The sequence below is a fragment of the Botryllus schlosseri genome, chromosome 4 (genome assembly GCF_051294905.1).
Source record: "Botryllus schlosseri isolate E-star chromosome 4, Bs_hap1, whole genome shotgun sequence".
Taxonomy (NCBI): domain Eukaryota; kingdom Metazoa; phylum Chordata; class Ascidiacea; order Stolidobranchia; family Styelidae; genus Botryllus; species Botryllus schlosseri.
The window spans coordinates 11,457,368-11,519,656 of NC_137239.1; the positions used below are offsets into that span (position 1 = coordinate 11,457,368).

The window sequence follows — 62,289 nt, forward strand, 5'->3', positions numbered from 1 at the left end:
AGATTAGATTATACACGATTCGTTTCGAGTACTAACCAACTCATTCTACCTTGACCACTCCACCATCTTGAGAGTCTGTCAAGTCAATTTTGTCACCAAGCGTGCTAGACTCCATATTTTATGCCGTTCGAGACCCAGTACACCGTATTCGCTAGATTTATAGTGCCTTATGAAGATTAGAATACTGAGGAATCGTAGCGGTAACAAAACGTTGCTAATGAATCCACAATCACTCCTTTCAGTGCGCTAGTATGCAAAGAATTTTCGAGAATTGCCGCCGCTTGCAAAAACGTGCCAGTGACACAGCGAGTGAATAAACATTTTCCGCCGGTAGACGATGCTATAGAGTTAACAGATTCCAGAGAAGCCATAAACAAGATTGTTCGTTTGGTCTATGATCTTTCTACCACTTCAAAAATACTTCGATAGAAATATGCGATCGCTAATGTGAGGTATACTTCACCGCATTCAGGGTTACCATATTTGAGATCCGGAAAAGAATAAACTTTTTTCTGCAAAACACCAAATCTACGATAATTCGAATCGAAAATCTTTACAAGTGTAGTGTCGACTAAAGAAAAAATAAATTTTCCAAGTCAACTCCCAAGAGACCCGATCGAACGTCCCGATTCCACATTCACGTCATTGATGGCGTTTTTTCATAGCTATGGTTTTTTAGTTGGGCATAATCGCGTAGCTGTGAAAGCTATTGTAACGGAATATATCTTGGCGAATATAATTATCACATAGATTAAATCTGATATATTAGCTTGAAACGAAATCTAGGAAGTAAGACCCCGATAGGACGAATTGCCAAAAAGGAGGACATTCAGGCGTCATCAGAGGAAATTTTAGATTTCACGAAAAAGGAGTGTAAATAAATCCTCTTGAAGGAGGACGTAATACCGTCACCCTAACCTCATTCCATGCCGAGTTCGATGTGATAACAAGGGATGTGGGGTGATCTAACAACGGTCTCGTGGTCAAAGGATCAAATGGAGTTTTTTATAGAGTTGTAAATGTGAGGGTGTTACTTTATAAAATGGAAAATATGTGAGAAGTGGTTTCATTACCAACTTTATACTAGTTTCTTGAAATTATCTCCGATATCGTTGACCAACTGACCCATGACGACTTTGTTGAATAAAGTCATTGAAGCAGATGCTCGACCCGCTGTCCTCCGCTGCATAGTGCACACTCGCAATTTCGCATTGCTGCGAATATAAAAGATTTGGCACTCCGCATTATCTTTTGGTAAACATTTCACAGAGTTTTAGACTAGTGCAAGCATCTTCAACCGCTGAAATGACTCTGGAGGACAAAAACCTTTACGCAAATGAAGATCCCGAAGAGGTAAGGCTCCATTGAATTGGCAATACATTATGTCGCAACAGTCGCATTCGTCTCTGGACATCTGTAAACCCCACAAAACGGGATGTGAACAATATAGCCTACTTGAGCAATTAATTTTGTATGCAGTTTGTGTGTGAAATCAAGTCGGAATCCTATGTGCGAGGTTACGTTTTGGAGAGAACCATGTGATATATAGTATACCGTAGTATCTATAGCCCCAGTATGATACCGAACGGAGGATTCGCGACAGTCGCATCATGAAGCTCCTAGACTACATTAATATGACTTGTTCCATAGATGTTTGGTATTGGCATAGCTGTGATAATCTAAATAACGTCTTGAAGTGGAAACAGACACCGTGCGTGTCAGTGTGTGTCTAGCACTATAAGTATACTACGGTTCGTGCGGTTGGGTTTGAAATAAATTTAGGGATTCCATAACACCAATGGGAATGGCATGTGTTGATACAATGATATCAGACTATAATAACTCATGATATTCAACCAGATCCTCTACCTTGGCTGGTCCTGGCGCTATAGGCATCTGTGATATGTCTTGATACCTGATATCTGAAAATATTCCAGTGTGAATTCATTTCTTCAGTAGCCTACAATAGCATCTGTTTCGATTACCAATAGTTCAGTAATCAGTATAGTTATATTACGGTTCATCATTAATCAAGCAGTGTTAAAAAGTCAAATATGTTGATTTGACTGATAAAAGTCTTTCTTCTTTTCCAGGAAGAGGAGGAAGAAGACGAGGATGAAGACGAAGAAGAATTAGAAGTATGAATTGTGTTGAAAGTTGTTTCTAAAGCTTGAGGGGACTAAAGAGTCTAAAATAGAAAAAAGTATTAAAATTTTCGATTTGTTCTTCCATATCTGATCATATTCCAGACATGTAGTTGACAGATCTGTGGCCGTGTGGCTCATGCACTTTCGAACCACACTCTCTAGCTTTACAAGGAAAGCAGCTTTTGCGACCAAAAGTGTTCGAGCCCGGTCCGGGTTCGTCAAATTCAGATTTGAGCATTAGGCTTCGACTGTGATGCGCATTTGATATGCGACTGCTGTGTCCGCCCATCTATTCAATACACTCTAACTAAGGTTGCTTGAAGATTATGGAATCACACTCTGACAATGCTGCCTTCCATATCGGAGAGCAGGTCATCAGGGACATCTTCATTCTGAATGGTTTTCGTTAGTGTCTTACTCCATCGTGAAATTTCGTTTCATTGCTTCATCATAAATCGAAAACTTGTATGAAATATTTGTCGTAAATGATTCAATTAAGATTTTTTGGAAGCTGACATCCACATCTATGCTATGCTGAGTCGTTAGGGCTAGATCCGAGTCACAGAACTTGACAAACTTGTGAATTTTTTTTTTTAATTTCAATATGAAATTTATCTGATGTGGGTTGCACATGATCTCTCGAAATTTAGTATATATAGCATCGATTTCGCAAGCCCAGCCTAGCCCATTGCATAACATATTTTTTAACAAAAGCCGGATATGGTCTTCATAGATTTTAACGCTGTTGCATACCGAGATGAGCGACTAGCTTTCGAATTGTATCTCTTGATGATGTGATTTAACGCTGTAGCAAGTCACAAGATTACCACTAACAGATTAGGGCAGTAATTTCGCTATCAAAGCCGAGTACGGTATCAATAAGTGTGATATGACATCTCACTTACGGCAAATTGTTGCAGTTGACCAAAACCGCAGAAGTAGTCAGTCGTGACCTAACAATGGGAAAATGTGAATTTCCGTTTCATATAGTCACATTCGATATTGAAAGTGTAACACAATAGAAGTGTGAACAAAGGTTTAATTGCACTCGGCGGGCAGGTCAGTTTCTGCGTAACGAAGAATGTTGAAACTAACTAAAAAGTGTAACACACATTAGCAACGATACTCTTTAAACCGATGAACGAACAGAATAATATTCGGATATCATATAGGAAAAAAAACTGCGGTCAACCATTTTCTGGATAATCACACCCTATTCCTAACCTAAATTTTGGTGCTTGGTGATCAGCGTGTCTGTACACTTTTTCTCAAACTCTGATCCTGCGAAGCTGAACTGCAATCTATTCAATATTAATTTGAGTAAAGTGATACAATAAAGATGGTGATTGGGGTAGCCGTCTGAAAAATAACCCTGTTCACTTGCTAGTCCCCCCCCCCCCTCAACTTGATAAACTATATGTTATTCACGGGAACTGAACAGGGATCGGTTAGGTGACACTTTTAGCTGCAAAATACAATTAGCCTACAGACGGCGCAGGATATTTGTAGTAGTCCGTAACTGATTTTTACCTACTATGGTAATTAAGGTCCAAGTTGATATTTTTTTTCACCGACTACAATTGATTGTTTCTAAAGTGAAATTATTTGATTATTAATCGATATTGCCGGTCTCATAGAAAGTGGGTTCCATTTCGATTAATATTGAGACGTGAGGTATCGAACATATTTAGTAGAAAAATACTTGATTATCCTTGAAGAAATAGCAAAGAACCAAAATTTCAAATTTCCTTACACTTTTAGACGGATGCGGTCAAAACATTAAGAAACAATGCTGTAATTCTACTCCTTTAAAAGTAGACGTAGTGATTACCAAGGTAGCCTATGTCAAAACTACTTGAAGCGAAAATATAAAATGCCGGCATGAAAAATAGTGAGTATATGGGGTAAAGGGGTCGCACACTTAATTAGCGTATAATTGAAGGCTAGTTTCCGAAATTGAAGGATATATCCTTACTTTACTATACAGCAAAATAATGATCAATGCCATTACAAATAGATGCAACCTCAGAAAATATATTCAGGAACCGTGCAAGTGAAAGGACAGTAAAAATATCTCAAAACAACTCTCTACTTTCCAAAATCCAAATTCTAAAACGTGAGCAGTTTCGCTTGAGAAAAGAGTTGAAGTACTACTTTGATATTCCGAAAGAGTATTATGCTCTGTTGCTGACCATGTCTGCTTTCAGATATATTTCATTCACAATATAATTATCATGCCGTCTCGTATATCTGTAAATTCTTATGGAAGTTATGGAAGGAAGTGACCGTTATTGCCATGTAACTAAGTGTGGGGATTAGCCTATACTGAAATCTGTGAATTAACATCTTTAGGACCCCCAAGATACCATTCGTGCAAGTTGTTCCGAATCCAGCGAGTGCGCGCCGTTGAAAGAAGAATTTGACAATTGCGAGGAACGCGTCAACAGCCGATCGCAGACAACAGAAGACTGCACGCAAGAACTGTTTGATTTTTTGCATTGCGCTGACACATGCGTAAGTTTACCATTTGCCTCTCGCCTCCTTGATCCATAATAAAGCACTATATTTCTGTTTCAGGTGTCGAAAGAACTCTTTAACCACCTGAAGTGATATTTTTTGTTAAGTTTATTTCATGTTAAAATCTGGCGCAGAAACTAGGAAAAAATAAATTATCCAATTGAACTATTCCTCGTTCCATGTCTTCAACTCATCGAGGTTGTTTGTATGAGCCGCTTTAGGGTTTTCTGCTTTGGGCGGACGTTTCTTTTTGAACGCAGCAGATTCCGCGTAATAATTTGTGGCTTTCCATGACACGATATTCTGACGGCGAGATATCTCGTAGTTATAAATGAAGTAAATAGTGCCGCTGACTCCGATAATAAATAATATAGATAATATCTTTTCTCTGAGGCTTACATGTTCGCTGGGTTCTTCATGCGTGTATTTCCATGATCTGGGTGCATCGTGCGCCGCATAATCCTTAACATCAATGTGTGTACCTGGGAAACTATGAGGCGAACCCAGATATTCGTCATGTGTACGGCGTGTCGTGGGGTTTTTCAAGGTTTCGTACGCGACGCATATCTCGTGGAATCTTGTGCTGTCGGCCGAAGTGTTTCTGGAGTCCGGGTGATGCTCCTTGGATTTTTGATAGAACGCTGCTTTGATTTCGTCTGGAGTGGCGTCCTGGCTGACTGATAATATTTTGTAGTAAGACTTGACGTGTCTGCCGTTCGAACTCCCGTGGACAAGTCGTATCTAGAACGGTGTAGAAATTATTAATAGGGATGTGTGAACTCCTAAAAAGTTCTGGTATGCTGCGAACTCAATCAGGTGACCAGAAGTGGGGTCAGTTTGCATCACTTGCTACTGTAACAACCACATAAAATATGGCCCATGGCCCGTGCAATGGTAACTGACTTTATTTTCTAAGATTATGTCTATTTGTGTAGTGTCATTAGTCAATTTGCATTGTTCGTGAAGATACATTTGCATTTACAAAAGTAGCACCACATATCAACTGCTCGAAGCACATTCTTATCCATTCTTTTGTTTTCTACCATTTGAAGTGCTTTTGACATGTCTCAGCATTAGCTACAGCTTGAACCGGCTCTGCATATGGTGTTACAAGGTTAACTAAAACGCAACTCGTCTTTTTTTTCTCGGTCAGGATAGGATGTCATTTTTATTCAGAAAGCACTTGGTGTCATTTTAAAGATGGCACTCATGACGTGGTGACAAGAGTGAAATGTCCCATCATGATCTTTATTAAATTGTAACAGATAGACCCCTTATTGACACCGGTATCAGTATTGGTAGGCGGCTCTTCTTATCTCAGGAACAATTTGGATGCATGGGATGTCATCTGTGGTTTCATCACGAATAACTAAATATGCCACTGACGCGGAATATAACATTTAGATCCCATCCTTTATTGAACGAAGCATAGAGGCGGATGGGTCGGTCGCATCATTTACAACCAGATTGATGTTATTTTCCCCAAGAATCAAAAAATTTCAGACGATGCTACATCAAAAATCTTGTTATTATAAAAAAAATTGAGCAATTTCACGGTCTGGCACAGTGGTTCACAAAGTGGGGAAATTTGAAACGGGGGGAGAAGAGAGTTGAATTAGTAGTAGATACAAGCAAAACTACTTGAGTAAGTGGATATGACCTACTTGTATACCATAGAAGGATAACCTTACTGACGACCGCTAGTCTCAATGGGGCGATATATAGCCAGCTTTTAGTAGGACATGGGCGATAATGATGTTTAGCTTGATAAGTCAAAAAAGTTTGGCAACCACTGATAAAAAGTTTCTATTCCAAACTTGAACAGATTGCAGTAATTTATAACAGATTTTGATGTTGATTACGGGAAGCTTACTTGCAGCAGGAAAAGCTGTAATCGACTCATTGTCTTCACGTCCTAAGATGTGTCGGATACACTTTTCCGCTGTGTCCAGGCGCATGACATTCCCATTCGGTATCGTGTGATCTATGTGTGTGTCCCCATATTTACTCTAACTTGTGAATACAGAAAAGATAGACTTGTAAAATGTCAATTGTTGAGAGCATTCTAGTCTAGCACAGGATTGCCAGAGGAATGTCATATTTGGGCACAATGTGACATGGCCCTCCAACTTGATATTGTGATATCAAATTTCAATCACCAAGACATTAAATAGACACCAACAGCCAGCAGGTAAACCGCAGATAGACAGATCAAACACTGGGAGCACTCGCTTTTCACTAATCCCTAGCTGAAAATTTGATCCCTATACACTCATTCATGACCCATGTTCTATCATAATCATAAGGGACATTATGAAATTCTTTCCGTTTCCAAAATTTTACAAGCAATAAAGAAATGCGATAGGACTTTTTCCATTATAAATATATAAATTACATACATGGGGAAACGTGCAGACAAATAAAAAAGAACATAAGGAAAATTACTGTTTATGGTAACAAGGCAGGATTTTTAACACATTCCCTGAATTTCATAACAAATACAGGGTCTACAGATTCGAGTCTCCCGATCATGAAGTTCCTCTGTTCCTCATTCCATTCTTCAAACCACTGACTGAATAATTTCAATTGACACTCGAATAAAGACGGCGGTTTGTCATTCATATTCATGGCGTCGAGATTACCCATTAGAAAGTTCACATCGTTCGGTAGAGCTTTCTCGACCAAATTCTTCATGAAGCAATTTCGTTGCCTTTGATTCCATCCGTTATACCAGTGAATAGTGCAGTTGATCTCTCGAAGAACAGAGTATGTCACGATTTGATTATAGTAATCGATGCTGGCTTCTTCCATTGCACATTTGACTTGGACTATAGTCTACATCTAGCCGATTTAGGCGCCTCTTGAAGTCACCAGGGCTCCTACGTTTTGGCTTGACCCGACCAATGTTTTGGTTGCATAAGAATCTTGAGGTGTCAATCACGACGTGGTTGGCTAATCTTGCTCTAATGATTCGTGAACCGAATCGTGATCACTAGGGCAAGTTTTAGTTGCACTAAAATCGCGAGAAAGTTGCACTTAATTTTGACAAAAGTTGCGTAAATAGTTGCATTTATAATTTTTGTTGAATTAGTAGTGTATGAGATACTCGAAAGGTTCCGTTGTTTAACCTAGTTCCTGAAGAGCTGTCAAATTTGTTACTTTGCCATTTCACAGACATTCGGGCGAGACCACCAAAAATTAAGTTTTTTCGCAGTACACAACAAGAAAATTATGCAATGCGGGAATAATTTTCCCCCAAGAAGCCAAACAGCAAGGCGATAACCCTCTCCTAAAACAAGTCAAATAACGCACCCAAAACCCCCTAGGTCTGCAAACTCGACCCTAGGTGTAGCAGAAAAACCCACACTTGGCGACTTTTAAAATCGATAGCCTGAAAAAGGTGATCCAGTGAAAAAGTAATTTCCGTTGGTCTCGCAAAGTCGTTCGTGAAATGGGAAACTATCTCAAACTTAAACGACAGAATTGATAACGCTATCTATTTACATATTGTTCGGGCACGGTCGTGTTTGGTAGGGGTAGTTGAACTTATTCTTGCTTGCAAGCCAAACCAGTATTGTGTTATAGATGGTGAGATGCAGCTAACCCATCATATAGCTCTTTTTTTATGCAAATCGGGGCCTACGATAACTTACAGCTTGATATGGCGCATTCCTCTTGAAATATCGGGGAGGCTGACATTTGCCTATGATTTCGCTTCTCGTAACCAGCGGATGCCTCCCTTAACGGGGCACTGCACTCAAAAAAGGATGTGGTCTCAAATTAAAGGGCAAAACGAAAAAGAAATTTGGCGTAGCCATTTTCTTCAGAACGCCACCGTAATGGAGCTGCAATTTATTGAAATTTCCACAGAACCTCACGCTCCAGCTAACGCGGCTGCTTAATCCGTTACATGGCACGATGTCTTCATCGTCGCACTTGTTCGACGCGATAAGACAGTCACGCAGAGAACGAACTTTAAATAGTTGTCAGTCGATGTTATGAAGGAAATATGTCTAAAAGTTCGCTACGTTGTCGTAAACTAGTAGTAAAGTAATCTAAAACCAAAATATCTATCTTTGTTAGCTTAACCAAACCGCGTGTTTGATTTAAATAGAATTCGAATATAGTTTATAATTTATATACTCGTCAACCATTGGCGTATGCTTGAATTGTATCTCATGAATGTGTAGGATGGGTATAGGCCTATAGTGTATTTGTAGCATATCAATTCGTTTCTACTTTCTAAGGTTTCGTATTCTATTTTCTCTATTGTGGCTGATAATTATAGACTGAGGCAATTCGACGTCCGTGTGGGCGACACAAACGTGTATATTTACCTTCGTTCCTCAATTCAGAATAAATGACCAGTCAATCTTCATTTCAAGCAGCTAGCCAAATTCAAAGACGTAATTATGCCTCATACTTCGAAAAGGAAACTATACTCAGAGGTGGTCAAAGTAGTCATCGTTGCTACTCAAGTAGAAGTAGAAGTAACGCCAGAATTTCTGCTCAAGTAGAAGTAGGAGTGGTGGCTCACAACTAAGTAAGTAGCTTTTCTAGGGTTATTTTTGCCTACAAAACTGAAAACTGTCAAGTAGAAGTAGAAGTCTAATATCATAACTACTTAAAAATTAGTGTGAGTAGGCAAAATCTACTTCAAGCACTTCAAAAAGTAGAAGTACTTCGTTACTGACCACCTCTGACTATACTTGAAATGTGACTTGACTCGTGATTTGATTTGACTTGACTCGAGTCACCTCCAAAAATCGAGTGACTTGACTTGACTCGAGTCATATTCAAAAATCGATTGCCTTGACTTGACTCGAGTCAAAATGTCCAATGACTCGAGATGAGTTAGCGACTCGAAGGTAGTGAGTCATAGTCGAACCAGCAGCTAAGCATAACTCAGTCGCCACTGCAATCGAACACAGTCGTTACTGTAGTATTATAGCTAATCCCGGCATGATTCCATACTCCATAATAATATAAACGCAACGACGAGCTCAAAATCTTTGCCTCAAAATGTAAGCCGTCTGTTATACAGAGAAGCGCAATCTCACATCCTCAACGGTTAGCTGAATAATATAAAGGTATAGCCTACCTCATAGTAAGAAGCTAGTCAAAACGGCAGCGAACTCATACGCCACTGCAATCGAACACAGTCGTTACTGTAGTATATAGCTAATCACGGCATGATTCCATACTCCATGATAGTACATAGTAGCCTACATAGATTCTCCAAAAGTTGCAGAAACTTGCCCCAGTGATCACCAAGACAGAGGGTGCACTGTAAATTGGGCTTACCATACGTCCTCCTTCAGGAGGATTTGTTCTTTCTTCAGGTTTTTGAAAATTTCCTCCGAGGACGCCTAAATGTCCTCATTTTTTAGAATTAGTCCTCCTTTGCAGCTTTTAGAGCTAAGATAGAGTATAGCTTCGAGTGAAAATCGGCATGGGCATAGATGACGCTAAATAGGTAGGCCTAATTCGTGGTTCGAACGAAAGTGACGGCATTTCTTCTACTCAACCAACCACAAAGTCAGGAAAAATTTACCAATTTTGCGGATTTTACTCCAGTAGTCCAGTTTGAATATTTTGAAAAAGTGTTCTCCTTTCCCGATTCCGATTGGGTAATTTTTTCACCTGAACAAGTCACACACAATGCGATAAGACACAATGCGATGTGGATGAACAGATAGGAGGATGTCGACTACAAGGTCATTTGCGCCCAGTTTTGTAATTTCAGTAATGTCAGATGTCTAGCTATTAGCTCTTTCAACTTTTTTTATGCCCTCTCTTCATCTGGGCTTTTAAAGGCGCTGTATTTACAGCGGGATCGGCGATGAGGAGCCCAGATAAACCTCCGACACATAGAAACATTGTAGAGCCGAGACTCGAACCAGCAACCATTGGTGTCGTGACTACAGTGTTTAACCAACTGCGCCACCCGCGAAAGGTCATCCCCGAGATACATCACCGTTATAATACCAAACTCTGTTAAAATGAAACATTCGAGGCTGATTTTGGGTGGTTTCGGGGACAGGAGCAAAATAAAATCTTTATTTTCGCATTCAGTGCCGCGGTGACTTTCGATAGATACCCGTTTAATCAAGTTTCGTGCTCGGCAAGCCCGTCAAAATTACCATCAAATTTCCTTTGGCCAAATAGAAAGTGTGACGTAGACCAATTTTACTGAGCCGTGAGATTTGCTTGTGTCCACACCATATAGGACTCTATGGTATAACAACGGGCAACACTTCTGACGACCCCTTTGGGTATGGTCGCATCATCGCAACCTATATGCCTCCGAAATTGAGGCACATATTTTATTGAATATAAAACGTCCATCATTTATATGTAACAGCTCATCCCAAAGTTGTTTTGCAGTAGTGATTATGTGTATTACAGGAAAAATGCATTTTTTTCAAATATTTTAATTCTCGCTGATTGACCTTAGCCTACTCTTCCTACATTTTTTCCACAAACCCCAACAAAACATTTCCAAACAGCAATATGTTTGTATCAGTAAGCTATTGTTAATTTGGAAATTAGAAATTGCACAGTAGGATATCTCATCTCAGACTGTCATTCTGTTGATGTGAGTCATTAAGTTGTGGCAGGTAATGAAGCGAAACTGCCTAGTGATTTCTCTATTTTTTAAATAAAAAAATACGGTAAATATTCATTTTGTAAATTTAGAGGCTTCGCGGACCCCCTAAAAATGCTTCGCGGAGCCCCGGTTGAGAACCACTGGTCTATTGCATTCTTGCAGGCAGCACCCTGTAGCAAAGTTACGTCCTCGAGTATATTAATCAGACACACCGTGATACCCAGCACAATAGGCCATATATAAACAATAAACATGGTCCGACATTCTGTTTTCTGATTACGAAAAATAACAACTGCTGGAACAATGAAATACATCGTAAAATAACACTTTCATGTTCACTTCAGACTGAAAATAAAATTAATGAGTCAGCATAATCAATATAATGGATATGCAAAAGCATATGACCGTGACAGTGTGTCACCATGTTGGAGTCGGAAGTCGGAGTTTTCTGGAATAATCTCCGGGCTCAGGTCAAAAACCTGTCGAGATCGGGCAATGTAGGCTTACAGGATCCGACTTCACCTGACCCATATTATGGTAACGGAATGCACGGGGGGGGGGCGTAAAGCTGCGATCAACTGATTTTTCTTTCACGCATAGGTATTTCCCCGTGTATAGTCCGAATTTCGTCTTTGAGAATTCTGTCATCAACAGTCATAACCTTCTATGCCATCAAACTATCCGTTGGGATTCTGGTTACATTTTGTGATGTGACGATAAGGGGGGTGCGATATTTTTCACTATCATGAAGGGTGCGTGTCTGAAATAGCATGAGAACCACGTAGAAAACAGACCTGGGCAAAGTGCGGCCCGCGGGTCAATGCGGCCCACGAAGCAATTCATTACATTAAACCTGCTTTTTGAATGTTGATGCGTGGACTAAAACCATAGACTGAATCAACTAAACTGGAATTTCGTTTAATTTCAAATATACGACGATTACGCTGCCTACGTACCTCGCATGCGTATTCCAGATTCAAAATACAGGTAATGTGGCAAAGAATGAGTAGCAATCAAATTCACAAGAAATCACTCTCTCTATATAGCTTGGGTCAAACCTTCTTTGTTGCCATTGTCACGTTACGCATTATACGGTGCGTGTTTCAAATTGTTCCGTGAGACGCTTCAAAATCCATAATTCGTAAAACATGTCAATCAGAGTTGGATCAATTGTGATTTGTAATTGTAATTGAATGTAATTAATTACATTTTTCAATGTAATTGTAATGTAATTGTAATTGAAGCATTTTTATTTTGTGTAATTGTAATTGTAATTGTAATTTGACAAAAATTTTGCTCAATTACAATTTCAATTACATTAAATTGCTATTGAGACCTGACAAGCACAACATAAAACAATTGACTTATAATGCATTCTCTTTAAATGTCGACAAGGAATTTGGTGGATCTATTCGCGGAAGCCCTTGACTGCGCCCTTGCGGGCGAAGTTTTTTTTTATTTTTACCGCTATGCTGGCCTCGGCTGCCATTGTATACAATTTTTAGATTACTAACCAACGGATGGATTCGCAACACGTGACTCACGATTGAATACGCCGAGAAGCGAACTGCTGAGCCGGCTAAAAGCAGCAGAATTGATATTCCCATAGCTGGCGATCCAAGCCTCGAAATTTGATATGTATGGTCCTAATCGAAAGCTAGTGTCGCACTGATTCCGCAATAAAAGTATATTTCCAGGCAATGGTACCATCCCAAAATAGTCGTGAAAGTCTGGGAATCGGCATTGTTCTGAACAATCGCTGGGCGTAATTGGTAATTGTTGTGGTCATGCTGCTGCAGCGCTCTCACTTTTCAGAACAATCGGCCTTAAACGGCTATTTTGGAGCAGTTACATTGCCCTGACGAGATTATATTTTGTATTTTCGGAATTAGTACATCAATAGCTTACGATAAAGACCAGATGCATCAAATTTGGACGCATGTATCGCCAGCTCTAGGACTACAAAGTTTGCTGCTTTTAGCCGGCTCTGCAGTATGTTTGTCGGTGCATTCATCCGTGATTCACATCTTGCGCATCTATCAGTGGGTTGGCAATCTACAATACGATTTCAGATCACGATGCTCCATCGTTATTTCGTCTGGCTAACTAACCAGACCACTGGATATTATATAACGTCTTATCTGACAAAGCACGGTTTTGTTTTCACTCCTCATCCTAATTCCTACGTCCCTCGTAAAAATAATATTATTTCTTTAATTATATACTATAGACGCAAATCCAACACGTGCATTTATTATAATACTTTTTCAACGACATACTGCACCCTATCCTTAATCCTAACCCATAGGAAATTAGGTAGATAACATTTTACATTTCCAATTACGTGAGCCATAATTACCGAGCATTCAAAACACGCTTATATTACGCCACAATGACATCTCACATAGCATACTATGTACGCACATTAACGCATTTATTACTACACAATCTGAACTAGACTTGAATTGTTGTTAAATACGACGCTACGGTTGTCAAGGAGCACGGTTGAATAGGCCTTTTGCAGGACTTCGATCACGTGAGTAGATACGCATAGCAACCACAAATTGGTTAGCAAGCTACTTTCTCGCGCACCTGCTTCAGTGCCAAATATCGCATAGTGTACTGTTGATTTCTGGTTGTAAACGTTTCGGAAATTTGTTGTAGAAGTCATCAGAGATTCACCTATGCTTAGGCTTACCATATTTTGAAAATGCAAAAAGAGGACACTTTTTCAGAAATTTGCAAGATACAAAACCGGAGTAGAATTCTCAAAAACCGGTGAATTTTTCCCACTTTGCGGTCGGTTGACTAAAAAAAAAAAAAAAAAAAAAGGTCTTCACTTCCGCTCAGATCTCAATATAACGTGGTCTTCATTTCGCTCAGAGCTGAAATCACCGCTTTTCCTCCGAAATACCCGCCGGAGCTTCACTTCTGCGCTAATTTGCGGCATATCACTCGCAATTTCCTCTATATCTGACCTAAATTTTCAAAAAACAGGACAAAATCTCAAAAAAGAGGACAAAAGGGCGTCCTTTCAAAAAAGTCAAAAAAGAGGACAAATCCTCTTAAAAGAGGACGTATGGTAAGCCTACCTATGCTAGATGTCAATCATGTACAAAGCATTCAGAATGATATCGTCAGAATTACGCAGAAATCCATCGGTAACGTAGTCGTATTACGGTACTCAACTCTGATCATAGGTACTTAAATTTATGCATTTGAGGTAAAGCGATTGGTTTATATTCTGGTAAGAGTATTTGTTAGTTCAAGCAGTACTATTTGTCTGTTGTGGAGCCTGATTTTGGATGGAAGATATGACTGAAGCAGCCGGGACCCGCAAGGATCAGGATATACTGTCTGCTGGCGTGCTGCTATAAAACAAATGCCGCTGAACACATCGGAAGTATCTTTTGGGAGAACCTGCCACCAAGACTAAGCAAAGCAGTGTACTTTATTGTTGCCTTATACAATGCCGATCTTTAGCACTACTTCGCAACTTCGATTGAAGTGGATTTGGCAAATCACACGCGATTTTGATAAATAGTTGATGTCACATATGTGCACTATTTAGCGAACTAAGGGAAGTAACTATCGAATAACTCCTAGAGCAGCTCAAACGCAGTGACAAGATCGGTCATCCTATACCCAGAGGTGGTCAACGTGGTCATTGTTGGGAACCGAGTAGAGTAATGCCTTAATTTATACTCCAGTACAAGTAGCACTAATTACTTCCAGCACATGTCGAAAGTACTTCAAGTGGAAGTAGAAATGAATTTCTGAAAAGTAGCCAAGAAATTCGTTACATGAAGTAGATTTGGTTGAGGGTCACTTAGTTTTAGAAATTAATGCCACGTGACAACTGTAAACATTGCATGTTGCATCTTCATCTTCTTGATCAACGCAAAAGGGTGATGACACCACAAATAGGTGCAATTTTCAAAAATTAATTTAGTTACCGTGGTACTGGGGCTATTTTGCCCAGTTGTTATGACAACCTCACGCTTGAAGGGGATGCAATCATGCGCCAAAGCTACTTTCTAGTTGACAAAATCCCAAACCTGACAAAAAAGTACTACCTAAAAAGTGTCAAGTAGAAGTGGAAGTAGCCTAAACTCATAATGACGCTAGTACTCAGGTAAAATAGTACTTCGTTGCTGACCCCCTCTGTGTATTGGTTCAACTAACTCAGAAACATCCTCTAAAGACGACGAACATTGTTTCTTTTGCATTGACTCCGTAATATTCTGAATTTATGATATTCTTTGATTCATTGAATTTACAAATAAACTTGGAAAGAAGCGCAATTTATTAATTTTTGTGCATTCAATACCCAGAGCATAAGAAATAGTTGAAGAAAAATGCATGTTAACCTTATCAATTTCAATAACTGCCGAGACTCATATGCCTATGTATTTTCCTCTACCTCCATAGCCGCTTGTCTAGACAGATTCATAGCATCTACGGAAGAGCGCTTGTCTTGCTGTACACAAATGAAATATCATTTTCAAAGCAGACTTCAACATCGGGAAAGAATTTCAGGACAGTTAGTCAGTGGTCAGATCATCTGTTGGCATGAAACCACGCTGCCTTCTACCGCATGACCGAATTTTATGTGGTGATAAAAATTGGCTCCAGGCTGAATTCTTGACGAGGGCATCATCAATTTCTTAGTTGCCTATGTTCGGCTCTCTTGGGATAATCCATCAGATCATTAATTCATATACATGTGGTATAGCCATGTCTTGAAACTCAAGATATTTGCACTGTGCCAAAGAGTGAAGTAATCCAATCCAGGCCTCGGGACAGTTTGTTGCACCCTCAATTGGAGCTGATGATCATTTTTCTTCGGGTAGTGGCACTTGGCAGCATGACAGAATGATCAATAACTTGTAATATAGGTGCAGAGGTCTAAATATTTTGAATTGTTTAACTGAGAAGCCATACAATAGCATAGGATGTTTAATATATATATGGTATGTAGCACATTGCATGAATTCCTAACACATAAACGTACTGGCACTGGCAGTCATTGTCTCTAGGCTTAAAAATAGCAGTATCCTATATATATTGCAATCGATATCAATCATCAAAATGCTGCAATGATTACCAACTACCACTACAATACAACTATAGTATAGTATACTATCCACACCTAACTTAATGCTGCAATAAATATCACGCAGTCAATGTCCTGCAATGTCGAATTTTGTGTCATAAAATCATAGTTGACTACCAAATAACGGCTACAATGTCGATCATTTTGACGCAAGGAGTTTACAGAGTTCATGAATCAAAGGCATCCAACATATTTGAATCCTTGCGCATTTCCATGACACTTGCGTTTGATATAAAACATTTACAGCCCGAAAACGATAATATACTGTATCCGAAATACGGCTACGTTAACGACGGATTTCTGCGTAATTCTGACGATATCATTCTATATGCTTTGTACAGGATTGACATCTAGCATAGGTAAATCTCTGATGACTTCTACAACAAATTTCCGAAACGTTTACAACCAGAAATCAACAGTACACTATGCGATATTTAGCACTGAAGCAGGTGCGCGCGAAAGTAGCTTGCTAACCAATTTGTGGTTGCTATGCGTATCTAGTCACGTGATCGAAGTCCTGCAAAAGGCCTATTTATGATTATTAAATTACATGTTCAACAGCAGCAATTGTAATTGTAATTGTAATGTAATTGAAGCATGCAAGGAGTAATTGTTATTGTAATTGTAATTTGATATTTTTAGCATGGAGTAATTGTAATTGTAATGTAATTGAAACATTCATGAAAGTAATTGTAATTGTAATTGAACTGAAATAATGTAATTGATCCAACTCTGATGTCAATCAGGGCTTGCGATTACTATGTGACTCATCACATCTATCACCCATAAAAGATGAACGGACATGTCAAAAACAGAAAGCCGAAAGCTGAAATTCAAAGAAGGTTTAAAGCAATATGAGTTAGGAGTAAACCCGTCATTTTTTTTCAAGCATGTCGCCGAGATTAAGGATTTTAATTATGAGAAAAACACGAAACACTCGGTCAAGAGACGGTGAATTTCAGAAAAACTGCAAGCTTCGCTCGACATCAAGGCCATTTGAGCTGCACAGTGCAAACTGCTCGGAACGCTGCGACCAATACAATAAGCTTGGAACTATCCCATATACATTTCAGGCAGTGGTTCTCGAACTGGGATCCGTGAAACAGACATGGGGTAATCGCGATTAGTAATCGTAATCGATTTCGACGATTACAGCATTTTCAAGTAATCGTAATCGCAATCGATTACATTCGAAAAAATTACGAAGTAATCGTAATCGACTACTTCCCATATCTAATCGATTTCTTTGTGAAAGAGCGATTACTTTTTATTTGTACAAGAACTATGACATAAACGCAACATTCGCGATCAAGGAAAATACATTTTACCAGGTTAATGATAGCTCAAACGTCCGATTTAGAAACTCCACTGCTCATCATTACGTCAGAAGTATTAGCTTCGCTCATGATTGCGTAAGAAGTATCCACACATTGTATGTAAATAGATATTCGACGTACATTGTAGTGCAGGGGTGGCCAACCTTTTCAGCCAAAGGGCCACATTCGATTGACGAACTATCGCGCGGGCCACTAACCGCGCGAAGCGCGAAAAATTTTTGAAGTTCATAGGTCATTAATATTGTCACCTGACTATGTTGCGGGCCTGCTGTATATCACTGGGCTCAGTTTGCGAGGACTGGGCTATTCGGCGCCTGGGCATATAGATATCGAAAGTTCCGACCAACATGCGTCAATCATTTTGTGCCTAGGTTTCGTAGTCGACGGTCTTTCTGCGAGCGCAAACGCAAAGTCGCATATGTTGAACGACACTTTGTCTCGTAATCGCGAATAGAGTTAGACTCAATCTGATACATTAGGCGTTCCTTCATTTTCAAAAAGCAGCAACAATATTAAAAGCACGAAATCGAGTGAGGTTGCGGTTGAGGTTGCGCGAAGCATGTAGAAAATTTTTACTTTTGATAAATCTGTCGCAAATTATTCTGCTTTTTGTTGTGTACGAAGATCTGCCAATATGTGACTGGCTCGTGGATCTGCCAATGCGTCGAAACTGATATTTTGGTCATCACATCTCAAGTGGTGCGGCCAGACTAATCAAATTTTTGATTGGCCTTACAAGTTCACAACGGTGCAATCCATTTTTGATAATATTAGAAATTTCGGAAAATACCTCGCGGGCCACTCAAAACCTTATCGCGGGCCACGGGTTGGTCGGCCCTGTTGTAGTGTGATTGTAAGAACACCTGCCGTGTGATATATCAGGTTATCGCTACACTCCAGACGCCACTAACTACCTCGCAGCAGGATAATAATCACCATTCTGCCTTAGTTGCAAATGGTAACTTATATATTGATGTTTGGTTAAAGGTTATGCTTATCGTGAAACGCAATTTGTCTGTTGGTGTTTGGCGAGCAGCAGGCCTATGCAGTACGTACCAAGGATGGTGTGAACGTGAGGTTCACGTTCGCGTTCTGTGTGTGTTGAACCTCCGAAATTTAGAGGTTCACGTTCACAAACGAACCTTTGTAGGTTCTGAGCTGTAAACCTTTTTTCACATATTACAATTTGCACTTCATAATAACAGCTTTGGTTGAAATTTATTGTATTTTAACTGCTGACCACTCAATGCATGGCGCTGGCAGCATTAAAAAAATCAACACTAAACGAGAATGCACCTTGAGAATCTCAGAAATTTTGCTCGAATTAACCAGCATTCCGTTTGTGAATATTTAGTGAATCTCTGCCGTGAGCTTGACCAGCATTGATACAACATCAAGTGCGAAATACGCTACATGTAGCCAGAGAATTATGCTTATTAGACCAAACAAAGGAATTGATATCGTTGTCTAATGTAAAAAAATCTAGCAGGTGTACGTGGTCAATCTTGACTTCATATGTTTATTGTATCATAAAAACAAAATCCGTGGGATTGAGGTGTTGACTACTGCTGTATAATTTGTTAATGGGGTAATATCGGTAGCAAGTATATAATCCTGTTTTATACTCTGCTCAATATTAGCGTCACAATACTCAGACGCCGAATACATTGTCGGGCTGGCCTGGACCATTAAGGCGTAAGCTTATATTTCCTTGCAAGTCCTCGTCGAAATTGTTGGCAAAGCGTCGGAGGATATTGATTTTATGGGATTATTATACCATTTGATTGCCCCAGTTGAAACATTTGCCGACGTTTAAAACGTCAATTTGTACTTCAGCATAGTGGCATTATGTTGCCAGAGTCGATCATCGCTATAGGTATCGTGTACATTAATATAGGCTATAGCTTCACTAAAATGTAGGGTTGGAACTAGAAATACGACGTCACGTGACGTCATGAGGTTCACGTTCGTTTTCACACGGAACCTTTCAAAAAGGTTCACTTCAACACGAACCTGAATCTTTCAGAGGTTCACAACCATCCCTAGTACGTACGTACACCGAGCAAAGATTTGAAATTTTGTACTCGCCAAATAAAACATTACAATTTCCACAACGAAGCATTAAAAATCAACAGCTGCTGATGTATATCATAACCGAACCGTTCTTTGCCGTTTCTCGTATCCGCTTATATGCCATGATAGCGTGGGTTGTAGCTAGAATAAGGACCAAAACAGCAATTTGTCCCGCACTACGAACGTTGGTCTTGGGCCCCAATAAGGTGGTCAATTTTCAAGTTGAAGACTGAATTATTGTCAATAATATTAGTAATTGCATTATATTACTCTTCCCTTTTAAGCCTCTCTAAGCCCCCGATAGTCAGATTTACCAGTGGAGCTGAGGGCACGTAATTCATAATTATATCATCTAGTATGTTGTTGTAATTACTTTATTGTATGTTAATAATTCGTGACCTCCAATCTGCTATATATAGCATCAAAAGATATTGCAGTCACCCAAACGTAGATTACGAAAAAAAAACTTTCGTGAGACGCGCGCACAAATAATTGGCCTGTATTTATTCCTCTGTGGGTGGCCCAGGTGGCATTTGTATTGTGAGCTCAGATTTTAAGGATAGGATTATTAGTCACGCACACCCAGCGCGGCTATTGACAGTGGACACATGCTCAAACTTTTGGCCAAGGTCTTTCTTTAGTAATACACTTCTTGGAGTCGCATGTTGGCCGAAATTGCATTTGTCTTTTGGTATGTCGTGGCTCAATAATGACCGGCACCGAAATGCTTATTCCTGTAAATTATGCATACTCTTTTCATGAGGGTGAGAGGTATGCATTTCAAAATCAAGCTATCAAGAGACATTTAAATCGCGAAGCCCGAAAAAAATGTTCAAGTAAATGAGATATCACGAAAATACTATATAATCTATTTTGGTTTTACCAAATACTTTTTAGTCCCCTTCGAGCGCTCTCACCACCCTATTGGGGAGTTTGGGTGCGGCAGTTACGGACCTGGCAAGAATGCAAATCGTTGGATGCTATAAATCGTCCCTCATTAAGTTGGGCAATGGGTACATTATTGTTATCTCATTAGGCCGTTTCGACGCAATCCTTATATTGTCTTCAATATATCTTGTAAGATTAGTTCTAAGAAGCAAAATAAATGTAATCGTGAGTAATCGTGATTACTTTTCCAATGTAATCGTAATCGTAATCGACTACTTCCTGATTTTGCTGTAATCGTAATCGTAATCGTAATCGCGTGATTCTGAAGTAATCGTAATCACAATCGATTACATTCATGAAGTAATCACCCCATGTCTGTCGTGAAAGCATCTGAAGGGACGCACGAAGCCGAAGTTGAATGAATTTTTTTTCGAGCTACGCGCGATTTACTCCCAGTGTATTTATTGCTCTGTGTATTGCCCGACTTTGATATTACATAATTTTCTCATCAAAAACCATAACCATCCATGCCATCAAACAATTCGTTGTGATTACTAGCATTCTGGTTGCTTTTTTGAATATGTTGTGATACCGTGATAGACGGTTGGGCGCGAAATTTTTCACTATCATAAAGGGGGGCCTGCCTAGAAAACAGTTTGAGAACCACTGTTTTAGTGTCTTAAAAGAACGTGGATAGGGGTTCAAAGAGAGTTCAAAATGCATCATGTCTACCATTGTTTCGAATCAGGATTGCAAATAGATATTTTTTTAATTAACCGCTATTTTCTGATTGTCTAACATCAACACATTCACCGAGCTGCATTTAATAACAATGTAATTTAGAAATAAAATTAAAATACGCTGGAAAATATAGCTAAAAATTTTCACTCAGCCCGCCAACGTATTTTCCACTTCCCATTTGGCCCGTGGAGGAAAATGATTGCCCACCCCTGACGTAGAATGTCAAAGCCATTGTTGCCGTTGAGTTACATTGAAATACGAGTGTATGCTGTGCAGGGTTGTAACCAAGTCACAAGGCTCCGAGTCACAAGTCAATCTCACATTTATAGTTTTGACTCGAGTCAAGTCGAGTCATTTTCAATTCACCACCGAGTCAAGTCCGAGTCCAAGTCATCGAGCAAAGGTTCGAGTCCGAGTCATGGTGTTATGACTCGGGTCCGAGTCCAAGTCATTGGGTTGACTGCTCACTTTCCAGTTAAGGTCTTGTTAGACCCACTGTTATAACTCTGTTTGGTGATATCGAATGGTTCGCATTTACATTGTACTATAATTTCCCTCACATGTAGCCGTTTCTGGTCGCATTTTCAAGTACCAGTACTAATAGACGAAATCCCAATAAGGTGGTTACTTTACTATTCTTCGAAGTTACAATGAGATGTCGGTCTTTGTCGTCTGAGTCTCGAGTCATATGACTTGGTTCGAGTCCAAGTCGAGTCAATATACAGATTTACTCGAGTCGAGTCGTATCATTTCGGTACTTTGAGAAAATGACTCGAGTCAAGTCGAGTCATCAGGAAATCGTGACTCGAGTCGGACTCGAGTCGAGTCATGACTCGAGTCATTACAACCCTGATGCTGTGAAGCTATATTTGCAAGACAAGCTAAATCCACTTCAAGTAAAGGCAGAAATTGAAATGCCAGAAAAGTACTAAAATATGCATTTTTACAGTTGATATGGTCGAGGGGTCACGTTCTTTTTATAATAAACAAGAGATAGGCAAGATTGCAAGATTATCGTCGCGTCAACATAAAGTGACTTATGACTAGAGTTGAATTAAAACAAAAATCAACTTAAAACAAACATGTTTAAAACATGTTTCTCCTTCTTTTTAGTTGTTAGTCATTATGTTTGAAGAGCTTCTTGGAGGTACAGAACTTCAATATACAATTAAATAGTATATTCATATTGAAATGAACCCGAATATTTTCGGCTGACACTCGTCAGGGGTAATCGTCAGCAACTAGTAGAGAATTGGAAAGAACATTGTATATCAACAGTCGTATCACAAAATATGACGTCACCAGCATGAAATTTCGAATGAGAGAACGTTCAATGTACTATTTTTAGGTGATACACGAACTCCTTTTGTTGACAGAGTTTTGGTTGGTGTATTTTGATAAAAGTTGATTCCAAGGCACACAAATGGAATTGTGAACGACCTCGATTCCACACAATTCCACACAATTCCATTTGTGTGCCTTGGAATCAACTTTTATCAAAATACACCAACCAAAACTCTGTCAACAAAAGGAGTTCGTGTATCACCTAAAAATAGTACATTGAACGTTCTCTCATTCGAAATTTCATGCTGGTGACGTCATATTTTGTGATACGACTGTTGATATACAATGTTCTTTCCAATTCTCTACTAGTTGCTGACGATTACCCCTGACGAGTGTCAGCCGAAAATATTCGGGTTCATTTCAATATGAATATACTATTTAATAGTCATTATGTCACGAATTTTTATTTATGACGTGACAGTGGATTGGCATTGACACTTGAGAACATAGTGTACATATCACTCCTTGACGCAAAACGCTCCCGAACCCTGTCTTAAACAGACCAAAAATATCGTTGACCAGGTCTAGAGCGTTACGTAACATTTGTACTGTCGGCGGCCTTCATCACTAGAACATCCATTACGTACCGACAAGATAGCGTAATGGTTAAGCGTCCGGCTTCTTGATCGGTAGGTCGTGGGTTCGATTCCCTGCCGGGTCAGACCAAAGACCTGATTAGTAACACTGGTATCCATGGCTTCCCTGCTTGGCGCTCATGCATTACTGGGATAGCATGGAGGGGTGGTGCATGACTTAGAAAGCCGTAAAGGCTATATCTGCACTTCCTTGTCCAGCAGCATATGCACATCGTGCACTCATGGTATGCATATGCGCAGATCGTGTGCATGTGTATCATGAGTCGGTGTATATGCCGCAAAAACATCAAGGACAAAAATATACTACGTCCTTTCCTTTCCTTCCTACCAATGATCCAGGGATAATGGAGTTCTATATATCCCTTCAACGATCTATCTACTAGAGGGCGGCATGGAACGGAACTGGATCGGATCCGAATCGGAACCGGATTCATATGTTTTTTGATGCGGCCGGAGTCGTATCGGAGCCAAATCGTACTCTTTTGATATGGTCAGAATTGCTACTGAGGCTATGAATGAGCGTGACCGTTGTAACTACAAATTACGCACCAGTAGCCTCTATTACAGAGGTCTCAAACACGCGGTCCGCGAGACCAGTTTGTGCGGCCCGCGACGACATTTTGGATTTCGAAGTATTCGACAATATTTAACTACCATTTTTTTTTAATTTGAGAACCTAAAATTCGCGCTAAAACCACTCCAGAAACCAGAAACTACTCATCAAACTTCAGCATTACTTAACTTTCAAAAGTTACGACGCAGTGGCAGATTACCTTATTATGTGATGTTACTTGTTTATGATGGTTAAACGTGACCCGTTGATGATTCGTACCGAAAATTGTGATTTGGACTTGAGCGCGACCTTTCGTAGAATTACTCGAACCCGGACTCAATGGGTGATAAAATATAAATGACTCGAGTTGAGTCGCGTCAAAAGATACTATAAGAGAAAGACTTTTGTGACGCGGATCGCCGTGACTTGGTACAACCACGGACGCAACAGACTATCAAACTGGTATGGAAAATAGTAAAATATCAGAAGGTCGTAGCTTACGTTCCGTAGCTTATTTAGATATCTAAGCAGGTCGGTATGGCAACCATTGACATGACATTGCCCTCCTGATGTATAGTTGGTTACATCCTGTGTCATCTTGGGTATATTTATCCGTGTTATTATCGCCAATTAAATGTGGCGAGTATAAAGTAGTCTACGCTTCACAGCTGTCACACAAATGTATTCTTCGGCGATTGGACATTTCTATCGCTATGGCATAGTAATCATTGTAATCAAGTTATTGTTATTGATCTGTTCAAATATTTGAAGGTAAATCTAACGCTGATTTAATTTGACTTTGGTAATGACATGATCAATAGCCTATTTATCAAGAGTATATCCGAGACCAGGATTAGGCTGTACTGCTCCAATGCTCTGACATCAGATCAATCTTTATAAAATTCTAAAATTCTACCTATAATTGCGGCACGTCAAATGTCCGCCAGTTGCAAAGTTAAAACACGACAGCGATGTCCTGATGCATTTTTACTCTCGCTGGTGTCTACAGCTAAATACTTGGCCAAACTATGCCAAGTACAGCAACAATTTTATTCAAATATCTAAAAATATTTTTTATTCGTGTCAGACGTGAATTCACAATAGTAAATCACATTTTTACGATGCGTGTAGAATGTCAGTCTGCATGGTCCCGTTAAATAAGGCCTACTTGGAAATACATCGAATTCCCCTATTATTGGTGCTGCGGCCCGCGTCGCCATCAAAAAGTAGGAAATTGGCCCGCGAGCACTTTTGAGTTTGAAACCTCTGCTCTATTACAAACATCTGATCAATATAAAACTGATTTTTAATATAATATTTGGTGTTGTTGAAATACTCAACATATAACCTGAACCCGTACCGTATAATGTACTGTTTATTGCAGTTTTTTTTTCAATTATAAAAAATCACTCGTACAGATCTCTATTAACGGAGTTGATCGGACCGGATCACGGTCCTGTCAAGAATTCGGTCTAGGAGTCAGACCGGAGCCGGACCAGAGAATTCAAGAAACTGGATCGGAGTCAGACCAGAGAATTTGTTGATCCGCCCGCACTACTATCTACGTTAAGTATGTCACACTCAAGTTGCGTCGCGGGCCGGATTCAGACCTTCACATCGCTCGTGGGTCGGACCAGTCACATTATTCCAAAATGTTACCTGAATATCCATGCCGAGGTGCTGTTAAGTCATTAACGAAAAGGAAGTGCGACCATAGATAATTTAAATACATTTTTGTGTAACAATTACGTTCTTCATGTAGCCTGCATATACCGCGGTTTGCAACTGGGGTTTTCACTTCTGTGAATAACTACGTTTAGGTCCATTTCTCAACAAAACTCTGAGCTCAGTACGCACTTTTTCCCTTCTCGGAATTAGGTGCCAATCGCAGCGACTCGTTGCTGATATTCATTACAGTGAAACCGTCACTGTCGCATGATTAAAATGTGGCGTATGAACATGAACATTTGGGTTAGGAACATTGATACCCATCATTCTTGAGATTTTCCGAATTTTGGACAACCCTAAGAACATACTGAACATTTTCTGTCCCGATGGATTATTTAGTGAAAGTAATCCCAACGTTTGTCAGAAATGTGCTGGATTGTATACAGTCATTTTTGATAATCGCTTCGCGGGCCGGATGAGATCGTCTGGCGGGCCGTATGCAGAGTTAGTCAAAGTAGTCAAGAAAGCTACTCAAGTAGAAGTAGAAGCAGGGACGAAAAAATCTACTCAAGTACGAGTAGAAGTACTTCTTCAATTAGCCATCTAAAATTACTTGAAGTAGAAGTAGAATTGACTGACTTTAAATCTACTCAAGTAAGTACGTAGCTTTGAAAACAGTCTTAATTCGTTCGCATGGACTGTCAAAAGCTGCAAATTGAGCTATGCGGAAGGTGCAGAGAGCTTGATTCTTATTGATGCATCCCAGGCAGACATGGGGTAATCGCGATTAGTAATCGTAATCGATTACGACGATTACAGCATTTCCAAGTAATCGTAATCGCAATCGATTACATTCGAAAATAATCCAAAGTAATCGTAATCGTAATCGACTACTTCACATATCTAATCGATTTCTTTGTGAAAGAACGATTACTTTTCATTTGTGCAATACCCATGACATAAACTGAACATGAACATCCGTGAGCAATGAAGAGTGCGATTTAAACAGGCTTTGGATAGCAGAAATGACGGATTATCAAACGCCTTTGCTAATTATTGCGTCACAAATATTAGTTCTTCGTTGCGTAACGAATTATCAGCACATAGTAAATAGATATTCGATGGTAGTACTGTGATTGTAAGAATACCCGCTGTGTATGCAATATGTCAGGTTATCAACACGCAGCAGACGCCACTACCTCGCAACAGGATAATAATCACCACTCTGCCTAGTTTCGAATAGTAACGTATGTACGCCTACTATGTATTAGGGTTGGATTATCCGGATAACGGTTAACCGCAGGTATTTTCACTATCTGATATCCGGATATTTTTCTGCCGGTTAACCGGATAAAAAAAGAATCGTTGCTAATGCATTTTACACGTTTTAGGTTTTAGTAAGCTTCAATAAGTCGTATTCAGTGTTGGCGCGGCCGATTGACGATAAGCGTGTTGCCAATTAGCGAGATGCGTCTGTACACATTGCACAATGTAATGTGACGCGATCTCCTGCTGAGAAGATCGTTAAATTAGGTCATTGATTGCCGCGCGCTCGGCTATCGTCTCTTGCCTGATTTATCGCGTCTTCAACAAGCCGATAGTTCCACTGGATTGACGAATCGCATCTGCAATAGGCCATGTGCAGTGTACAGTGTACACACTATTCCATCGCTGGCCTGCACAATCGCATCTTCATTGGCTTGGTGCTCACGATATTATCGTTGGCCTACACAATCGCATCTGCAATAGGCCCTACGAGCGATATAATCGCTGGCCTAACCATGTCGGACCCAGCATGCATTGGCTCTTATCTCTCGATGGCTTGTTGACGATATGCCGTTAAGTGTATTCTAATTAGTGATTCTGAGAGTGACACCGCGAAACTGAATGACATCGAATGTTCGCAAAAATGTGCGTGCGTGCAAGCGTAATTGATTTCCGCTGATGATTAATTCGAAAAAAAAATCGAAACCCCCTGATTTTATTTCAATCCCCCTACATTTTCGGCTGGCTGCGTGCCTGATCACGTGAATTAGAGCGAGGTATCATGTCGGCATCAATTCCAGTATCAGCTGGTCGTCCTTCTAGTACTCCAAACCTAAACATAAGGTTGGTCAAAAGGATGTAAAGCCGTTGAAGTTTCCGGCGTACGACCTGCCAACCTTTTGACTCTCTACGAAGCGCTGCTTTCTATTCAGCCCACTTCTGTGGTAGCTGAAAAAGCAGTCAATGAACGTGGACTCTTTGTTACAAAATTCCGGTCCCGGCTACAGGATCCCACAATTGATGCATCTGTGCTTTATAAAGAGGGCATTGCAGAAGCAGTGAGCATTAAATTTGCGTGGTTTTTCTCGTATTCGCTCATACCGCGCGCGTAGGTAGGTACTCTACAATAACACTGTGTAATGATTTTGCGATCCGTTTTACATGCAGACCTAATGAAATCGATTGTCTCACTTAGCAGGTATTATCCGGTTAACCGGTTAGATAAATTCCAAAATATCCGGATATATCCGTTATCCGGATAGTGAAAATTATTGATATCCGAACTAACCCTAGTATTGATGTTTTGTTATGCTTTTAGGTAAACGCAGTTTGACCATTGCTGATTGGCGAGCGGTAGGCATATCTGCGTATACACCGGGCAAAGATTTGAAATGTTTCACTAATCAAATTAAACATGACAATTTCTACATCGAAAAATACACAATGTTTCGGCCAAGGTAGCATGTCTCGGTGTGTCGCAGCGCGGTATTGGCCGGCACCGAAATGAAGATTTCTGTAAATCATGCAATGGTATAATATGTCATATACAGGAAATGACGCTATGACATCTCATTTAAAAAGAAAGACCTTCTCTCATGAGGCCTTTTCATCGAATTGTTGTCTTCGTAAGATAACTCCTAAGAAGCAAAATAAATGTAATCGTGAATAATCGTGATTACTTTTCCAAAGTAATCGTAATCGTAATCGACTACTTGCGGATTTTGCTGAAATCGTAATCGTAATCGCGTGATTCAGAAGTAATCGCAATCGATTACATTCATGAAGTAATCACCCCATGTCTGATTCCAGGAGGTGTCAATTTTTGACAGATGGGATTATTAGTTATTATTAATTCAAGGCATTTCAGTGGCGCTTACAGCCTTTTTAGGCAGATTATTGTATTGATATGAAAATGCGATACTGGCTCTTTGTTTACTAGAAGACCCCGTTTTCGAGAATATCATGGCATGGCGCCCTACCCCATATTATAAGATCCACAGTTTAGGCGAAGAGCAATACGAAGAAGTTGTATCGGATGCGGTTTCAACACTTTGCGCGATTAGTATTCGTTAATAACAAACATTGTGGATCGTGAAATTTATAATTAGTGGATCTTTATTTTCGGAAAATAGAGGCATTAATACACTTGGCTTTTATGCTTCAACATGTATGTTCTGCAGACAAAAGAACTGAAAGTAATTAGAACTCAAAGTATGATACTCGGAATGGAAAATGAAATACAAATACCACTTCTGAAAAGCGGAAAATATATTTCATGTCTTTTGGACATAAAGCTTCAAAGGTGATCTGCTAAAACAGGTGTAACGTTAAAAAAGTCGGATTTTCCAGATTAACAGGACGCGTCATGGGCTGCTAGATTACGATATGATAGGTAATTGCTAGATTGCGAAACGGTAGTTTAAAACGCTATGATGGGCCATATTTACTGTGATGAAATATTTGATATGGGCGACAATGTTGTGTGAGCGGAACCAAGCAATCCGGCACCTAAATTATATTCACTGACACTTTCGTGAAAGCATATTTGTCACTCCATCTACTGTGGGCGAAGCGCAACAAAATGTCTGGGCTTTTCTTGACTTTTATGAATATTAAATTCATCGCCGACCTCACTGCTAAGTAGTGACTTAAAAAGCCCAACTACAGTGAGCCGAGCTATAATTCGGCAGCAACAGAACCGATGAACTGATGAAGCGTGCCTGAGAGAGTGCAAGAAACAAAGTAAAAAGACCAGAAGAAATGCATTGAACCGTTGAATTATCATGTCGTGGAGCACAAAGCCTTAATCAGGCTATAAGCACCACTGTTGCTGTAGTAATAATAAGTAATCTGACTTCTCCATGTATTGCATAGGAATAACAATTTGAATGTATTACTGAAATTTTAAAAATTTACTCCAATCTCGCCATTTTCCTTTGGGGGCAGGTTGCTTCCCGGATTATGTGTGTATTTACCAGTTTTACTGTGAATTAAGAATATAATGAATATTAAATGTTGGTACTCCTTGAAAACAGCTCCGAAATTCCTCAGGCTATCTTTCGTATTGGGGGATTAAACTACTTCTACTTGACAAACTTAAAATAGCGAGAAGTAAGTAAGTAGATCACAAAATATTATGAAGTGGAAGTAGAAGTAGAGAAAATCAGATCTACTTGAGTAAGTACCAGAAGTAGAGGAAAACTACTTGAGTACTGCCAAAAAGTAGAAGTACTTCGTTACTGACCCCCTATGACCGTATGTGGCCCGCGGACCTTATGTTTGATACTCCTGATCTACGTGCTGTAAATGTTGAACCGACGACGACTTCGAGGGTTCCAACTGGAGATGGTGAGCCAGACCTGAAAGGCTCTGGTTCGTGTGAACGCGAATCTTTTTGACCATATTAACCAGCCATATGTGTCTGAAATTTCAACATCGGCCGAAACCTAAATGCTCACGTACTATCACGAAGATCTCGCACAATCGAGGCTTGTGGACATAGCCGGTTTTATAATTAAAGCAAAATCACAATTTGAAAACTTCGGCTTTATCGCTGCCGGTGACGAGTTCAAGGTACCGGCGAATTTGTTCAGTTCATCCACAATTATGATGAGATACTCGCTGTTTATCGGGAGCATAGTCGTATTTCCAAAGTTGTCAACAAGAAGAGGGAGTCAGATCAAAACCAGACCGGTCGCTCGATTCTGCACCTCAGATCTCCAGTCATCGTAAACTTTTATGGCTTCATTTCGTGTCGGTTTCAAGTCCTTGAACGCCGACGACGGGGCGTGCGTCAAATCCATTCGCAATAAAACAGTCGAAAGCTTGGAGGTTGAAGCCGGGGCGGCGCGGCCGGTGAATTTTACGACATTATCAAGTGCGTGATCCGGAGGCGGAGCCTTGATGAGAATTTCGGAGGGGTGGCTAAACGTTTGACTGGCAGTAATGGCGCTACTGGAAGTATCTAGTGGGACGCCAAGACATACATGATGCCACAATGTCTAAGTCCAAAAAGTGGTAGGGCACCACTATTCACTTCAACGCTGTCTGCTATATTCTGATATGAAGTGCTGTTTCAAAGATTATTTTGGCTGTTGGTTTAATAGTATATTCATATTGAAATGAACAGAAATAGCCGACACTCGTCAGGGGTAATCGTCAGCCACTAGAGTAGAATACGAAAGAACATTGCATACCATCAATCGTGTCACAAAATATGTCGTCACCGGCATGAAATTTCGAATAATCGGGACGAAGCGAGCGTTAAGCTCAATGTATATTGTTCGATTATTCGAAATTTCATTCCGGTGACATCATATTTTGTAATATGATTGTTGAATGCTGATATACCTGATCGGCACTAACTACCAAAAAGATCTGTTCACCCTAGACTTCAGTAAACAAATATTTATTGCTCCAAATCTTCTTCGAATTTCAGTTCTCGGGGGAGATAGCGTAGTGGTAACGATAAGCGCCCACCAATCTGGCGGAATAAACTAGTAGAAAGGGGCTGCGGCTTCGACAAGATCAACATCGAAAGGTACTGCGACATCGGGCACACTTGACCGAGGTGGATGTTAGATTAAAAGGATCGCAACTGCATTCGTGTCGTTCGACATCCTCCTATCTCTTCATGACATCGCATTGTATCTTATCGCATTGTACATTGTGTGTGACTTGTTCAGATGAAAAATACAGCCCAACGATTATTTCCGTTCACTCTTTATGGGTGATGATGACTCATGGTAATTTATTGATTTGTTTTACGGATGAGGGATTTGGAAACGTATCACGTAACAAGTTGAAACACAGACTGTGTAATGCAATGGTTCTCAAACTTTTTTGGACACGCCCGTTGATCGCAGCTTTCGGGCGCGCGCCCCAGTTTGAAAGCCATTGATGTGACAATGCCAACAAAGCATTGATGTGACAATGCCAACAAAGAGTCGAAGTCGCATGTTACATGGCCTCTAACTTCATATGTCTTGCTGCGTCGTGGCGCAGTAATGGCCGACGCCGAAGTCTCCTGTTTAATAGATCAGGCGTATTTTTGTTGGGTGACGGGGACCCCAACATCAAGACACATGAAAATACTAAATCGCGCGCAGCGCGAAAAATTATTGAAAAAGTGGCGTGAATTTCTAAAAAATTACTCTATCATTCATGTTAATTCACGGAATAATTTTGGGCTTCCTTCGGGTTCGGGCCACCCACCCCCGATTGGGGGGTTCGGGGTGCGGTAGTCACGGTCCCGACTCCAATAAAGCCGTTTTAACGCGCCATCGCCCCCTAACGCCACCCTCGTTGTTTTCGCCCCCTTCGTCCATTTTCACCCCCCTATCGCCCCCTTCGTCATTTCCGCCCCCTTAGACCGCCAAATCGCCCCCTGGGGGGCGATATCGCCCACGTTGGGAACCACTGGCCTAACCCTTTCATGGGGTGAACAGAAAATTTTCAAATTTTTTATTATTTATTTTTATATAATAAATAGAAACTTTCTTCTCCTGTAGCAAAGCGGTTACTGGCTGGAATTGAACCAAATTTTGTGTGTAGGCTTAAATTAGGTAACCTAACAATTTTATCAAGTAGCCAGTACGAATTGAGAAAAAAATTCATTTTTGAAGAGCCCTACTGAACAGGCTTCAAAATAATCGAATTTTCGGTTCAGTTTATACAGCCTAAGTAGGTTTTACGTTTTGATTTCCAAGCAACTCTTCGCGGGCCGCATTTGGCCCGCGGGCCACACTTTGCCCAGGTCCAACTTGCGTCACGGGCCAGATTCAAACCTTCAAACTACTCGCGGGCCGAACCAGCCAAATGGTTCCAATATGTCGCCCCTTTAGCTGGAATACTTTAGCATCAATCATGTATACATAATATAGTGTATTACATTACATCACGGATCATGGGGTTACATTCTAGCAACACCTTTATTCGCAAACAACGAAGAATCCCGAAGATTGGTCGTTCGAATTCAGCCTCTAAAAACTGACTCTAACGACGGAATAATTTGACAAATGTCTATGCTCCCTTTTTTAATCGTAATCTGGCATTAACTCTGCGTATGCATTGTGACGAAACAAGAGATTTGTCTGTAAACGCGGACGTTAGAATTGGCTAATTATCATTAATCGTGATTCGAGTTTCTCTGTCTGGGACTTTCTCAGTCAGAAGTGATACAGCAGTTCGATCAAATATATATAAATTTTACTTTTTTGTAACTATATTCTTCCCGCGACTTGCATATACCAGTTTCGTTTTGACTTTTTTGCTTTACTTTTGGGAAAATTTGTGAATTAAATCTGAACTAGGTGTGCACTTTTTCAAACTACTCAGTATTGCTTGGCGGGCCGGATGCGGCCAGCGGATCGCATGTTTGACACCCCGAGCGCAGGACAATATTGCATTGAATCCATCTCACGACGTTTACTGGCTCGTGAGTGGTGATACACATATACCGCAGGTTACATATTTATTATTGCAGTACACTGAAAGCGTTGTTGTCCACCGATTATATAGTTAATAAAGTTGCTCATTGTCAGATGTAGCCGAATGCGATGCGCAATCGTCTTTGAAAATGTGTATTTGACCTTCTCTTCATGTCGCGTAAGTCACACATGGATCAACAAGATGAGTTAATCAACATTGTGAATGCTCATCGCGCATAGATCATTCGATGTTACTTTGGCCCGAAGAGAGTGGTAATCTTTCCTTCTAAACCCCCGTCACTGTAATTCGCCATGTAATCCGTTCTGATTCGCTTCAGCATACAAAACAGACTGCATGCAGTTTGTGTAATTCTCGGATGCTATTTTGTAGCCTTCCGCAAGTGAGCATTTCGTCGCGTTGCCTGCTGTTAGTTTTATATGCAAGGCTAGATACCATTGAAAAGTCACTATATAGTATTAATGTATATTGTATTCATTACATTTAGGCCTGTACTGATCGGCTCTATACCGGATAAATGAATTTCATTTTATTCGATCACACAATATACACAATACACATACCTGCGGTCAGTGGTCAGCTAAACGAGGGTAGAAAAATGACATGTTGGCTTAGTGTTCACTATTCAGCGTTCTGATCGGTCTCAAGGCGGTCCCGAGGTAGATAAACTTGTATAGAACAGTATTACTTCTTTCAACATTGATATTTCAGTACAGTACTGCTGAAACTTCGACGCCGGCGTAACCTATGCTATCCTAGTATATACATTTGGAGTGCGCTGAAGTTAACAGAACAGTAGAACCAAGAACAGAATCCTAGTAGAAGTTCAAAATCGCAAGGGAGTGACGTACCGTCGGCGTTTCTCTTATATCGCACAACGGCTGAAGTGTGTCGCAATTTGCCGATATCGTAAATTGACCGTGAAGATGAAAAAGGCGAGATGAGGCTAATCTTGGAGACTCCAAACTGTTCGGCAGAGTCTATTGCCTGCAACCAGGCGTCTGCAAGCTCATGGATCGCAATGGCTGACTGTGCGAACGGTCCAGCATTTTGTTCTGGATGTAAGAGACGAATATTGGATAAGTACATGCTCGACGTAGGGGGACAATCATGGCACGATCGTTGCGTGAAATGTAAAGACTGTGGATTACAACTACGGGAAAGATGTTATTGTAAACTAAATGAGATATACTGCCGCACAGATTACCTGAAGTAAGTTGATATCATGCATGTTCGCGGTTCGCTTGAGCATAACTTATTATCGAAGTTAATGTAGAATTGAATCGTCCGGTTGCTAATAGGCATAATGACAAGGACAAGATATCAGCCAGCTCGCCACTCACAGTTAACGAAAGAAATTGAACGCTGGCAGAGAATAGTGTACAAGTGGGCATGCAATCATGTAGAGCAGTGGTTCCCAACCTTTTTCGACCCATCGCCCCCTTTTCAAGCTCAACACCGATCATCGCCCCCCAAATTTTGTGTACCGAAAATTGAGCATACAAACTATAATCACCGGTAGGTTGACTAAAAAAAACTGGTTTGACGCGTCATCGCCCCCCCTATCGCCCCCTTCGCTATTTTCGCCCCCCGTCGCCCCCTTTGTCCTTTTTCGCCCCCCTATCGCCCCCTTCGTCATTTTCACCCCCCTAGACCGCCAAATCGCCCACTGGGGGGCGATATCGCCCACGTTGGGAACCATTGATGTAGAGTCTTATAAGAAGTCCGATAGCGGCGAGATAGCGTAGTGGTACAATCCACAGCTACAACACCAATGGGTTGTGGGTTCGATTCCGACCGAGGTCGACTCCAAAATTCTTACCTAAGTGTTGGGGGTTTATCTAGGCTCCTCCTCGCCATATCATCCGTGTCAGCGGTGTCTTATAAAAGCCTAGAAGATGGGCCGTGCTACAAGTCGGCAGTCACGGAATAAAAATTAGGAAATTGGCATGGTGGAAATGATCATAGTAGTCGACAAACACCATGAATACCTCAAACGAAGAAGTCCGAAAGTTCGCTCATTGTGTTCGCAGGCCTATATACTGTGACAGGAAACCAAGGATAGGCCTATGCTACGCACCACATTGCACTTCGTACTTAGCTGCCATCCCCGACGAATCATAACGTTAAAGTATGGAGGTCCGCAAACAACTTGGGTTGTTGTTGTTGTTGTTGTATTCATGGTGTTTGTCGACTACTGTGGTCATTTACATCATCCTGATATCCCCCCCCCCCCGTAACTGCCGACCTGAAGCACGGCCCACTTATAGGCTTTTTGTAAGACACCGCTTACGTGGATGAGGTGGCGAGGACGAGCCTAGATAAATCTTCAACACCTAGGTATAGGAATTCTGAAGTCGACCTTGGTCGGACTCGAACCCGCACCCATTGGTGTTGCAGCGGTGGATTATACCATACCGCGCTATCTCGCCACAAAAACAACTTGGGTGGGTGTTTGATTGAAAGAATACCCCAAGTCATTTCGTCACCTTCCTATCTCTTCATCTTATCGCAATTTTGCAGCATTTTGAATTTCTAAAATGACTAATAATTTGGGCAAGTTTTTGTTGCAGTTAAATCCGTGGAAAGTTGCATTTTGCTCGGTTGACTAAAAAAAAGGTCAATTTTCCGGCTCAGCTCCCGAAATACCCGTAAAAGCTTTACTTCGGTGCTGATTTACGGTGGTTCAGTCGAATTTGGCCGTGTATTTCACCAAAATCGAAAATACTTTCATGTAAAATCGAAAAAGTTGCAAAATGTAACAAAAAGTTCCATGAAAAAAATGGACAAAAGTTGCAAAAAGTTGCACTATAAGATTCCTTCCAACAGCTTAAAACAGCATTCTACATATCTTACGAGTATTTAGGAAGCTGCCGGAAGCTGTAAAAAAAAGTTGCAAAAGTTGCAAAAACTTGCCCTACTAATAATACAACCAGAACCAGAATAAAGATTTGTCTTGTGCATATCTTCATGAGTCGTCTTTATCGCAGGTATGCTACAAGTTTTTATTATGCCGATCTTTTATCATTGCGAGCTACCAACTAATGATTGTTGTTCACCGTTTCAAACTTGTGAGGCCATCACTATGTCAAACTCTGACTGCCGATTCAACCGATAGATATGAAACAATCTAAAAATAAGGCTTCTCCAAAGCAATGGGTGAACCTGCACATTGTACAGAACACATTGTTCAGTGTATGTCGCCGAAATAGGCATTTGATGACTGTTCAGTACATTATATCCAGGTAACTGCCGTCGACAATATCATATAGTTGTACATGTGAGGGTATAGGTAATCATTTACGAACCACGGCAATTCATAGTCGTGAACTGTGGAACGTTTTCGGTGAGACCCTGGGACACACATCGACGTTCTAGTTGTTGCAACGTACACTCTTATCCAAAGGAGTATATTCTCACCCAAAAGGTGGTTTCACGAAAACCTACATCAGAATTCAGAAACCCCGTTCTCAAGGCGTCGATCGAATATTTCACCGGACATTTTAGCGACTAAACAGCATATTTCCTTATTTTTGTGTTCCAAGGTAATTATTGCACGGTTTGAACCAACTTATATATACTCAATCGACAGCTTAGCTCTTTTGGCATCTTTGCGTAAGATACGATTCTGGTTGATTCATGACGTAAAAAGCATTGTTATAAATCCTACGCGTGCCTATGTGCAACCGTGCATACCTTCTTTGTACTCCATTTGTACTTATTCTAACTTGTCAAGCATCATTTGGATGTTGTGTTTCATTAATACCGCTGTTGTAGGTTATGTTTCCTGTGCCACCTTTCGGGCGCATAGACGAATACACAATATCTTCGCTAAGAGTGTAAAGACGAAACTAAATTAGAAATCCCTTTAGCGGGCCGCACGCTATTCAAAATTGTAACTTCTTTGCGGACAGCAAATGTTTTCTACTCGTTCCGAATTTGGTCTGCGGACCGCCGGTTGCACAATGCACACCCCAGATGTAAATAATTCAACTTTTTGACAAATACCCATCACTTCATACGAGATCGTAAAGGGCCAAAGGGCCGTAGGGTGCACTTCAACGTCAATATAACAATAACACGCTTCGAGAACACGGATGACATTATTTGGTGCGAATAAATAAACATATGCTCAATAGGGCTGTTCAAAAATAACTTTTTTCTCCCGATTCAAGCCGGTCACCTCTTAAATCGTCAGGTTGCAGTAGAAAACCTTGCTCACCAAATTTCACTCGATTCCAACCAGTAAAGGCCTCCGCAGATCCAATTAAAATTTTTAATTTATTATGGAAAATAAAAAAAAAAAATTTCCACATTTTTCTGCCAACCCCATGAAATTGTTGAGCTGTCTTCAAAGACGTTGCAAAACAAATTTGAGTCAATTCCGACCAGTAGAAGCGGAGTTATGTGAGTTTTTCGATGATATTTTATCGGATTATCCTTGATTGGTGGATAATCCGCGATTTATCAACGAAAAACTCACATAACTCCGCTTCTACTGGTCGGAATTGACTCAAATTTGTTTTGCAACGTCTTTGAAGACAGCTCAACAATTTCATGGGGTTGGCAGAAAAATTTGGAATTTTTTTTTAAAAATTTCCCATAATAAATTAAAAATTTTAATTGGATCTGCGGAGGCCTTTACTGGTTGGAATCGAGTGAAATTTGGTGAGCAAGGTTTTCTACTGCAACCTGACGATTTAAGAGGTGACCGGCTTGAATCGGGAGAAAAAAGTTATTTTTGAACAGCCCTAATGCTCAATGCTCGGGTAACACTCTATTCAATATTTCGTTTTATATTATCGGTGTATGTATCTCGCTACATACAGCACTGTGTATTTCAGAAAGTTCGGGCCTGAATGTGAAAAATGTGGGAAAAGACTCACAGACGATTCTTTGTTTCGAAAAGTAAAGAAATATTTTTACCACGATTTCTGCTTCTGCTGCATTACATGCTCTCGAAAACTTGCTGTCGGCGAACGGATACACCTCTCGGATGATGGAAGCATTACGTGCGAAAAAGACTGGGGAAATTCGTCCGACGTGGGTTCGTTCGTCATTATATCTTACCCATTAACCAAGTACGAACAGGGGCATACATTGTAACTCTCACCGTCATAGTTAGAAGTGGGTGGTGCAGAGGAGATGCGCAAAGTAGTCTGTGTTGCTACTTACGTAGAAGTGGAAAATATGCCGCAAATTTCTACCCAATTCCAAATGGAAGTAGAGATTTGTCAGACGCGGCTAGTTCAAGTAGAAAATGAAATGTCTAAAAAGAACTCAAATATAAGTGACGAGAGAGCGTAGTGGTATAATCCACGTAGGGTTGCATTTAAAACAAACGGTGTTTTAAAACACATTGTTTAAAGCATGTTTTAAACAATGCTTTAAACAAAGGCCTTTAAAAAATGTGTTTTTTTTAAGTTGTAAAATTATGCCATAATTGTGTAAATACTTTCCAAACCACATGTTATATGAGCCTACGGACAATTACCACTCGATAACGCCGACGTATATCGATAAGTGTCGGTTCGACAGCAATAGTACAGATATTTCGACAAAGGAGCAATATTTATCCTCTATTTTCAACTGTCAATGCCAATCCAATACGACGTCACAACAAAATATAGCTGACGTCATGTCTTAAAAAAATGTTTTAAACAAGGGCCTTGTTTTAAACATGTTTGTTTTAAATTGATTTTTGTTTTAAATGCAACCCTAGATCCACAGCTACAAAACCATAATGGATTGTGGCGTGGCTTCAAGTTCGACCGAGGTCGAACCCAGAATTCCAACCTAAGTGTGGACGGTTTATCTAGGCATCTCCTCGCCATATCGGCCACGTAAGCGCAATGTCTTAAAGCCTAGATGGGCGTGCTACAAGTCGGTAGCTACGGAATCAAAAATAAAAGAAAATTGGCCGGGTGTAAATAACCATTCTAGTCGACAAACACCATGAATGCCACGTACAACAACAGCTCTATAGTTTTTAGAGTGAATTCGGTCAAGGTGTCTCTTATTTTGAGTTTTAAATCGAAGGTCACGGCAACACAAAATGACTGCCGACGACAAAACTGTGGGATTTTCGAAATTATATTTTCCCCATGATACGCGAGTCATTTTGTACAGTTGCTATTATAACTTCAATCACAAAATCGATGCGAAACGATACAAAAACTAATTACTTCTTTACAGAAGCCAAAGCGTATAAGGTGAGTAATTTTGCGACAACTGACTGATTTTCGAAATTATACTGTCACATGCGCCATTTTGTCTGGTTGGCAAGATACAACTTCAGTCAAAACATTGATACAAACCCATACAAAAGCTGTATTTCTACGTTACCAAAGTAAAACCGTGATGAGAAAATAATTCTGCGTCGAAAACTGTTTAGTAGAAGTGGAAGTAGTCTGAGAACACAGCACCGAGAGTAGTCTCTAAACGTTCTTGAATAGAGCCTACTTCCAAAAGCGGAAATACTTCGATACTGGTTCTGCAGTGTTAACAAAAATAATGTATATCACCATATCGTAGAGTGTGAATCACGTGACTGGCACTTTTAGGTACCACATTTCTTTTCACACCCGTCGAATGGATGAAAATATGTCAAATACATCTATTCCAATGGAGATATACTACAGGAGTACATTGGCTTTTGTTTTCGAGTACCACTCAAGAAATCTGAAAAAGGTGATACGCGTTAACTACGCCTATGGACTATATCTCCATAATGATTGGTGTATTTGACTCAGTTTCACCAGTTTGAATTGGGTGTGAAAGCACAAGGTGGTACCTGAAACTGCAATTTACCTGATTTCCACCGCAGGATATGGTGGAAATCTCATAAATAAAACCTCCGGAAAGAGGTACTCTCGCGGACTCTTTAACTGCCGACAGTCCCTCTTAAATTTTCATCCTGGCTGGCACTGTAATGGCATGCATGATGTGAAAGTTTCAAAAATACTTCCTTGGGGGATATAACACTCACGACGGGATACCATCCATTATATTTTCAGTCGAATTCTAGTGATATGAAAATTGAGCTGGAGTAGTCCGAATTCACATTCGATTTGATATTCATAGAGTGTACAGTAACATTGGTAATGTATTCATAACAACAGCAAAGGACTTGTTTTGCATCTTCAATAATTGCAAGTTGCACGTCACATGTCTGGTATACTTTTAAATTCCCAGGTCCGACTCCAATCCTGTTTCTTAATTCTCTGATCGAACTCCGATCCGATTCCTGGACCGGACTTTTGAAATGACAGTGATCCTATCCTAAAACTCCGATAATAATCATCTACGATTACGGTATCTATTTCTAGTGAACTACAAAAACAGTAGATCGCAGGGGATGCAGCATATATTACAGCAAACGAAACATGACATTAACTGCTCGAAGTTTTGTATTGAATAATACAACTAACACAAGACGCAAGTGTGGTTGGTGGTTACCAGTTACATCAGTCATGCTCATCAATAAGAATTCCAACCGTATTTTAAAAAGTACTGACTCGACTCCGATCCATTATGCCCTACCCCACCTATATTACCTCAGCTTCCTTTGTTTGTTGTCTGTGTGCAAGAAATCCCCACTTCAAAATTACGTCCGCCATTTTCCGCACCAACCATTCAATAGTTGAATTCTGTATTTCGCAGACGTCACGTCGGTAGATCCCACATCATCGACATTGGTCTTCCCGTGGAGCACGCTCTCTGCTTCGCGCGAAGCTGTCGTAAATGGATTGAGTTTTTCGTGTGACACATCGGACGACAAACAATACTCCGCATCTGTAAAATCGGAACCTGGTAACACGCTCGCGAAAGAAAGTCTCGACGACTGGGGTGAATTCGGGGACGTTAAAGACGATGGCTCGGGTAAGATCGACGGATTTGATCGATTTGTAACTGAAGCGGTCGTAATTGCATCAATATTGCTTTGCTACATTGTAGACAGTGTGCTGTTATATTGGTGGTACATACAGCAGGCCATGATGATAATATACTGTGGTGAAATAGCGACAACTTTGAGCAGCACTTATAGGTTCGGTCAGCGATTGCATTGTGCAGAGCAGGGTGAGCAAACTTTTGACAGGCGATCAGATATAAATAACGCGATGAAGCCGCGAACCGCATATGGACTTTCTAGTAGTTACAAGGTCCATTATTAAAACAGCGGTAACGGCAATGGCGAAGTTAATCAATGGAATACGATACTGGGTTGACTGTTCTGTGTTTAGCATTATGTGATACTCGGAGGTAAATCCCACGATTTCTTCGTATTATTGACTTAATTTTGTTAAAAGTATTCACGTGAGAAGTCAGCATAAGTGAACTTTGGCGCACTTGTGATTAGCTCAAACGTACAAGACTGCCAGTTGAATCGGAAGACCATTTCGCGTGCCGCGCAATTTTTCTGTGTGAGCCGCATTTGGCCCATGGGCTGCACGTTGCACGTCCCGGGTGTGGAGTTGGAGGCAGAAGTCGCGATTTTCTCGGTCCGTTGACATATGAGCGTGCGACATTATACCATGCGATACTTCGGCATGCGACAATTGGTCATGCGACACATGAGCATGCAGGTGAAATTGCGGGTTAGGGTTGGATTTATGGTTGGGTTATGGTTAGGCTTGTGATTATGATATATATAAGGGTTAATATCAGGGCTATGTTTCGGGTTAGGGTAAGTTTTTCGGTTATAAAGTCAACATGCTGCCGTGACGCATGCTGAAGTGCTCCACGCTGAACTGTCGCTTTCCAGTGTGTCGCATGCTCCTATGTCGGGAAACCCCAGAGGTTGGCGACCTCTGGTATGCATGAATCAACACCGTTGTAATATAAGTTAAAATACAGCTAACAATAATTTGTATCATGGCAGGCCCGGCACTTTAGTTATGATTATGACGGTCTGAGCTGACGGCTGCTGTATATGTACAGATTATATATGTGTGTAGTACCATCGACATGAGAAAATCGGCTGCCCGACATATGGCCTGCCATGATACAAATTATTGTTAGCTGTATTTTAACTTATATCACAACGGTGTTGATTCGTGCATAGCAGGGGTCGCCAACCTCTGGTCCACCAATTTTTCGGAGTACTCATGTACAGGTTTTCTCTACTTGCACTATACTTAATCAAATGTTTTGTTTTGAGACTTTTACCACTTCTTTCTGCTAAAAGGTCTTTACATTTTACCATTCGGCTTTTATAAAGTAGAAAGTACGTTTGGAGATCGTTTTGTATATCTTTTGTCAGTGTAACTCTCATGTAAAAATTAATGACGTTTTGTACATCACCTCATTCGGATTCCGTGACGTCACGAGATTGCGTAAATTACTTCCACGCTTCCAAATCGCATCCCAGCCGATGAACGCTCATTGGACATCACCGTTGCTCAACACTCTGTTGACCTTTTGATTTTTTGTTCGACTCGCCTTTCGAAAAGATTGCCGACCTCTGATATGTGTCGTTCACTGTGTTCAATTATTCCTGTGATCGCTCCCATCTGTCGCCGCGTCTTCATGTTTGAAGCGCAGCCGATTAATGTCGTTGCAAAGCCCCGTCGCCATTTTTTTGTGGACGAATTCCCCAAGGCGCCACCATTCAAGAGTCACAAAATCATAATTCCGAACGATGACAGCTAAATGAATACGGTGCCATCGCGGTATATTTTGCAACATTCTTACATTCGCTTGAGGACGATAGCTAAAGAAAGGTTCACAAACTACAACATTTGTACAATACAAACTTGTCCAACTGCTGGATTTTCAATATGCGCAACTACAACTTAAACTAAAACTAGAACTAAATCCTCCTTGTATACGCGCACACCGTCCTACGTCCCTACGCGCAAGCGTCATGCGGATTAAAATGTTGGTTTTGAGATATAACTTGCTGTAAGTCTGTGGTCTGTGGTCTCGTGTAGCAGGGGTATATATTCACAACCGTATATCACGGTGGTACACGGGTGTGAATAAACCCTATTTTCGTTACGAGTGTAGACTGGTCGCTTGTATAAGTCTGGCTACATAGCCTACTGATATATGCCGCTATAGGTAGACGCAAATCAATAACGCGAATTTCATAATTACTGATATCACTATATAGTTAAAAACACGTCAATAGCTTCAAATGCGTTCACAGTTTTACTTATGCGAAAACGGACGTGGGCTGTAACGAAGTGCTTCTATTTTTTCGAAGTAGACCTACTCAAAAAGGTTTTAACTATAATTGCAGCACCTACTCTATGGTTATCCTTTTAAACCAGGGGTGGGCAGCCTTTTTAATATTAACGGTAGCATTTCGATTACTTATGTAGCCTCCGGCCGCAAATCCATGCCATAGTCGCAATGAACTAATTGGACACCAAATGCCCATGCTAAACTGTCCAAAGTCCATGTCCATTTGCGGTGAACTCCGGAGTATTCTACATTTTCATATCGTATTACCATACGCAACGCATCGAAATCGCTAATAATGTGTAATGAGCATTTACCGGGAGTGATTATGGTCGCGCACTACGCGAAAATTTGTTCAGGTTTACGATAAATTTCGTCATTATCATTAGTAGTTTCACATATTACTATCAAATATTTATCTTTTCTCAGCCCATGTGACCAGATTCATCAGATTTAGTGCAAGTTATAAATTATGATGCATATTCGGGTGGGCCAATTGTTATTGGTCACTATGTTGCATCTGTTATTTCTTGACCTTCCATCAAGATTGTCGGTATATTGGCCGGTAACACATTGGAATGTCCCAACCGTACCCGCAGAAACAAAAATTTCTTTCGTGAGGAGCAGACATTTCGAAGTTGGTATTTCTACATGGAGTGCATCATTTTCCTACACTGTTCACATATGTACTCCGGGGCTTCGATTGCAATTGCAATGGGCGCTGCCGTATAAGAATCGAAAAATGAAGTCGCATTGCATCGCGCGTTACGCGAAGAAAATTTCAAGATCAATTACATCGCTCAAAGAATAACACTGGTCAACACATATTTTTAGACAGACAAAGTAAGAGTGGTTTTGGGGGTTATGAAGGGCACTGATTCCGAATATGACCTTAGTTTTTTCAAATTGACTCTTGTTGTGGAGATAACTCATGGGGCTGTTTTAACCAAAATCTCCCATTTTCGCGGTAATGACTAGATATAAAATCGGCTTAGTGGTACTAAAAAGTTTAGAAATTCAATCTACTTGTTATTTTTGCACACAGAAGACTATATTAAATCAAAATACAGCAACAGCACTATATTCTGGGGTATTAGATTTATCATAGTTACAGACTTTCACGGATATCATGCACATAAATAAACTCCAGTCATGTATAGAAGTATTTACCTATAGATACTCAAATAACGTGGCATTAATTCAATCAGTTTTACGTCAACCACCTATTGTAAATTTGAAACAATCAGTTGGAATACAATATTATTGATATAATTTAAATCGAAATTGTTTTTTGTACGATTTTCGCCTGTAAGCTATTAGTGCCGTTTCTCGAAAGGTTCCGGCAACGGTCTGACATAATATAATCAATGGTTCATCTCATCTGCCCTGGTATCTTTCTATTGTTGTTCTGATGTCTTGTTAGAACCTCTCCCCTTGCTAATCAACATGATGATCGGGAAATATATCAAGATGACTGAACAGGAAGTGGACTTTTATGCTCATGTTTGTTCCAAGTTTTCGATATGCAGATACGAATTTTCGGACCAACTGTTTGTAGTTGGGTGCTTTGTGATCAGCTAAAAAGTTTTATTTACTACATCTTAGGAGAAATTACATGCTGTGAACACCTTCTAATGTGAAATTGGAATATTTCATCGGTATTCGAATATACCAGATACCAGATTTTAGCTTCTCGTTTGCTAGGGTTACTAGGTATACCCGCTTCGTTGACTCAGTGGAAAATTTACCAGTCAAAAGAAATGAGACACATATAAGTATTGTAGTTAAGCCTATCAAGTACAAATTTTATTGTTTTATACTCCTCTTTATTCTTGGTAGAATGACCAATTGATACAGGAGAAGATGAATTTCCGTTTTGGAAAAGTACAATTTTTAGGCTCGATAAACTGCTTTTTTAACAAACAAATATTTCGCATCATGCCATGTTAATATTGATAGAATGACTGAGAATGACGTGAGAGTTCTTCATAGTCAATTAGTCATTTATGCGCAGTATAAAATTAGAAAAACCTACGATTTTCTTCCCACCAAGAGAAATATTTAAGGGTAAATACAGTAATTTCGGGCTTTTTAGGCGTATAAATATCTTCTGACAGAGAGCCAATCTGACAAAACTAATGTGATATTCGTAATCAGCAACCTCAAAAACCCCAGAAACGGCTCTCAGATGTTCTGCCTAAATTTTTTTTTTTTTCATTTTGTCGACTGGTGTAATTAATCCCTTGAAAAGTCGAGAGTCAGTCGTAAATTCGATGTTCATGTCGACGGTGGCCAACACATACTAATTGAATTACGTATCCACGGCCGCACAAATTTCCTTCTACGGCCGCAAGCTGCCCACCCCTGTTTCAGACTATATCCATTTCTACGTGAATATTTTTTCGACAAAACTACTTGCTGTTTGCAATTTGTATTTCGAAAATTAGAAAGTAGTTTCTAGATAAGTTAGCGATATAACCGCCGTATCCTGGTAACTCGGCCTAAGTCGTTTTCGATGAGTTGCGAAGATTCATATTGCAATTTAGAAAGTATTCTACTCAGATTAACTGCGAGCATGCACCCCAAGTGATTTTGAAAATTGAGTAGTTCTAGTTCTAGTTGCAGATTTTGAAAATTCAGTAGTTCTAGTTTCACATGTGAAAAAATTAGTTGCCGATTAACTAAAAACCACGTGTCGTCGTTTTGCGACAATCGAGATATCGGCGTTCTGTTGAATGATATTCTTGCATTTGTTTCTAGCTCAGAGTCATCACTACTATACAGTGGCGTAGCCAGGGGGTATTGGGGGTCGAAATCTCTCCCATTTCAAACTCGAAACCCTGTGCTTTTGACATTTCGATTCTATATCTGATATTTCCGTTAAAATAAGAATTATTGTCTTGCCTAGAATAATTAATTCCAGTTCATCCAGTTCATATTTAATGACTTGGGAACCCGTGCGACAGAGGTGGGCAATTATTTTCCTGAGAATGAGAATCACGAAATACGTTGGCAGCAATGTTCAGTATAAGCTGCGCACATGCGCAAATGCGCAGTGCTGACACGGTCTCTGCGCACAGAAAATCCAAGTTGCGCACAAAAATTCCGACGTGATGACCTTTTTAGTCGTTACGCACTGTTGTCCAAGGGTCTGCGCAGTAAGTTGGGGTGTGTGCGCAGACTCGTCAAAAATTAGAGGGAACATTGGTTGACAGGCCAAGTGAAAAGTTTGCACTATATTCTGCGATGCATTGATTTTTAAATATCACTAGTTCTAGTTTTAGTTCTAGTGGCGGGTTTTGAAAATGGAGTAGTTTCAGTTCTAGTTCTGGTTGCGGATTCTGCAAACGGAGTAGTTCTAGTTTTTGTTTTAGGTGGGGATTTCGAAAAGTTGGTAGTTCTAGTTCTAGTTCTAGTTCCTAGTTTATTCGGTCCGTGAAGTCATAGCTACATTCCGGTTTGAGGTGCCTGTGAATAAATATGTTGTTTCCTGCAGCGACGTACACGAGTCACTTCCGACCGTATCGACTCCGTCTTCCCTCTCAAACATGTCCTTCGCGAGTTATCTATAGTTCTTTTCATACCTGAATCATAATGCCTGAGCATAGCGCGTAATATACCATCAATTGAAAATTATGGCGTCTTTCTTTATAGGTCCGGGTGGCAATAGTGGTGGTGCTAGCTTTCGAAAGGTTCTGATGTAAACACAAACCTAAAATGTCATTTCAAAATGCCGATTCAAAGCTAATGTGCGTTCCTGTTTACATGTATGTTTATTATGATTGATAGATATCACATTTTCGGATTGCTAATCTGAATTAGCAAAACTATGTATTGAATTAGGATTTTGGCTCGGTCCGTATGGCCGAGGTCGCCGGAGGAGGCCGGTTACAAAGTACTCCCAATCTTATGGAGTACTCAACTATAAATTCATAAGTATGTCATGACCTAGTTTGCCGACTGCGTTCATTTTGCCTGACGTTATTTAAGCTACTACTTATATAATTATTCCACTTTGGATTTTTAAAAGCAGAAAGTAATTCAATAATGTATTTCTATCACATTTGCGTGCCAAATTGTGTTAACCAACGGCAGAAATAGCATCTATATAACGGAGCCATTCTAGGAATCCAGGCTTCTATGGTAACAAGATGATAACCAAACGATAATTGTGCCCAACCCTACTAATGTTAGGTCACCAGGTCGTGAACAGGGGTGAAATAGCGCTAATCCTTGCCGACTGTGGCGTGAAAGCCACAATGGAGCCGTGACGCAAAGTCATTGTTCGTATAACCTTCGACCGCCAATTTCAAAAACCTTCCCCAAATTTTCATTAGCTTACAGACGTGAATATTCTAATCGGATTTTCATCGTCCTCTGTAAACAGAAAGATTGCTGTGATTCGCTTCGCGAGCATGTAGTACCTGACATCGCAATATAATTCAGAAGTTGGAATCACAGTTGCATTAAGCATATACGAGACGAACAAAATGGCGTCAGTATTTAAAAAAAATACACATTCGATGCGACGAAAACGTGCATGATATAACGGACAGATATGCGACCGCCACGATATCTTGACTATGGCCGATAGCGGTAAGCAAGCGAAATGTCACCTGGCGAAAATGCAAAAGATTAATCTTTCAAGATGACGCGTGTTTCGTTACAGTTTTCTGCATGCGACACTTGAGACCTTGGGTTTGGGGTGTGGTTAATTAGTTGTTGAGCTAGAAAAGCACAGGATGACGTATCGCATGGTCAGCTATCATTTTTCATTGTTTTGCATGCTCAAATGTCGGGCAACCAGATTAACGGTACATACTTAATTTCATAAGTATCGCATTTGAAGTGATAGAAATTCATCGGGTCGGGTCGTTTCGTAGTCACACGTTCTATTCACCAGCCATTGAAGTGGATACTGGATATAGTGCGCTTTTAAGTCGAGCAGGGTTTTCTACATGCCTTATTTCAGATGTTTATGTCGTTATTTTGCAAAATTTCAATAAGATTCTTGGTACACCTGAGAATCTGTGGCGTCACACAGTTTGGAAATCACCGCCTAATCAAGAACAGAAGTAAAGTATAAAAAGTCAAATCCGACTGTCTCTAATACAGATCTTTTCTCATTCCGATGCTTCCATCCCGTCAAACGTTACGAGGTTACGACGCTCGCGCTCACCTTTCAGATCTCACCGTAAACGACAATATGGCGGACAGCGAAAGCTCGTTTAGCGCGGAAGCCACGGTTTACGACGAGGGAGTCGCGTCAGGCGAAACGCCCGCGCCGCATGACGCATCGCTGAAGGCCAGCAGTCGCCGGCAAGACCGCAGAGACGACAAGTCGAAGAAGCCGATAAAGACGCGCGGGCCGCGAACCTGCATCAACCGCACGCAGTTGGACAAGCTGACGAAAACGTTCGCTCATAACCCGAAGCCATCGCGTCAAGTCCGCGAGCAACTGGAGAAAGAGACAGGCCTTAACAATAGAGTGATTCAGGTACATAAATATATTCGTCTAGGAAGAAATGCCAGTAATCTATGTCGAATTCCCTGTGTAAATTAATTCTGTTCTCTAATGTTGATTCATATCCATTTTCTGGTTTTGAGGAGAACTGTGTAGTTCTTGGTGTGTAGACTTTGCCCGTTCTCATATTTTTGCGAATGAATTTGGTATGAACTTGATTTTTGTTGTGTTTCTAATTTGGAATTGAATTCAATTTCTAAGTTTCGGCGAATTCAGTAATTCTGATGTAATTTGGAAAAAAACTATACGTAGCTATAATTCTAGTTCTAATCTACTTTGGAAGCCGAGAATTTCAAAGTTTATCAACTCTGCGCCACATCCAAAACATGTACTGTAAAGCCATGCACGTTAGCGGATATGACATTTTTGTGGAGTGGTGACGCCACAGATAAAAATGAGAAACGTACAGTCTACAACAGTGGTTCTCAAACTTTTTACACCGCTACCCAAATATGAGTTTAGTGGGATCTCGCGACCTAAGTCTTGCACATCACAAAGAATGCATTTTTAATATTATTAAGCTACGGTTTTACTGGTATGTATGACATGTAGAAAGCGCAGACGACAGTTGCACGCAACGCAGCTTTATGAAACGGTTCTGTCGCACGCTTTCAAACCATGGTGCATTATTTTCCTCTGTGTGTCGCATTTGCACTGCATTTGAAGGGGTTGGCATCGAAATACCTGTGTAACGTGGTTTCGCACCCGCTTGTTCCACACCCCTACAGTAAAGTATACCAACTGTATCCGCCGGTGTTTTCCAGACAAACCAACGTCGAGTAAATCTTAACATCAATTCAAATCAATTTGTGTAATGCAGTGGTCGACACAGTTTCACGATCAAGCTATATAGTGGTAACGACTTTTCTGCGTGTCTCGCTAATTGGCTATAATAACCAACACAGTGACCTCGAACGCGTAAAAACTAACTACAGTTAATCGCGCGAAGAACTAATTTCGTTGCAAGACACTCAACAAATATGATATACATATTAAAAGATAGCTCTGGTGTCATCGCGACCCAAAACTATGCCCTTCGCGACGCATACTTTAAGAACCCCTGGTCTACAACCAGGACCGTAACAGCACTTTGTCAGGCCCCCCAAAACGTTGGTCTTGAGCCCCCCATAGGGTGATAAACCAAACCTCTGGGAGGCTTTGCCCCCAAGACCCCCTCAGGTTAGTCGTGTTTGCCGCGACTTATCAACTACATTTCTTGTAAGCTACTGTTTAGTGAGACGCATTCTTCTAAACGCGCCTAGTGCGAAAATTTTCAACAATTCATGATTGAATCGGTCAATATGATCTGGAATTGCATATATGTTGCTATCAATTTTTTATCCTCCCTGTTCACGCAATCAGATTTCCCGGTAGAACAGAATGAGTTGTCTTGGAAACTGTAGGGCCCGTAATTATTAATTAAACATATTCAGGCGGTATAATGCTAATTTACGGAATAGTTTTGGGCCCCTTCGAGCTCGCCCCCTCCCTAATTGGGGGTTTGGGTGCGGCAGTTATGGTCCCGTCTACAACATATTAAATTATTTTTAGCGTGATGTGGTACTGGAATTATATCCCTTGCGGTCGCATAGAAAGGTACATATTTTAACTTACCCTCCATCCCGACACTTACGACATTATAATGAGTGATACATGAATATTAGACTATAAGCCCAAAACCAGATTCTGAATCCAATCTATCAGACATAGGCCTACAGGATTGTCCCGGCCCTATTTACTCTTCCCTAAACTGAATGCTAATCATGATAAAAATCGGTCTTCCAGCTACTACCATTATATTCTAATTTGCCATTTTATATACAATTGTAGATGACGTTGCTATTTCATAAGCTCGCATATACGTTGTATTATTTACATAATTCCAATTTCACTCGAATTGACTACTTTTTATAGTATATTTATCCCTGTGACTACGTATGTCGTTAGGTATGGTGGCAACTCGCAGTTTCCGTAATCATCTGGTTGTGCTTTAGTTTTAAAACTGGGGTGGAAACTGTCTAAGGTACTCGAGTAACAATTGCATACATTCACATTGTCAATTAATTCTGCCGAACTCAAACCAGGTTGCGCCACTGCCCCAACATATGAACATGCGACACAATAGAAAACGACAGTTCAGCATGGACACTTTACCATGCGTCACTTCAGCATGGGACTTTATAAGCCAAAACTTACCCTAACCCGAAGCATGGCCCTGAAACCAACCCTTATATATATCCTAACCCTTCATCAGTGGATAATCCGCGATTTATCAACGAAAAACTCACATAACTCCGCTTCTACTGGTCGGAATTGACTCAAATTTGTTTTGCAACGTCTTTGAAGACAGCTCAACAATTTCATGGGGTTGGCAGAAAAATTTGGACATTTTTTTTATTCAATTTTCCATAATAAAATAAAAAATTTAATTGGATCCGCGGAGTACTTTGCTGGTTGGAATCGAGTGAAATTTGGTGAGCAAGGTTTCCTACTGCAACCTGACGATTTAAGAGGTGACCGGCTTGAATCGGGAAAAAAAGTTATTTTTGAACAGCCCTGTCCAGTCAGAAGATTTATGTCAAAATCGGGCCTAGTGTATTCTATTTCCTTCATAACATCGGCTGACAACTATATGAAGTTCGATCTCTGCGTGACTGCTGGGGCGTGATGCATTTGTGGAAATTTCAATACATTACAGGCTCATTACGGCGGCGTTCTGAAGAAAACGGCTGCGGCCAAAATTTTTCTTTCGTTTTGCCATTCAATTTGAGACCACATCATTCTTAGAGTGCAGTGCCCCTTTAATAAGCGAACGATTACCAGGTGCAAGTATATCTCCTATACATGGTCATGGAATTAGTGATTTTGTTCCCACTTATGAATACTGTAGTGACGTCGATAGCACTGCCTGTTATGTTTGCTGGTGACAAAATCGTTTGGCGACTAGAGCACAGAGTCACGCATAATGGGGTGAACTATTTTACAGGTTTGGTTTCAAAATCGTCGAAGTAAAGAGAAGAGACTGAGCAACACACCCGGCCGATACAGGATGAGAAATGGCATGTACCACCATCACAGAAGTCGTTACATACACAGCGGAATACTACAGCAAGACAATTGTCAATCGCCGAATATCAACATTTTGAATTCAGGTTAAAGAGTTAATGCTTATGCAGCCGGTGTTAACGATTACAACTTGTTAGATTCGCAGCTTTGCTACGCTATCAGAATTGAAACTTGATATCGAAACTGGTTGATTTTCTATTATATTTTTAGCCTCCCCGTTAGCAAATCTACACAGGCCGCACGTCGCAATATTTTTTTATCTTCATGCCAATAAAGACAAAATATTTTTAAAATCAAATCCAAGATCGCGATCAGGGCAGGATGCGCTACCCGTTAAGTTTCGATTAGAAGCAACAAGATTTTCGTGTATTTCCGAAATAAAGTTCCAGATACATGCGTCACCGATAAAGGTGGCGAGACACGAAATACTTCTACTTTTTTTGGAATATTTAGGCGGTATTTTCTTATTTGCACTATACTTACTGAAGCGGTTGCGTTTTTAGACTACTTCCAGTTCTGCTTGAACAGTTTTTTCAGCAAAACTACTTACTAGGGCAATTTATGATGCACTAAAATCGTGAGAAAGTTGCACTTAATTTCAATAAAAGTTGCAATAAAAACTTGCATTTATGCACTACTTAATTCAGTGGATCTCAACCTTGTTGTCTTCGCGGACCCCTTTTGGATCGTGACGGACCCCCGCAAATTTTAGTTCAAATTTAGCTCAATTATCGTGCAACGGTCATCTGTCTTGTGAAAATATCAACTCAAGGCTAGTGATAAACAGCAACGAAATGACCGTTCTTGAAATTAATATCATACCATATGTAGAAATACGGGTAGACTTTTATTATTTCGAACGGACTTCTGCAGCTGAATTTCTTATTTCTTGAAATATTTGGTCCTGTTGTGAAAATTCAAGCGTTCGATTTGAAATGAACGAGTGCTAAAAATCTATTTCCACAAAGGTACGGTGGGGGCGAATGTATAATATTAACGCCTGACGCTTCCGACGACTTTGAGCACTGTCGCAACAAATATGGCACCAAAATTGAGAAACAGATTTTTCAATGAAAGTATCAAGTCCAGACTAGTTATTTTCATATAACAGCTCATCTTCAAGAGATACCGGTATAGTGGTTATGTATATCACAGAAGAAAATGTATTCTGTGATGAGATTGCAATCACTTTTTTAAGACAGACTAGAAAAACTAATTTCAACAAACTCAACAAAACATCTTTCTGTAGGTCGCTATTGGCAATTTTAAATGAGTTTACACAGTAGGATTATAATCTCATATGGCCATTCTGTTGATGTGTTTACTGAATCATTAGCAGTTTGAAGCGAAACTGCATCGTGATTTCCCTAATTTAAAAAAGTTAAAGATGGTTATCAGTCATTTTGTAACTTAAATGGTTTCGCGGACCCCCGGTCGAGAACCACTGACTTAGTGTATAAGATACTCGAACGGTTATTTTGTACAACCCAGCAGCTCCCATACTATGCTATAACTGCGCCCCTAAAAGCTGACTGGTGCGTTTTTATTAAGCTAAGATTTAAGTTTCAATATACTACTTATGGCGGAAACGACTCGCATCGCCGCTTACACTGTCACCTTGAAGTATATCAAGGTTATCACTTCTTTCTTGCAAAATAACGAATGCAATTTCATAAACACAGAGTTTATTTAACTAAGCTATATCGACAAAATTTGACCTCAAAATACTAGACACAACCTGTTTCCGCTGTTGAGGGCTTGGCCAAAAGACAAGTCAGGTCATACTTCCACTTTCAATTTAGCTCGGGCACTGTCGTGCTTGGCTGGGTTAGTGAACTTCTATAGCTTGCAAGCCAACAGTTGCGTCATAGAAAACATTGAGATCCAGCTAATCCATCACATAGCTCTTTGTTATGCAAATCAAAGAGAATAGAACCATAAAAGAAATACTTTTACATTATGTTTTTTTAAATCACCCTTTCACATTTTGCGCAATACTTGATACAGGTTGCAGTAAAACTATGAAAAATACCAAGAAGTCGCGAAAAGTTGCAATATAAAATTCATGCAAACAGCCTAAAGCATCATAACTACATGAATTTTGAGTATTTAGGAAGCTTCCGGAAGCTGTAAAAAAATTTCAAAAACTCGCCCTAGTTATTAGTCACTGGTCACCGATTTTATTGCGGGGAATATTTATAACCCATTATTCACGTGGGGGAGACGCGATTGTCATGAAACACCTCAATAGTCAGTCATATAATATTCAGTACCAATCCTGAATTGACCAAGGGGAAATCATCAATAGTACGCATGCCTTGTACTTTGAGAGTATTTGTTTGACAGCACGACGTGACCAATGTCGGTGCTCCACCGGGCATTTTATCGATACTGCGACCCGCAATCTGTTCTGCGTTTTAAATCGCTCGCCGGGGGTTTCAGGTTTCGTAGCAGAAGGAAGAAACGCGCATTTGTTAGCACAAATCCCACGCGCGACAAATTGAAATGTCAAGCTTATTCTCAAGTTTCGATTTTTCATCCCGCGGTGACTGGCGCTATCGATTTACGATTCCCTGTGAAGTAGCGTTACATCGATTTGATACAGAACGGCGTGGCGATGCTCTCGCGCTCTTCCGGTGTTGTTCTCATGAATATGCAATCAGAGATACGGAGAGGCAAATTACTTGTGATTGGAAACTATCGAATGGGAAGGTCTATATAGTAATTCTCAAGGGATGATATATGTTTGCATCATGGTAGGCGTCACTCGATCACGAATCGCGCTGCGTACCAACGTATTCTATTGTTTTGCAGTCATGTCCGAGTCGGTCTTGGTAGTTGCTGTTTCTACTTGTTATTAAGTGCAAATTTATGGAGTTAGTTTTACTTCTGATGGGGTGGCAACGCTGACTACGTTTATCATCTCTGACTGACACCATCGATGATTCATTCAGCACTGTCAGTCATCTTGAGTACGCTATGTGGAACCCAGAGGTGGTCAGTAACGAAGTACTTCTACTTTTGGAAGTACTTGAAGAATATTTTGCCTACTCACACGACTTTTTAAGTAGTTATGATTTTAGATTACTTCTACTTCTACTTGACAGTTTTCAGTTTTGTAGGCAAAAATAAGCGTAGAACAACAGCCAACACTCCTACTTCTACTTGAGTAGAAATTCCGGGGTTACTTCTACTTCTACTTGAGTAGCGACGGTGCCTACTTTGACCACCTCTGGAACCAAACCAGTAATTATGCGTCTGGCTGTGGAATAACTCCAGATATTGTGGTTTATGAATCCCCTGATATTTTTCGGGTATATGATGCGCAGGTAACTCGGTCCTGTGCAATGATTCGAGCACTCGAAACTGTATCGAGTATTAATTGTAATGACTCGAGTGGGTGGTCTGAGATGACTGTTCGAGTATACTGAAATTATACGACGATTTCGAACCATTTTCTATTGTGGAAGGCTGTAAATGCCGATTGGTCGTACCGCATCATACGAAACATGTAGGGCAGGGGTCTCCAACGCGGAGCAAATGAGTCGCCAGCGGTCGCAGTAGCAAATATTCACATGAGAGATTTGAAAGTCGAATCGGAGATGGGTTTCATGTCTATGTGAATGAATCCAGCTGAGCACGGATAAACGACGGGAATAACTGGTAGCCCGTTGCACTATTCAGTACCCAAGAAGTAGCTCTTGGTTTCGAAAAGGTTGTTCCCCCCTGATGTAGGGATTGTACAGGGTTGCCATACGTCCGGCGTTTCCCAGACCTGTCCGGAATTTGACTGTAAAAACTGCGTCCGGGAGGAAATTCTCAAATATGTCTAAATGGCCGGAATTCTGAAGGCTTCCAGTAGGCCCAAATATTTTTCGTAAATCAACATAAACAATATTATTTTAAGCAGATTTATAATGCTTGAAATTTTTCTTCGTGCCTGGAACGATTTAGTGAAACGAAACGTATACTGATTTTATAATGAGGGGCACCACCCTCGCAAAAAATACGATCAAAAATAAATAAGAACAGCTATCATTTACCGAAATAAGTCTAATTGTAATCGCAATTTTAAGATAACGGTGTATTGCTCGAGTTGATTAAGGCCGATTGGGGCTTTAGTCGAAGAAGGTGGTTGTAAACCTGGAGGTTGCTAACCATCTAACCGCACCGACCTAACAGTATAACAGAGATGTTATACATAAGACCGGCGGGCCGGACACGGCCCGCTAGATGATTTCATCCGGCCCGTGAAGAAATATGTGGCAGACTCTAGTAATCAGCAGAGCTGACATTAGAGATGGCGTAATTCGGGGCCTAGTTTCCACTCCACTCCCGTACACAGTGGATAGGCAAAGTTCTGCTACGGTGACGTGATTTTGCCAGACAATGAGGTAATACGTCATTGTAAAACCCGCTAGTTGGCGCTAAATATTATCCGGAATTTGAGCTACAATAATATGGTAACCCTAAGGTTGTAGGCCTAGTACTAAGCTGCACGTCAGTAGAAATCGCATATCTGTAAAGTCGTGATCAATTCACAGCGTTGTCACAAAGCGCAACGAAATAGGTATGGTCGAACAAATACCAAATAATCTGATGCAAAACTGGCATCTTGTGGTAGCATAAAAGGCAGAGATGAGCATGGATTAGGATTCGGTTTTGAAAAAACAGGATTTGTGAAATTTTGTCGGATTTGGATTGGATTTGGATTAGACATTTTTTTCAGAACGGATTAGGATTTGGATTGGATTTACCTATTTTCTGGGAGATCAAAATGTTGTGTGGCGAATGGCGACTAACTTTATTCAGATCTGTTATTAATGTACTTATGGTTACTGAGTTATATTGAATCAAGTGAATCGTTGGTTGTGAAAGAAAATTTTCGAATCCCTCCATTGCATAAATTAGTATTTTTCTGAATTTCCAGTTGGAACCGGATTAGGATTGGACATGGACCTGAATATGAAAAAGTTATGGATTAGGATTTGGATTTGGATTTGGATTGGATTAGGACATAGAAATTTCAAATCCGCTCATCTCTGATAAAAGGACACTGATCAATGATCATGATTACGCATACTGCTGTGACGTCGTAATGAGCCGAAACTCGACCCTTCTCAAAGCATAATACCCGATTTAGAATCGTATCCCTCATGTACTTCATTTGTTCAGCGCTATTCGTAACATTTGTGTGTAGCAACTCCCGACCAAACATTTTGAAATTGTAACACTTCTATCGACTAATATCTGCTGCTGATACTGACTATACTGTTACAGGCTTTCAAGGCGTTGGACATTATTATGACAACGCAGTGTTTAACGCTGGATTTCAAGGACGACCGTCTTTCTGCTATCCTGGCGTGACGTACGACCATCAAGAGAGTGTTCCGGGCAAGCCATTGTCTTTCCATTCTGAAATCTCGGCAGCTAGTTCTTATCCTGAGTCCGCTGCTTCTTGCTTGGCCGGAGATGCCCCGCTAGAAGAGATATTTCATAGAAAGGCGATTCTCGACGAACCGTATGAGCAACAGTTGAATCGCGCAATCGCTGAAAATTTGGAATTTCAACATTTGCAGCATGATTGAACTGCTTGTAACTCTGACGCCGACGCGTAAATACGCTGGTGTGGCATGGCGTTATCGGGTGGCGAGAAGTCCTTGCCCTCACAGGTGCGGTTACTGGTGGAGTTACTCGTGGGGTTACTCGTGGAGTCGTTTGTTATTTATCTGTTTAAAACTGGTTATATCCGTTGATACCAACGCGTCGGCTGCGCTGAATACTTCTACGTCGACAGTATTTCTTTCCATCTGCTAAATATATATTATCATAAATGTATTCCTATGTGTTTCTTCTCTATCCATCGTGTAAGGCTGGCCAGGAAAGAATCAGCGCTACTTTTTCTTGGTATCCTTGACAATATGTTATCCACTGTGACTACGGTACATAGTCGAGTGGTTTTGCTTTCAGCCGACCTCAATTTCGGCTGGCGGCAGCTGCCGAGATCAATCTCTAATGTCGTGTCATTCGTATGGGCTGACACCCTGTAAAATTCAGAAATACACGTTTCCAAAGCTTTGGGTATGGCTCGAAAATATAAGGTCGATAAATAGGACAGGCGTGGCTGGACCACTGAACATCGCCGTAGAAGCGTAATAAAATCCCACACATCACACATCAGAAGGATTGAACCAGTGTCTGTTAAAATTTTATTGTAAGTTCAATATTCAATACTGCCATACCTTTCGTTTTAGTAAATTCGGACAATATCGTCAAAAGATATACTGTTTCGCTGCTAACTATTCGGGCAATATCGTGGCAATATTGTACTTTGCAGCTGCTCTCTTATAGACGCACGTAGCATAGTTTGAACGGCGTGGAGTCAATTTCAAGTCAAGGAATCGGTGACGACTAAATCGCTTTACCTGTAGGCTACTACGTACATGTTCTCGACACGCTGATAAATGATGACCAGTTGTTGTTCTGATATTCATATTGTGTATCGACTACAATTCTTCGCGAATTGATTGAGTTTTGTGATACTTCGAAAATAATATTTTACATCTACACCTTTCAATTATACCACTTCATATTACAATACGTTAAGAGAAACCAGTATATAGCATAAACAAGAAGTATTATTATATTTGCAGTAATCGGTGTAGGGAGTTTATTACTGGAAATGACAATCGTAACAATCGATGGTATGACAAATAGTTTATACAATTTCAATCAACACAGATCACATGATATCCCCTCGTAATCAGATCTTTACTGGTATATAGCAGTGTTGGGATCAAGTCACTACCTTCGAGTCACGATTCATCTCGAGTCATTGCAGATTTTGACTCGAGTCAAGTCAAGTCAATCAATTTTCAAAAGTGACTCGAGTCAAGTCAAGTCACTCGTTTTTTGGAAGTGACTCGAGTCAAGTCGAGTCAAGTCAAGTCAAGTCACGAGTCAAGTCACAATTCAAGTCAAATTGAATTTTCGAAGTATGAGTGATGATTCAAAGCCATTACATTTTGCTAGCTGTGTGAAAGATGGATTAATTGATCATTTATCTTGAATCAAGTAACAAATTTCTAGGTAAATATACATGTAAAAAGACGTTGTATCCCTCCTGCACTATTAAAACTGCTAATAAAAGACGCGAGTAATCGTACAGCTACATGCTACGTAGTCAGTTATTATCAGCCAAAATATAGGACCTAATGCGAAGCTTCGATAAGTTGAAACAAATTGATGTGATACAGTAGCCTGCGCTACCCATCTACACGTCCGTGAGAATATAAACGCACAATCCGCGTATTTGTTTGATTTAAATCATACAAGAGAGTTGGTAAATGTGAGCACTGTGCAACGTAAGCATTGAGCCGTCTAAGAAACAGAGGCACATTGCTATTTAGATTAATCTTCTACTACTACTTCGACAACGTAAGCTGTGATCGTTTCGTTTCCGGTCAGTTTATTTGAGATGTAGCAATGGGGGATCAGTGTAACGTAGAATCATTGAATGACTGGTTGTTCTCACGTAACACCGGTGCATCTGGAACAATCCGAACATGCACAAGATACAGCGATTTACTTGACACTGTTTACTTTATGACTTGAAATTGACTCGTAAATTTTACTCCGAGTCACGAGTCAATGCACATTTTCGAAGCTCCGAGTCAAGTCAAGTCAAGTCATTTTTCCAAAGTGACTCGAGTCAAGTCAAGTCATACGAAAAAGTTGACTCGAGTCTGACTCGAGTCAAGTCATGACTCGAGTCATCTCAACACTGGTATATAGTGGCTACATAAAAGCCATCGCTTAGTTGGCTATTACTTTCTCAAAAACGGACTGAGAAGATTGAAGACATGTCTGAGATCGTCTGTGGGCTAAAGACAGACTTGGACAACTAGAAAATGTTCAGCTCTTTCGATTTATGTCAGATTGGAATTAGTATTAGATCTTCATTTTTTTCCAAATTAGATTAGAGTTAGAATTAGTGAATTCGCAAAAACTTGGAAATTGAATGAAATAGTGAATGAGAAATAAATACTGCAAAAAGATCAGCTCGTATCAAATCACAGTGAATTACCATAACCACGAGAATGGTTAACGTCCGTGCACCAAGCTTGGTTCGTTTTGCACTATACCAGGGGTCATGAACCCGCGGCCCGCGAGGTCATATTTTGCGGCTGGCCCTCTGATTTATGATTTTGGAAGAATGCGGAATAAAGCATTTTCAAATGAGGAAATTGATTTCAGTTTCAAATTGTTGTTGTTTCAAATAAAGCTATTCGCCTGTGCCCAACAACACTATTCCTCACAAGCTGAAACGGCTTCGGCGATGGCAACATAGTATTCCATCGATAGTGAGTCAGCTGATATGAAGAAGCATATTGCCTTGACGTGCAATGGCCCAGGTACTGCCAAGATCAAGACGCATTTTTATTTGGGATTACTATTACTACCCATATGGCTGTGAGCCAAATAAAGTAATTTTTGATTTCATTGCGCTGTGTTTGCTTAGATTTGTTGTCACTACTTTTACGTTTTCAAAGTCCTAAATGTAGAGCTTCTTGGAGGTACAGAACCTCAATATACAATTGAATAGTATATTCATATTGAAATGAACCCAAATATTTTCGGCTGACACTTGTCAGCAACTAGTAGAGAATTGGAAAGAACATTGCATATCAAAAATCGTATCACAAAATATGACGTCACCAGCATGAATTTCCTGCGGAACGCATAAACCAGCATGTCCCCAGATTTATCAGAACACGTGTATCACGCTCGGTGAAAAGCTCACCCTTAAATCATCCGCTTAAACTTGATGCTGACCGATCAAAGACCATTAATTCTGCCATCGGCAAACATCTGTTAGATGATCCGATTTGTGCGAATAATTATCGAGACGACAGATTTCGCGTCGTTGGGAGGGGCCGTTCACCCTTCCATTTGTGTGCCTTCGAGTCGACTTTTATCAAAATACACCAACCAAAACTCTGTCAACAAAAGGGGTTCGTGTACCACCTAAAATAGTACATTGAACGCTCTCTCCTTCGAAATTTCATGCTGGTGACGTCATATTTTGTGATACGATTGTTGATATACAATGTTCTTTCCAATTCTCTACTAGTTGCTGACGATTACCCCTGACGAGTGTCAGTCGAAAATATTCGGGTTAGTAGACGTCTTTATGTGCATTAAAGTAGTGAGTGCGTTAGCGGTTTACATCAATTTGGAAAGTTGTTTTCGCATCTCCAAACGTTTTTCTTCTCATGCCATATGAGCAATACTAGTATTGGAACTGTGTATTGATCTCAACTACGATTCTCTTCGAACTTATTATCTCTACATTATATATTAGAGTGCCACTTAATAGATATGAATACTGACCACATTCTTTCGGTATCCGGTTAAAACCCTGTTTTATAAAATGGAATCCGGATCCTGTTACCGTATAGGCGTGCACACTCAATAACAATAATTAAGGCGTATACAATATTAAAATCCGGATGAAAACATGGCTCAAGGATGAGCGTCTTACCATATTGTCGTCGTTGTTCTATAAATTACAATTCGACGAAGTTTGGTATTAAACATTCTCCAAAATCGTGGTGCAATGTAGAATTAAAACCAGGTTCACGTGGATACAAAATATCGACGTTTTCAAACGGAAAAGCTTTCACACACTATAGAAATGTCGCATCCTTTCTTGTTCCGGATCCGGCACTCGCACAAAAATATAAAACTGTATCTAATCCAGTTTCAGAAAATCTTATCTGAATTCCTGCCATGTTCGGTATCTAAAATTCATATCCTGTACATCTCTATCACTTGGCTCCTTCATGTAAGCAATTAAGCATAAATACCTTTACTAGCCCCTAGCGAAATCAAATACTTTCGGGCGAGATAGCGCAGTGGTATAATCCGCGGCTGCAACACCAATGGGTGCGGGTTCGAGTCCGACCGAGGTCGACTTCCGAATTCCGATACCTAAGCGTTGGAGGTTTACCTAGGCTCCTCCTCGCCACCTCATCCGCGTCAGCGGTGTCTTACAAAAGCCTAGAGGTGGGCCGTGCTATAAGTCGGCAGTTACGGAAAATATGAAGAATATCGGCCTGGTGTAAATGACCATAGCAGTCGACAAACACCATGAATACCCCAAAACAAACAAAACAAACAAACTTTCGGACGATCCCTAGACTATAGTG

At 40.4% G+C, this 62,289-nt stretch overlaps 5 protein-coding genes across 5 annotated transcripts in view; 2 read left to right on the forward strand and 3 right to left on the reverse strand.

Annotated features, from left to right (window-relative positions):
• LOC145437034 (peptidyl-prolyl cis-trans isomerase FKBP4-like) overlaps window positions 1–253 on the reverse strand; it is a 15,165-nt gene extending 14,912 nt beyond the window's left edge. Inside the window, exon 1 of the mRNA XM_080314200.1 lies at window positions 50–253. Within this exon, the coding sequence (XP_080170326.1) occupies window positions 50–115 (66 nt within the window). The 5' untranslated portion in view covers window positions 116–253. The remainder of the gene's footprint in view (window positions 1–49) is intronic.
• Window positions 254–1,267: 1,014 nt separating this feature from the next.
• Window positions 1,268–4,832, forward strand: LOC145438103 (cytochrome b-c1 complex subunit 6, mitochondrial-like). The gene is made up of 4 exons (XM_080315503.1): window positions 1,268–1,353; window positions 2,094–2,138; window positions 4,500–4,661; window positions 4,725–4,832. Exons 1-4 carry the CDS (start codon window positions 1,306–1,308, stop codon window positions 4,755–4,757), a joined length of 288 nt encoding a protein of 95 aa, XP_080171629.1. The 5' UTR covers window positions 1,268–1,305; the 3' UTR covers window positions 4,758–4,832.
• LOC145438092 (uncharacterized) lies at window positions 4,755–7,116 on the reverse strand. Its single transcript, XM_080315490.1, has 2 exons — window positions 6,538–7,116; window positions 4,755–5,405 (listed from the first exon to the last, which is right to left on the reverse strand). The coding sequence occupies exons 1-2, from the start codon at window positions 6,565–6,567 to the stop codon at window positions 4,830–4,832; spliced, it is 606 nt and encodes a 201-aa protein (XP_080171616.1). The 5' UTR covers window positions 6,568–7,116; the 3' UTR covers window positions 4,755–4,829.
• LOC145437987 (uncharacterized protein C14orf119-like) lies at window positions 7,113–7,475 on the reverse strand. The gene has a single exon (XM_080315354.1). It carries the CDS (start codon window positions 7,473–7,475, stop codon window positions 7,113–7,115), a length of 363 nt encoding a protein of 120 aa, XP_080171480.1.
• A 26,616-nt stretch (window positions 7,476–34,091) lies between these two features.
• On the forward strand, window positions 34,092–57,916 carry LOC145438052 (LIM/homeobox protein Lhx5-like). The gene is made up of 6 exons (XM_080315424.1): window positions 34,092–34,515; window positions 38,148–38,350; window positions 40,966–41,184; window positions 48,675–48,985; window positions 51,999–52,164; window positions 57,359–57,916. Exons 1-6 carry the CDS (start codon window positions 34,244–34,246, stop codon window positions 57,664–57,666), a joined length of 1,479 nt encoding a protein of 492 aa, XP_080171550.1. The 5' UTR covers window positions 34,092–34,243; the 3' UTR covers window positions 57,667–57,916.
• The last annotated feature ends 4,373 nt before the right edge of the window (window positions 57,917–62,289 follow it).

What these genes read in the sequence shown, in the direction of transcription:
- LOC145438103 (XM_080315503.1), top strand. Translation starts at nt 1,306, where the DNA reads ATGACTCTGGAGGACAAAAACCTTTACGCAAATGAAGATCCCGAAGAG. An exon ending in CAAATGAAGATCCCGAAGAG is followed by an intron (nt 1,354 to 2,093) that starts GTAAGGCTCCAT and finishes CTTCTTTTCCAG; the next exon opens with GAAGAGGAGGAAGAAGACGA. An exon ending in AAGACGAAGAAGAATTAGAA is followed by an intron (nt 2,139 to 4,499) that starts GTATGAATTGTG and finishes TAACATCTTTAG; the next exon opens with GACCCCCAAGATACCATTCG.
- LOC145437987 (XM_080315354.1), bottom strand. Translation starts at nt 7,475, where the DNA reads ATGGAAGAAGCCAGCATCGATTACTATAATCAAATCGTGACATACTCT.
- LOC145438052 (XM_080315424.1), top strand. Translation starts at nt 34,244, where the DNA reads ATGAGGCTAATCTTGGAGACTCCAAACTGTTCGGCAGAGTCTATTGCC. An exon ending in TGCCGCACAGATTACCTGAA is followed by an intron (nt 34,516 to 38,147) that starts GTAAGTTGATAT and finishes TGTGTATTTCAG; the next exon opens with AAAGTTCGGGCCTGAATGTG. An exon ending in TATCAACATTTTGAATTCAG is followed by an intron (nt 52,165 to 57,358) that starts GTTAAAGAGTTA and finishes ATACTGTTACAG; the next exon opens with GCTTTCAAGGCGTTGGACAT.
- LOC145438092 (XM_080315490.1), bottom strand. Translation starts at nt 6,567, where the DNA reads ATGAGTCGATTACAGCTTTTCCTGCTGCAA. An exon ending in TACAGCTTTTCCTGCTGCAA is followed by an intron (nt 5,406 to 6,537) that starts GTAAGCTTCCCG and finishes ACACCGTTCTAG; the next exon opens with ATACGACTTGTCCACGGGAG.